This window comes from Armigeres subalbatus, chromosome 2, assembly GCF_024139115.2.
Source record: "Armigeres subalbatus isolate Guangzhou_Male chromosome 2, GZ_Asu_2, whole genome shotgun sequence".
Classification (NCBI taxonomy): domain Eukaryota; kingdom Metazoa; phylum Arthropoda; class Insecta; order Diptera; family Culicidae; genus Armigeres; species Armigeres subalbatus.
The window spans coordinates 386,008,818-386,065,772 of NC_085140.1; the positions used below are offsets into that span (position 1 = coordinate 386,008,818).

General features: G+C 41.8%; 3 protein-coding genes and 2 long non-coding RNA genes across 5 annotated transcripts; 2 read left to right on the forward strand and 3 right to left on the reverse strand.

The window, feature by feature from the left end:
* Window positions 1-2,686: 2,686 nt before the first annotated feature.
* Window positions 2,687-4,687, reverse strand: LOC134210179 (uncharacterized). The gene has a single exon (XM_062686206.1). The coding sequence runs from the start codon at window positions 4,685-4,687 to the stop codon at window positions 2,687-2,689; it is 2,001 nt and encodes a 666-aa protein (XP_062542190.1).
* An 8-nt stretch (window positions 4,688-4,695) lies between these two features.
* Window positions 4,696-6,842, reverse strand: LOC134210180 (uncharacterized). Its single transcript, XM_062686207.1, has 2 exons — window positions 5,353-6,842; window positions 4,696-5,215 (listed from the first exon to the last, which is right to left on the reverse strand). The coding sequence occupies exons 1-2, from the start codon at window positions 6,840-6,842 to the stop codon at window positions 4,696-4,698; spliced, it is 2,010 nt and encodes a 669-aa protein (XP_062542191.1).
* A 16,804-nt stretch (window positions 6,843-23,646) lies between these two features.
* On the reverse strand, window positions 23,647-41,647 carry LOC134213160 (zinc finger protein 502). The gene is made up of 9 exons (XM_062691825.1): window positions 41,372-41,647; window positions 26,947-27,383; window positions 26,298-26,886; window positions 25,894-26,230; window positions 25,637-25,822; window positions 25,484-25,574; window positions 24,987-25,121; window positions 24,817-24,916; window positions 23,647-24,749 (listed from the first exon to the last, which is right to left on the reverse strand). The coding sequence occupies exons 2-9, from the start codon at window positions 27,304-27,306 to the stop codon at window positions 24,652-24,654; spliced, it is 1,896 nt and encodes a 631-aa protein (XP_062547809.1). The 5' UTR covers window positions 27,307-27,383; window positions 41,372-41,647; the 3' UTR covers window positions 23,647-24,651.
* Window positions 41,648-43,285: 1,638 nt separating this feature from the next.
* LOC134217326 (uncharacterized) lies at window positions 43,286-44,937 on the forward strand. The gene is made up of 3 exons (XR_009980997.1): window positions 43,286-43,928; window positions 44,384-44,491; window positions 44,567-44,937. It is a non-coding gene; the product is annotated as an uncharacterized LOC134217326 (long non-coding RNA).
* A 9,506-nt stretch (window positions 44,938-54,443) lies between these two features.
* On the forward strand, window positions 54,444-55,541 carry LOC134217327 (uncharacterized). Its single transcript, XR_009980998.1, has 2 exons — window positions 54,444-55,051; window positions 55,123-55,541. It is a non-coding gene; the product is annotated as an uncharacterized LOC134217327 (long non-coding RNA).
* Window positions 55,542-56,955: the final 1,414 nt, after the last annotated feature.

A 56,955-nucleotide genomic window follows, 5' to 3' on the forward strand; every position in this document is an offset into this window, starting at 1 on the left:
GAAGTGCGAGTTTGTTTTTTTTCTTTCGTTGATTCTCCTAGCCGGATGTTTCTTCGAAACATCGGATTTAGGCAGTGGCGGGAATGTCTTACTGCAACTAAGATCAAAAGAAGCAGTAGGGACAGATTGCTTCGGGATTTTAAATAAACCCCCATTACCTTCAGATTTTGGCAAGCTTTTATGGATGACTTTTGTTCTCTTACGGCGCGATCCCGGGGAAGACGGTTGCTTCCTCTTTTCGGGCACGTGTACCTCCGCAGAATCATCCATGTCGGCTGCGTCAGAGTCCAATTCGTCAATTGATATGGAATCATAGTAATCACTTACACGAACGGTGGCTGAAATAGCAGTCGATGCAGTGGCTGTGGCGGATGTGTCTTGCGACCTAACCATTTCCGCATACGACTGCTTGGAGCGCTGTACCAACGAGCGCTTCACTTTTTGGGTGCGCTTTTTGTACACCGGGCATTCTTGCAAACCATGGGCAGGGTTCAAACCACAATAAGCACATTTTGTTGCTTGTTGCTGGCAGAACTCCTCCCGATGTCTTTCTGAGCATTTGCCACAACGTGGTTTGTTGTCACAAAACTCGGCAGTGTGACCAAGTTGTTTGCAGTTGGTACAATTAAATACCCTTGGCACAAAAAGACGCACCGGAAACAACATATTTTCTATATCGACATACTTAGGAAGCATCGAACCGGCGAATGTCACCCGAAGCGAGCCTGACTTGGAATAAACCTTTTTGCCATCTACCGTGGCTGCTGAATGCAATTCCTTGCAGTCCAGAATATCCACGGTAGATTGCAGGGCGTTCTTTAGGCGACCTTTCCCTGCAAGCACATCCTTGCAAGTCAAGCTCGCTGCGTTGATTACGCCTTCTATCTCGACCTCCCGCGAGGGCACATAAACTAAATATTCAACATTGTACGCCCTGTCGCCAGCAATTTCATTCGCCACCTGGTATGTAGGTGCGGTGATGCGTAGTTTGTTCCTGTTGATTTGGCTGAATTCAAGCTTCGTAAAACGACGCGTCAAATCTCGTTTTATGCCCAGAAAATCTAGGCTCTTCACTTTCTGCCGAAAGTAAACAACCCAAGGCCCAGGCGAAGCCGCATGGTACAATCGTGTGCGCCCTGCATCTTTTGGAGGCCCATTGCCTTCCACAGTCTCTGTCTCCATTCTCACCCCGCAAGGTGGAAGGATGATTTTGCTTATGTTAACTTAAGACTAATAGCTACAGAAAAAAAACTTAAAAAAAAACTAATTTTATTTATTCTATCAATCCCACTCCGAATCAAGCAGGGAGAACAATAAAAACGTTTCTACTTATCTGCCCCTGCTGCTGTAGGTAGCAGCAGTAACAATAGCCTGCTTCACTGGCGTCGCCAGAAGCAGCTACTTCACTCGCCGACAGCGATCGCCTTGGATCCGTAGGTAGGCACCACACAATAGACTCGCACTACCGAACACAATCCGCGATGAGACACAGCACACACGTCTGGCTCGTTCGAACTATCGGCACGGAATGAGATGATTCTTGGGTTGGTAAAAAACATAACTTCTCTACAGCACGCTTTAGGAATCCACTGCTCGTTCTTAATGTGACCACCCGGACAACGCTGTCTGATCCTGGGTGAAGTTTACATATTCTGCCCATCCTCCACTTCATCGGGGGCACATTTTCGTCGCGAATTATGACCAACATTCCCTCCTGAATATCGACTGGACGCTTCCAACGTTTAGTCCTTCCTTGAAGCTGACACAAATACTCCCTACGCCAACGCCGCCAGAAATCCTGTAGTTTTCTTTGCATTAGCTGATAACGATCCAGCCGGTTCAATGGAATTAACTCTAGAGTTTGTTCTGGCAACGTTTGAAGAGATGTTCCAATCAAAAAATGAGCGGGTGTCAACGGTTCCAGATCATTTGGATCGTCTGACATGGGGGTGAGCGGCCGTGAATTGAGACATCCTTCCACTTGTACCAGAAGTGTGTGCAAATCTTCCGCCGAAGGAGATGTTTCGCCCATGACTTTGAGCAAATGGGTTTTTGCTGAGCGAACAGCCGCTTCCCATAGCCCTCCGAAGTGGGGAGAATTGGGTGGGCTAAAATGCCAATCGATTCCTTCCTCACTACATGCCTTGCTAACCCTTTCACGGTGATCAGAGCTCATCAACAATTTAAGCAAATCCATCATTTTATTCCTCGCGCCGACGAAATTGGTTCCATTGTCGGAAAATATGTCCTGGCACTTTCCTCTCCTGGCAATAAAACGACGAAGAGCTTGTAGGAAGCGTTCGGTTGTAAGATCTGTCACCAACTCTAAGTGCACTGCCTTAGTGCAGAGACAAACAAAAATCGCTGCATACACCTTAACAGTCGGTTTACGAGGTGCTGATCTGATGTATCTTCTTCTTCTTCTTCTTCTTCTTATTGGCATTACATCCCCACACTGGGAAAGAGCCGCCTCGCAGCTTAGTGTTCATTAAGCACTTCCACAGTTATTAACTGCGAGGTTTCTAAGCCAGGTTACCATTTTTGCATTCGTATATCATGAGGCTAGCACGATGATACTTTTATGCCCAGGGAAGTCGAGACAATTTCCAATACGCAAATTGCCTAGACCGGCACCGGGAATTGAACCCAGCCACCCTCAGCATGGCTCGCTTTGTAGCCGCGCGTCTTACCGCACGGCTAAGGAGGCCCCTCTGATGTATAGTGGGCCAAAATAGTCCACCCCGGTTTGAGAGAATGGCCTAGATACTCTAACTCGAGAAGGTGGCAGCTCACCCATAAACTGCTGAATTGGTGGAGGTTTAGACCGGAAACATTTCATGCAACGATGTACAATATGACGAGCCAGATTCCGACCGCCTAATGGCCAGAATCGGAGCCTAACCACTCCGAGTAATAACTGTGGACCAGCATGCAGAAGTTTCAAATGATAATGCCGCAAAACCATCCGAGTGAATTGATGACGTGCTGGTAGAATCACCGGATGTTTTGCGTCATGAGTCTCCGTTGAATGCTCAAGCCGACCTCCAACACGAATCACGTTGTCTTCTGAGATGTACGGGTGGTACCAACGAAGGTGGGATCGCCTAGACACTTCTCCTCCACTTACAAGTGCTTTCCACTCTGCTGCAAAGGTTTCCTTCTGGACCAATCGAACTATTGTCAACTCTGCTGCCTCAAGCTCTCTGGTAGTCAAAGTACTTCTTGCTGTAACACGGTTCTGCACGTTTGTTCTAAGTAGCTCCATTAACCGCAACCAATACGCAGTTCGACGTATGAGGTCCGAATAGGACGAGAATTTCCCCAAATACCAATCGTTGAACTCAGCTTCTACCGATACCGGACAGGATACTATTTCTCGTCGTCGCTCTTGATCTACTTCTTCCGCAGTCAACTCCGCTGATGAACATGGCCAGCCCTCGCGCTCTCGTTTCAGCCATTCCGGTCCCTCCCACCAGAATGTATTTTCCACAATATCTTTTGGATTGATTCCCCTGGAAATCAAGTCTGCCGGATTATCTTTGCCAGAAACATGCTGCCACTGTGATGGATTTGTGCAAGCCTGGATTTTCGCAACACGGTTCGCCACGAACGTGTTCCACACATTCGGTGATGCTTGGATCCAACGCAATACACAGGTGGAATCGGACCAGAAAAACGCTCGAACAGGAATTTTGATTGATTCACGAACCTTCTCGTACAGTTGTGCTGTTAACAATGCTCCACAAAGTTCCAGTCTTGGGATGGATTGTGTCTTCAACGGTGCCACCTTTGATTTCGAAGACAACAACCGGACTTTCACTTTTCCTTCATGGTCTTCACTCCTGATGTACACGCAGCCGCCAAATGCTTTGGTCGAAGCATCGCAGAAGCAATGGATTTCGACCACTACCGCTCTGGGAACCACCACACAGCGATCGATACGGAGGTCGTTCAATATGGGAAGTTGGTCATAATAGGATCTCCACAACTCACCCACCGTCGAAGGCAACGGCTGATCCCAATCCAATGCCTGATTGTTGATATCCTTGATCTTCCACAATAGCTGCATTATTGCTTTAGCCGTGGTAATAACTGCACCTATGAGTCCCAGTGGGTCGAATAGCGACGCAATCACCGACAGCACTTGCCGTTTTGACAGTTGTGAGGTGATGGGACATGACGGCACGTCGAATTGGAATCGCAGTTGATCGGTATTCGGCATCCAAGTCAGTCCGAGTGTCTTGACAGTCGGATCAGGGTCCAGGTTAATTCCTTCTGACAGACGAATTGCCAAATTGTCCTCGGCAACTCCTTCCAGTACCTCCAGTTTGTTGGAAGCCCATTTCCTCAGCCGAAATCCTCCCTTAGAAGTCATATCCTCTAACTGCTTCCGAAGCTCGCTTGCTGCTTCAATTGTATCCGCTCCTGTGATAACGTCGTCCATGTACGTATCTTCAGTAACTGCTCTGGCAGCCAGCGGGTACTGCAGCTTTTCATCAGCTGCCAGCCGATTGAAAGTGCGTGTCGCTAGGAACGGAGCAGGTTTGGTCCCGTAGGTGACAGTATTAAGTTTATACTCGTCAACTACTGCACCGATGTCGAAACGCCAAAGTATACATTGAAGATGTCGATCCTCCGGATGAATAAAGATTTGCCGAAACATCTTCTCCACGTCGGCAACCAGCATTATTTGCTTCATGCGACTTCGAAGCATGATCGATCGAAGGTCTTCTTGGACGATTGGACCACCAGCAAAGCATCGTTCAGCGATACACCTGACGACGTTTTGCACGACGCATCAAAGACCACACGAACCTTCGTGGTGGTGCTAGCTTCTTTGATGACGGGATGGTGTGGTAGAAAACAACGTTTCTCGGACTCTGTTGTATCCTTCACCTTGGTCATGTGCTCCAGCTGTATGTAATCCGCCATGAATTGGTGATACTGTTGCCGTAAATTAGCATCCCTGGCTAATCTGCGTTCCGTGCCTAGAAAACGCCGGTAGGCGATGTCCCGTGACTCGCCAATCCTTGAAACGACGTCCTCATCCTTCGGCAACGAAACAGTATACCGACCGTCGGATTCCCTGTGAATCGACTGCTGGAACAATTCTTCACACCTTTGCTCCTCGGTAGAAAGAATCTTCGAAGTACCAACCTCTTCGCTAGCCCAAAACCGTGCAATCAACTTTTCCAAAGTTGCTGTAGTAGCCGTGCTACAGGTAACATGTAGACTCTCCGTGGGTTTTGTTTGACCTCCGCACACCACCCATCCGAAGACCGACTCATTGAATGTCGGCATTTGGTTTCCGATGGAAATTTTTCGACCAGATTCGAAGAAATAAAAAAAAACTCGATGCTCAACACCATGTCCACCGCACAGGGACTGAAAAAGGCCGGATCCGCTAAACTAATCCCTTCAGGCATCTTCCATCCGTTCATGTTGATCTTCGCCGTAGGTAGATCCGCAGTTACCTTCGGCAGAACCAGGAAATTCACATTCCGAGAGAAATCCGTGATTCTTGAGCACACCATTGCTTGAATCCTGTGCTTCACCTTTGAAGCTGCTTGACCTATACCAAGGACCGAGATGTCCACCTTTTCTCGATGCGTCCTTAGTCGTTGGCTCAACCGTTCGGCGATGAAATTACTTTCAGAGCCAGAGTCCAGCAACGCTCGAGCCGGAAATCGGCTACCCTCGTCATCTTCCACGATAACGACCGCCGTGGCTAGAAGTACATGGGAGGAGAACTGCTGAGATGCACCAGAAATTGTAGAATCGGTGGCGACCACGTTCACCACCTGGGCAGATGTCGAACCCGAATGCTCGCCAGCATCCGGAGGAGGAGAATTGTTGCGTTCCGTAGCAGCAGCGACCTTCGCTGATCCATCTTTCCCAGATTTGAAGCACACCAATGTGTTGTGACGACCTTTACAGCTGCGGCAGAAATATTTAGACGGGCAATTCTTCGCTATGTGACCCGGCCGGAAGCAATTTCTACATAGGGAGTTTGACCTCAACACCGCCTCCCTCTCTCGCACCGACAACCGTTGAAAAGAAGAACACTGATAAAGCGGATGGTTCTCCTTACAAACCGTACATCGTCCCCCAGACGATTGTACGGAGCCGTAGCTGGCCTTCACAGCTGACGACTTCTGCTTCATTGGCTGTTGCGATTGATGGGATCCCTTGCTATCCGAAGTCTTCGTTGGGAGTGATTCCAGGATTCGTATCCGACGACGCATGAAATCAGTTAGATCTGCCAACGTGTCCTGTTCCTTGATAGATGAATGTTCTTCCCATCCTCTTCGAGTTACAGGATCCAACCGAGTTGTCAGCAAGTTAACAAGTAGAAGATCCTTGTACTCCTCGGGTTTAACCACTTGATCCAAGTTCTGGACCACTCTCTCGAACCCGTCCATCAGGGTATGCAAGTCCACTACCGACTCCTTAGATAGTGTTGGCAAGTTGAACAAGGCTTGCACTTGACGCTTCTTCAACAGCTTGCTGTTATCGTACCTCTTAATCAGCAAATCCCAAGCCACCTGGTAGTTTGCTTTAGTTATCTTCAAGGGATCGATGAGATTCTTTGGTTCACCTTGAAGACAGCCCTTCAAATAGTGAAATTTCTCCACTTCCGGCAAGTCCGTCTTTCTATGGATGAGGGAGGTATACAAGTCTCGGAAGCTGATCCACTCGTCGATGTCACCGTTGAAAGATTGGAGCTTGATTTGAGGCAAACGAACATGATCAAGTGTACCATGCCCATGCGGCAATGTCTCGTTTCCTCGCATCGACGAATCTCCATCATCAGGTCCCGCCCGTTCCTTGACCTTATCCATAAGAAAAGCCTTACATTCATAATACTTATCGCTATGCCTTAACCTATCCTCAAAAAAACTCTCCTTCCTCATCCTCGAAGTCATCGTGAGCCTGGATGTCATTCAAGGTCTCCTCGTACCGCCCCCACAACTCATCGATTCGCTGACGACGAATGTTGATTGCGCTAACAGTACATGTCGGCTGGTAGTTCTGTACAAATCTAAAGATGTCGTCCAAAGCTGTCTGGACGTTCTTGAGCTGGACCATAAACAGCTTCAGCGCAGGCGGCTTCTTATCCTTGGGAGGCATGGTTGGTGTACGTCACCCGATCCGACAAAAAGAGAAATAGGGTGGTGTAGAGATCCAAAGTCCTAAGCTTCGGCAGACATATACTGTAGAAGCCTACCTGGAAGAACAATATGCTGCCCCACGATCAACTGGATCACGCCTCACGTCATGATTGGTTCAGCTCACATCCGTAACGGATACACAGCAACGGCATAAGGAGCACAACTCGTAATGATCGATTCAAATGGAGAAGAGGAAAAGAGCATGTAGTATTCCGCAAGTCCTAGGCTTCGGCAGGCATATACTGTAGAACTCACCTAGGAGAACTAACAGCTTTACAGTTCAATTTCAAATCCGATGCAAAACTACCAAACACCAAAGCTAGGACAGCTAGTCGGTAGCAGTATCTCAATGTTCATCAATTGTTGGGTGGGATTCAGAAGAGGAAACAGGTATGTAGTGTGCAGACATTTAGGCCTCGGCAAGGCATATACTGTTTAACTAACCCGGAAAACCATAAACAGCATCAATCCCAATTGAAAGCAAAAATCCAATGAAGTTCAGATAACAGTTCTTGTAACGAACAGTTCGTATTCAGAGACTCGTTGCCATTGAATCGAAGAGGATGAATTTAAATTACAATGTGTATATTTCTGCGTCCCGCTTCGGTGACATATACAATTCATATCACTCACCCACACAGAAGCTATACGTCGCCACCTCCTCAAGCACGGCTCCTCGACGGGTTGCTCCGGGGTGTAAACAGTGTCCGAAATCCAAAAGTGGACAAGACCGGTGCGTAGCAGTAGTGTTTAGAAGTCTTTCAAGCTCATAGGGATCGTATAATGTCGTTACGCTTGTTGCTCAGTCCAGTCAATCTCGTGCATTAAAAGAGCATCCGTGGAAACGACGAATAGTTGATGTTAGTACCAAATAATCCTAACGACGGCTGGACATATACTGAACATGCATATTTACCTGGATAACCAGTCCTGGTGCTGGTTCAGTACTGCAGAAACTCTCGAGATCGTAGACTTGAACGAGAACTTCATTCGACTATCCTAGCGTAGCGCAATAAATCAATTATCCTAGTCTCGATCCTTATCATTGTAGTCCTCCGTTGCAACAGTCGCGACATAAATGTGTAAAAGCAGGTGTTAGAATGTGCAAGTGTCCATGCTTCGGCTAGACATATAGTAATGGTTCCACTCACCTATGATAAGGTTCCAATCGATTGATGCCAGACCGAAGCAAAGTAATCCTTTGATGCCTTGTCGAATGCCGATCCACTCAATTGTTTCCTACATTGATGGCTACCGTTCCAATTATCCTCGATCGCGATGGCTAATTATCCACAGGAACGGCTATTGTTGATTGAATTGGCGGGTAAGTAATGGCGCCAAACCCTTCATCATAGATTGTCCTTTTCCTGCTTTAGCCGTCCTTCCTGGTCCAATTTTATCCGGTTCGCTGGACCAAAATGTTGGCGAACTGACCTTTCTTCAACCTTCGATAGATGAGCACCACAGCTCTCCAACACTCGATATTGGTCATGCACTTTGCCCACGTACGATGTATGCTATTATTTTCCCCAAGCACAATTAGGCAGGACATTCCAGATTTAACAATCCTTTTGTAGCCATCAAAACACTCCTGAAGTTAGCTTTAACACTACGCACATTTATTCCACATTTCTAACATTTAAACATTTATTTTACACACAGTTTTACATTTATTTTTAAGCTTATACTAACATTTGGTTCTTAATTCTAACAAAGACACAAAACGGGTTAAAACAGAACGCGCACGGTCTCCACATTCGTAAGTGGTTGGTGATCTTCTGAAGCACCTCTCGCCTGCAGGTCATCATCAGCCCAGGATCGCTTCATGCGATGAATTCGCTCGGGTCCAGATATTCCCCAACTGCTCCAATGTGTCTCCCGTTATCAGCATCTCATATCACCACCGCAGGTTCAAATGGGTGACGTCATCGTTTTCTCCTTGGACGAACTACCTATTTCTCCATTTCACAGCGATCGGTTAACGATCAGTCTATCTTCGTCCGCACTGCCACAGCTAGATCCATCGTCGTCGGCGCAATACCAGCGCCGTGTTTATATTTTGCTACGCTATCATCGTATCCATCGCCCTGGTCAACGATAGCAATATGCGATACAGTGAAATAGCTGGACGATGGATGGTGGTCGCCGTTTTGCTTTTACATTATGCATTTCGAATGTGGATACAGGGTTGAACTGGCTGGGGGTTTAATAGTACCATCCGACACCCTCTGACAATAATAGAACAAAACCTGCCAAAGCCGTCATTTCCCCCATAGCTTTATTTTATTATCATGGTGTACCTTTATTCTACACCTACCCCCTCGTGGTGCTGGTCGGGATACTAGCAACATTAGGGAAGATCGACCCGATCAATAATGCATAACAAAATTGTAACAAGAGGAGTTATTTATTTCAGAAAAATATTGTAACAAAATGTGTTATAAAATTGGCTGGTTAGTTGTTAAAATAACAAAAATTATATCAAAAATACCTCTAGCCGTAACACAATTAGAACAGAGGTTGATACCTGCATATCAACATTATAACAAACGTTGATATAATTTTTCTGTACAAAAATTTCCTTTCAGGTAATTGCCTACATCACGGATAGAAATCTGTTACGCTACCACGACAGATTTCCATCCATAATGTAGGTAATTGACTTTGTTCCAGCTATGTACTAATATCGAGCGGGTTCAAGTTATACTGAAGGTGATAACCTCCGATTTTTTTTCCAATGTCTACAAAAATGTAGGCAATTATTTTGTGAAAATATACATAACTAATGTTGTTAAATATCTTGGCTGTGCATATGCACAGCATATGTTTCGAAATGGACAAATTGATATGAAATTTGCGAAAAAGAATCCACGTGTCTTGGAGGGACCTCCAAGACACGTGGATTCTTTTTCGCAAATTTCATATCAATTTGTCCATTTCGAAACATATGCTGTGCATATGCACAGCCAAGATATTTAACAAAAAAATGGTTTTCGTACGGCCGAGTTGCCGAATAATATGCAATTAATTATAACTAATGTTGTTATAATTCTGATAGGAAATAAAACTGGCCGAAGACATATTTTTATCTAAGGTACACTGGGGGAAGTGGAAAAGGAAAAATCGATAGTGCATGTTTATTAAAAAATTAGGAGTTGTTTTTCCACTTACCCTAGTGGGATGGGGTAAGTGGAAAACCCATGTTGCCTTGACCTTCAATAGTGATGAGTAGTTACATATAACTAAAATCAATACGATAATTGCTCTGAGTCTATTTTGTGGAATAATTGCATTACCTTAACGGAATAGATCCTCAAGGAATTCTCGTAATAGCTAGGGGAGGGCTGGTATTGCCTTCTCGGACACTAAGTGTACGTAAAGTCTATACGTTCGCCCAAAAGATGAACATTTTAAAGGAAAACTGGGACTTACAGGGTTATAAACTAATCAACTTAGTTTAACGAATTGAGATGATGTCTGTATGTGCGTATTTGTATGTATGTGTGTGCGCAAAACACGTACAAAATTATCAGCTATTCTTAAGCACTTGTCCTTAACCGATTTGTTCGCAAAAAAATTGCATTCAACGGCGAAACTTGTTAGGAATAAAAATTAATGTGAATTATAGAATACATTTACCTATCAGTGCTATTTTTAACTTTCTTATATATAATGATTGCCATTTAACCTTAACCTTTCTTATATATTTTTTTTCATATGTGAAACATGTGAAAGGCATCAGTACCGATAGGTGGATTAATCAGGCATTTTCTCATTTATATGAGTCCAATCACCACTGGAATCACAATGAAAACAAAGAAGGATCATATTAAGATTCACAGCTATCGAAATAAACCCTGGAGGGGAGAAAATAATTGTGTAATTAGAACATTATCCACTTCCCCCGCAGTGTTTGATACCTGGGGTAAGTGTAAAATCTTTGCATTATTTGCTTTCTTGGTACAAACCACTACCAATTGAATGGGATTAGTTTAATTGTATTATAATGGTCACCTGTGATATAAATTCACTTGAAAAAAGAACAATTGGTGCAAAAAAGAATTGATTTTATGAATGCAAAAATCAACTTTTCGCGAAACCTCAAATTACAGTTCAAGCGTTAACCGTGTTAGTGTATGTATTATACAAATTTCAACATAGTATTAGTGTGAGCATCAAAGTATATTCTTGCATAATGTTATGATGTGGTAAAAATTGTGAAGTATGTACAATTCCAATTTTTGGAGTCGATTTTTACACTTACCCCCTTTTTCCACTTCCCCCAGTGTACCTTAATTATCTTATAACACGTTGTTTTAAATATTGATAGAATTAAATATTGATAGAATTGATAGAATTGAGTTATAATTTTGTTATGCATTCCTGATCGGGTCGGGTAACCAACCCCGGTGGGAACTATGGTCGTATGCTGACAGGGAAGGGGGGATTTGCTCATCTCCGGAGGTGCAAATCGAGTGTCTGATCGAGTGTCTGTTCCCCATGTTAGGGGCGGCTGATCATCGTCCGAGTGCCAGCGAGGGACTCGAAACTAAACTGTGCACACCATGTTGCATCGTGTCAGCATCGAGCAGGCAGCCCCTTCAACGTGATGTAGGTAGCGCAACCCTGGTAAGGTAGCATACCGAAGATTCTACAGTTACCAAGAAAGGCTAAAGTAGAGCAATGATTCAACGGCAACAGACCCAACGGCAACGAATAAAGGACAACGAGTGGAAAGTCGGATTTTGGAACGTGAGAACTTTGAATGAACCCGCACGCGTTGGGCTCCTGGCCCGTGAGCTGCAGATTGCCGGCGTGAGTATGGCAGCAATCAAGGAAATACGGTGGCCCAGAACTGAAGAACGTGAATTCCGAGCGGTGGATCCCATAGCGAACACTTCATTCAATTACCACATCTACTAGAGCGGCGGTGACAGAGCAGAACGAGGAGTTGGCTTCATGGTGATCGATAAGCAGATGATGCGTGATATTCGGTGGAAGCCGATAAGCGACCGCATTTGAGTGTTGAGAATGAAGGGCAAATTCTTCAACTATAGCCTGATCAGCATCTATACCCCAACGAACGATAAGCCTGATGACGTGAAGGATGAGTTCTATGAGAGCCTTGATAAGGCCTACGGAGAGTGCCCAACACATGATGTAAAGATTGTCATCGGGGATGCAAATGCGCAGATCGGAAGAGAAAGTTTCTTTCGCCCTGTTATTGGTACGGAAAGCCTTCATTCCGCTACCAACGATAATGGTCTGCGACTTATAACCTTGGCTGCTGCTAGAGGGATGGCAATAAGCAGTACCTACGTCGCACGTAAGAATATCCGCAAACACACCTGGCAACATACGAGTGGAGACACTTGCTCACAGACAGACCACGTGGTGGCCGAAGGACGACATTTCTCACAATATTCAACAGAGAACCAGATAGGGGCCAGCGACTTCGTGGAAGGCCATGAACACGCTGGCTGCACGCGGTGGACCTGGGGACCCTGAACGTTCGGAGAAACTGGAGGGACATCGCCCAAGACCGACGATTATAAAGCTCTAAAATACACCGACGTATCGACGCTGTAGCCAACTATGTACCAGGTAGGCATATCGAGAATATCGCGTAGATTATCGATAGCAAATCATCGGTTACTAAGTTGATTGTGGTATCCCTATATTGTGATGTAATACAGCTATCCGTCTAAACGTATTTTTTTTTTGTTTTTTTTTTCTTGAGCAAGGGTAAACGGAAATCTGCAACCAGACACCTGAGGAGGTACTCAGGTAGTGTGGGGATGGGTATGTCATGTAACTCTTACCCGACCCACTAAAACCAAAACCCTTTCGCCAGTCCGTATGCGGTGTCCCATGCTCTTTGCCATTTAAGCAACGAAGCTGCTCTCTTGACACGTCGCACTTGCACCGAGTCCCTTTCGTTGTAGCACTCCACATCCACCTCTAAGAGTATGTCGATCGGCATCATTCCAGCTATAACGCACACCGCCTCCTCATATGATATGGTGCGATATGCGCTCGCGACACGTAAACACATCAGCCGGTGTACTCTGATCAATTTCTTTACATTGTACTCGGCTTTTAGTGCTACGGCCCATGCCGGCACGCCATAACGAATGATAGACAATGCTACGCCAGCTATCAGCCTACGCACTTGACTATGCACCGCCGATCTGTTGGACATCATTCGTGATAAAGATTTTATCGCCAATGAAGCCCGCTGACATGCATAATCGACGTGGCTCGTAAAATTGAGCTTATCATCGATCATCACGCTCAGATGCTTGAGAGACCTCACGGAGTTAACTGTGCAGGTCCCTACTCTTATCCTCGCCTGTTGCAGCCCATGACGGTTATGCACTACCACGACTTCCGTCTTGTGATGTGCAAGGGACAACCGCCTCGAGTTGAGAAATTCCTCCACTCTGCCAATCGCGTATGATGCCTTCAGGTCGACTTCGTCGAGAGTGTCTCCTGTTACCTCTAGCATTACGTCATCCGCGAAGCCTTCTATTTTCACACCGGCCGGGAGACTTAGGCGTAATACTCCATCGTACATAATATTCCACAGAACCGGTCCGAGGATCGATCCCTGTGGAACACCCGCGGACACTACGATCGACTTTTGACCAGCATCAGTGTCGTATAACAGCACCCTATTCTGAAAATAGCTTTTCAGTATCCTGCACAGGTAATCCGGAACTCTCAATCGGTGCAGGGAGTCAGCAATTGCTGCCCAGCTAGCATTGTTAAACGCGTTTTGATGTAGTGTAATCAACGCGCAGTACCTAATATGTACCTCTTCTGTTTAAACCTCTCGCTATCTTGGCCGTATCCGTTACCGCTCGAATGGTAGAACGGCCCTTACGGAAGCCTTACTGGTTGCTAGATAAGCCACCAGCACACTCTGTATAAGCCGACAATCTATTCAGAATGACCCTCTCTAGCAGCTTTCCAGCTGTGTCGAGTAGGCAAATTGGTCTGTATGCCGAAGGATCCCCCGGCTGTTTGCCAGGCTTCGGTAATAGCACCAATTTCTGCCGTTTCTATCGATATGGGAAGTTTCCTTCGTCCATGCATCTCTGGAGGCAGCTCCTGAACATATCTGGATTGGCAAGAATGGCGTGTTTAAGGGCCAGGTTTGGAATACCATCCGGGCCTGGCGCCTTATTGAGCTTAAGTTTTCTTGCGGCTACGATAAGCTCTTCGTTAGTCACTAGCGGTACCACGTCAACTGACTCGTACGGAGTAGCGGGCCAGTTCGATGATTCATGCCTCGGAAACAACCCGTCGACTATTTTGGCCAACATCCCCGGAGATTTCTCAGGTGGCGTGGTATTGGTCCTAGCCATCACCATCCTGTATGCATCTCCCCATGGATTGTCGTTTGCCATCATGCACAGCCGTCTATGGTGATGGTTTCCGTGGGAGTGCCAACAGATCGGACTAATCGACGTTTGAATCTTTGTTTACAAAAACACATACGTCCTTTTGAATAAGTACCCGAGAAATGGTGCTGGAAGATGTTGAAGTGGAGGAGGAGAGCAAGCAGACCAAGATTTTTTTTATGTACAGGTTATCCGACTTCGTCAGTGGATGGGAATAACCAGCGCGGGGGGGAACCATACATTTTCAGTGCAAAACGTAAACAAACGAGCATAAATTCCATACAAAAATTCAAGATGGCTGAGTTGGGGATATTGACAAGTCGGATAACCTGTACATAAAAAAAATCTTGATTCAAACCACGCGCTTGTTATATCTATGGTACATAGTACATAAAAAAATCTTGAAGCAGACGACAGCTACAGATCTGTATTCCGAGTCATAATCAATGCAATGAAGCTACACTACGCTACGGCGACGCAACAGCTATCCTATGTGTAGCCGTTGTTCGAGGGAAACCGCGGGACTGGTTGACGTTTCGCGATTCCTTCAAGAACCCGATAGCAAACAATAATCAACTACGTGCCCGGCCCAACGCAGTCTTCCGATTTTTTCGGTGTAAACTATGGTTGGTTCTCCCAACAATTGTTGCTACTCGTGGTTCATTCGCCTCCTCCATGTACCTACCGTCTTCCATCTGCTCCCCGCCTCAGATAGTACGCAACACTTTCTCTCGAAAATTTCAACAACACGCAGGTCCTTCATGAGCATTGTCCAGATCTCGTGTCCGTAGAGGACTACCGGTCTAATTAGCGTTTTGTAGCAAGTCGTTTAGTACGGCGGCGAACTCTATTCAATTGGAGCGTTTTGTGGAGTCCATAATATGTACGATTTCCTACCATTATACGTCTCCGATAATCAACCCTATTCTCGTTCACGTACCCCTATTCTTCCCTAGCAGCACAAGCAAGACAAATCTAGGAACTTTTTTCAAATGGGCGTACATGATTCTGACCTTGATTTTTGGAACGGCGACTGTGCTCTTCAATAATACCATTTTGGTGAACTTATGTGCCTAACAGAAAGAATAGATTCCGAACTATCTGGTAGTAACGTTTGTTAAACGAAATGTGCTGAATTGAGAGAATACTAACCGTTTCAAAATTCAAGGTCAAATACAGTTACGCCTATTTGAAAAAAGTTCCTAGAAATTTGGTTGCAGCAACTCAAATGTGACTAAATTCAGTTACATAAGGGTCACAGAAACTTTTGTGCAACATGTGTGCAGCTTGGGTTGTGTACGGCGTAAACGAGAATGCGCATCAGCAAGAATAAAGGTATACACTGTTGTTTACGTACGAACGCGCTTTCGAACGAAAGCTGATGCGCATTCTCGCGCAGCAAAATCAAATGAGGAAACAATTCTAATGAACTGCATTCGATCGAAAGTTTCGTTCGTTCGTCCGTAAACAAGAATAGGGGTGTAGAGTAGAGTGGGGCAAGAGTGCGCGTGGGGTAAGAGTACGTTTTCGATTTTTTGAAGTAATAAAAAAAGATAAACTAGCAGCACTGCATCATTTTGACAGGTATTCTGGCCAACTATTATCATGTGTAATTGTAAACGATTTGAATAAACAACAAGGGAGATATGGAGTTAGATAACTTTTTGGTCATTTTGCTAAAAATAATTGGATTTCCGCAACTAGTATTTCATTACCATATATACGTTCAATCAGGTGAACATTATACCATTTCCATAACCTATTGTATAGAGTACTTTATGGTACAGAACACCAATCCGGTTGGTTTTCAAAGAAGTCAAAACCATTATTTGAATAATTTTTGGGACTGTGGGGTAAAAGTACGCAGGAACCGGTGGGGCAAGAGTACACATATGAATTTTTAAATTATGATGTCAAACCCGTATCTCCGGTCGAAATAAGACTTCTTCCAAAGCGTAAAGATCCACAACTAAGAAAAAGGGACCGAATTCGAAATTATCACAAGTTTTTAGGATAAGTTGAAGTAATTCGGTGTTAGAAAGGACTTAGCGAACAAAACACTGAAGCGAAGTAATGAAATTGTATTAGGACTTGTTGTACACCTAATCACAGTACGAAAACATAATTTCATCTAAATGATAATTTCATTTAATCAAAAGAAACATTCATAAATTACGCAACGTTTAGCTGGGAGGGGTTGTGAGATGTGTGACGATCCATATAATTTTTAGAGGATTCATACAAATAGTGTAAGATAGGGGGGGAGGGGTGATGAAATAGCCAAATTTTACGTTACGTGATTGGTGGACTTTCTTTAAGGAAAATGCCTTTGTATACGCCACGCGAAACCTGATATATATTTTTACCTCTGTAGTTTTTAGTATATATAAAAAACAATGGTTTTTCGTATGAAAGTGCACATTTTTAGGACCCCCTCCCCCTTTAAGAGTTACGTAATCTTTAAACATTCCCTAATATATGCTCATTAAACATCAATTAAATGTTATTAACTCTTATTTGTGTTAATATATACTTAAAGCACATGATTGGATAAATGCGTACTCTTACCCCACCAGATGCGCACGTTTACCCCACCGGTGGGGTAAGAGTGCGTTTTTCACTTGTCTTGCAATAAGGGTTCTACTAAAACGAATCTCAATAATTTCATTATTTTTTCCACTGGGTAACATAAAGGAAGAGTATATGAATCATCGACACTGATTTGATATGCAGAAGCTTGCTTCATAAGGGCCACATGATCGATTGAAAACTAAGTGCGTACTCTTGCCCCACTCTACTCTAATATCGTGCCTTGCCACAAAATGACAAGTTTCGTGATCATGTAACAAGGCTCTCATAGACGTGCAAAATTTATCCGCAGTACAAATAGCACGTGCTATCAAAGCATTCATTTACCACAATCCACCACGTGATGGCCAAATTTTCAAAAAGAACAAAGGAACTTTCTAAAGGTGCCTCCTTTCAAGAGGCCGGGAAGCCTTCTTTCAAGAGGCCGGGAGGGCTTCTTTCAAGAAGCCGGGAAGCCTCCTTTCAAGAGGCCTGGAAGCCTCCTTTCAAGAAGCCTGGAAGCCTCCTTTCAAGAGGCCTGGAAGCCTCCTTTCAAGAGGCCGGGAAGCCTCCTTTCAAGAGGCCCGGAAGCCTTATTTCAAGAGGCCGGGAAGCCCCCTTTCAAGAGGCCGGGAAGCCTCCTTTCAAGAGGCTCGGAAGCCTTATTTCAAGAGGCCGGGAAGCCCCCTTCAAGAGGCCGGGAAGCCTCCTTTCAAGAGGCCTGGAAGCCTCCTTTCAAGAAGCCTGGAAGCCTCCTTTCAAGAAGCCTGGAAGCCTCCTTTCAAGAGGCCTGGAAGCCTCCTTTCAAGAGGCCGGGAAGCCTCCTTTCAAGAGGCCCGGAAGCCTTATTTCAAGAGGCCGGGAAGCCCCCTTTCAAGAGGCCGGGAAGCCTCCTTTCAAGAGGCCCGGAAGCCTTATTTCAAGAGGCCAGGAAGCCCCCTTTCAAGAGGCCGGGAAGCCTCATTTCAAGAGGCCTGGAAGCCTCCTTTCAAGAGGCCTGGAAGCCTCCTTTCAAGAGGCCTGGAAGCCTCCTTTCAAGAGGCCTGGAAGCCTCCTTTCAAGAAACCTGGAAGCCTCCTTTCAAGAGGCCTGGAAGCCTCCTTTCAAGAGGCCGGGAAGCATTCTTTCAAGAGGCCGGGAAGCCTCCTTCAAGAGGCCGGGAAGCATTCTTTCAAGAGACCGGGAAGCCTCCTTCAAGAGGCCGGGAAGCCTCCTTTCAAGAGTCTGGGAAGCCTCCTTTCAAGAGTCCGGGAAGCCTCCTTTCAAGAGGCCGGGAAGCCTCCTTTCAAGAGGCCGGGTAGCCTTCTTTCAAGAGTCTGGGAAGCCTTCTTTCAAGAGACTGGGAAGCCTCCTTTCAAGAGGCCGGGAAGCCTCCTTTCAAGAGGCCGGGAAGCCTCCTTTCAAGAGGCCGGGAAGCCTCCTTTCAAGAGGCCGGGAAGCCTCCTTTCAAGAGGCCTGGAAGCCTCCTTTCAAGAGGCCTGGAAGCCTCCTTTCAAGAGGCCGGGAAGCCTCCTTTCAAGAGGCCTGGAAGCCTCCTTTCAAGAGGCCTGGAAGCCTCCTTTCAAGAGGCCGGGAAGCCTCCTTTCAAGAGGCCTGGAAGCCTCCTTTCAAGAGGCCGGGAAGCCCCCTTTCAAGAGGCCGGGAAGCCTCCTTTCAAGAGGCCTGGAAGCCTTCTTTCAAGAGGCCGGGAAGCCTCCTTTCAAGAGGCCCGGAAGCCTTATTTCAAGAGGCCGGGAAGCCCCCTTTCAAGAGGCCGGGAAGCCTCCTTTCAAGAGGCCTGGAAGCCTCCTTTCAAGAGGCCTGGAAGCCTCCTTTCAAGAAACCTGGAAGCCTCCTTTCAAGAGGCCTGGAAGCCTCCTTTCAAGAGGCCGGGAAGCCTCCTTTCAAGAGGCCTGGAAGCATTCTTTCGAGAGGCCGGGAAGCCTCCTTCAAGAGATCGGGAAGCATTCTTTCAAGAGGCCGGGAAGCCTCCTTCAAGAGGCCGGGAAGCCTTCTTTCAAGAAGCCGGGAAGCCTCCTTTAAAGAGGCCGGGAAGCCTTCTTTCAAGAGACCGGGAAGCCTCCTTTCAAGAGGCCGGGAAGCCTCCTTTCAAGAGGCCGGGAAGCCTCCTTTCAAGAGGCCGCTAAGCCTCCTTTCAAGAGGCCGGGAAGCCTCCTTTCAAGAGGCCGGGAAGCCTCCTTTCAAGAGGCCTGGAAGCCTCCTTTCAAGAGGCCTGGAAGCCTCCTTTCAAGAGGCCTGGAAGCCTCCTTTCAAGAGACCTGGAAGCCTTCTTTCAAGAGGCCCGGAAGCCTTATTTCAAGAGGCCGGGAAGCCCCCTTTCAAGAGGCCGGGAAGCCTCCTTTCAAGAGGCCTGGAAGCCTCCTTCCAAGAGGCCTGGAAGCCTCCTCTCAAGAAACCTGGAAGCCTCCTTTCAAGAGGCCTGGAAGCCTCCTTTCAAGAGGCCGGGAAGCCTCCTTTCAAGAGGCCGGGAAGCATTCTTTCGAGAGGCCGGGAAGCCTCCTTCAAGAGGCCGGGAAGCATTCTTTCAAGAGGCCGGGAAGCCTCCTTCAAGAGGCCGGGAAGCCTCCTTTCAAGAGGCCGGGAAGCCTCCTTTCAAGAGGCCGGGAAGCCTCCTTTCAAGAGGCCGGGAAGCCTCCTTTCAAGAGGCCGGGAAGCCTCCTTTCAAGAGGCCGGGAAGCCTTCTTTCAAGAGGCCGGGAAGCCTCCTTTCAAGAGACCGGGAAGCCTCCTTTCAAGAGGCCGGGAAGCCTCCTTTCAAGAGGCCGGGAAGCCTCCTTTCAAGAGGCCGGGAAGCCTCCTTTCAAGAGGCCTGGAAACCTCCTTTCAAGAGGCCTGGAAGCTTCCTTTCAAGAGGCCTGGAAGCCTCCTTTCAAGAGGCCTGGAAGCCTCTTTTCAAGAGGCCTCGAAACCTCCTTTCAAGAGGCCTGGAAGCCTCCTTTGAAGAGGCCTGGAAGCCTCCTTTCAAGAGGCCTGGAAGCTTCCTTTCAAGAGGCCTGGAAGCCTCCTTTCCAGAGGCCTGGAAGCCTCCTTTCAAGAGGCCTGAAAGCCTCCTTTCAAGAGGCCTGGAAGCCTCCTTTCCAAAGGCCTGGAAGCCTTCTTTCAAGAGGCCGGTAAGCCTCCTTTCAAGAGGCCTGGAAGCCTCCTTTCAAGAAGCCTGGAAGCCTCCTTTCAAGAGGCCTGGAAGCCTCCTTTCAAGAGGTCTGGAAGCCTCGATTCAAGAGGCCTGGAAGCTTCCTGTCAAGAGGCCTGGAAGCCTCCTTTCAAAAGGCCTGGAAGCCTCCTTTCAAGAGGCCTGGAAACCTCCTTTCAATAGGCCGGGAAGCGTCCTTTCAAGAGGCCGGGAAGCGTCCTTTCAAGAGGCCTGGAAGCCTCCTTTCAAGAGGCCTGGAAACCTCTTTTCCAGAGGCCTGGAAGCCTCCTTTCAAGAAGCTCGGAAGGTTCCTTACAAAAGGCTCGGAAGTCTCTTTTTCAAAAGGCTTGGAAAGCTCCTTTCAGAAGGCTCGGAAGCATACTTTCAAGAGGCTCGGAAGCCTCCCTTCAAAAAATTTGGAATTCTACTTTTAAGAGGCTCAGAAACGTTCTTTCAAGATGCAAAGGAAGCCTCCTTCTAAGTGGCTCAAAAGCGCCGTTGAAGAGGCTAGGAAGCCTCTCTTTGCCTCTTATCAAGAAGCTCAGAAGCCTGCTTTCAAGTGGCCCGGAAGCCTCCTTTCAAGAGACTCGGAAGCATACTTCCAAGAAGCCCAGCGGCCTCGTTTCAAGAGGCCGGGAAGCCTCCTTCCAAGAGGCTCGGAAGGCTCATTGTAAGAGTGTCGGAAGCCTTCTTTCAGAACCTCAGAAGGTTCCTTTCAAGAGATTTGGAAGGTTATTTTCAAAAGGCTCAGAAAGCTCTTTACAAAAGTGACGGAAGCTTTCTTTCAAGTGGCTCGTAAGCCTCCTTTTATCAAGAGGCACAGAAGCCTCTTATCAAGATGTGCGATGCCTTCTTTCAAGAGATTCAGAAGGTCCTTTCAAGAGGCATGGAAGTCTTCCTTCAAAATACTCGGAATTATTCTTTCAAGAGGCTTGGAAGGCTACTTTCAAGAGAGGGTACCTCAATTAATGCAAAAGTTCGAAGGGGTACCTCTTAAGAAAAAGGTTGAGAATCGCTGGCTTAGACGACTATCATGCGCTTATTTTTTATTGGGATTAAAAATAAGCGTAGGAGTAGATTTTTTAATGAGCGGTGAAATATAATTTTGAAAAAAAAATCTGAAGGGTTATGTACAAGACACGACCGCTCAACGTAAACTACGTAGAACAGTTTGATGCATTGAGGAATGTAGTCATATTTTAAGATAATTCATTCGATTACTTATGTCACTGGTTTAGAACAAAATTACCATAACTTAAAATATAAAAAATTGTTGGATACCGTAGTCAGGGGTGACGTCCGAGCCCTCACCGACAGTATGGAGGTCGGATAACAAAATCGTTCAAAAAGGTCACTTATAATTCAGTTTTATTGTTCTCAGATACATTAAATCTATTCTTCAAGCATTCTATGTAGTTGAAACAATGGCCCATTCTCACCCCCATTTGACCCGTTGTCTCATCGACAACGGTACGATAACTTAAAATTTTAACTTTGAAACCCCAAGTGGTAATAATGCTTTTCGCAATTCCAACTGTTGCATTCGACTTAGAGTAAAATTAGTAGGGATTCAGTTTCATTCCAAATTTTCGACCACTATTCTAGTTTATTTGTAGTTATATATAGGTGGAAATAGTGGAGTATGACTATTAAATAATACTATTCTGAAATAAAAATAACTCACTAGCGTTACACGGTTATGATATCACAAGCAGCATACGTTGAGCCAATCTTGTTGCAATAACCATATTGTGAGAGAATTCGGGCATATATAAGTTACTGTGATCGATGTGCAATATGTTTGTAGCTGGGGGTGTATACTGGTGAGTGCGTGTACCACGATTTAGCGATTTTACGACAGATGCGAGACGACACGCATCGGCCCTGAACCTTGCAAAGAATCTCTGCTCTGGCTACGGACAAACAGATGCCTCTGTCTAATGGTAGTCAGAGCATCGAGTCATCACTGGAGGAAGAATACGAGCCTTGGACCTTTGGCAGAATTTTCGCCTTCTGTTATTTGGAGTGACGAGGAATAGTTGGCAGAGAAGGGATACTTAGGGCCGATTTCTTCACCTCCGCTTAGTGCTTAAACCCGGTTTAACCGTATGGGTAAGCACCGCTTAAGAGTTAAGCGGAGGTGAAGAATACGGCCCTTAGTCGTATTGTTGAGTCCGACAAAGAAGCGTGAGTCGATAAAACCCGGTTGCGCCAACTAGAAATCAACAAATACTAGCTATGTACCGTTTTGACTCAAATTCCGAACATGACTCATATTCCGAACTTTAGCTTTTAAATGCCCATTTTAACTTTATTCGTGTAATTTTCTCCACAGGAGTTTGAATTCGTTTATTATCTTGATCTTCAGTGCGGAAAACCAATGACAGTTTTAGTTTTAGGGCGCTAAAACGCCAGTGTTCGGAATATGAGTCATATTCGGGATTTGAGTCAGAACGGTACCAAAAACCTAGCCATTCGGTTGAGATGCGCCAGAGTAGTAAACGCTGCGGACGGGAATAGGGTATTTGTGCTATTTTATTACAATCTAACTCCCACTATCTGGCTGTGGCATTATGGATAACATATTCGTGCAACCATATTATTAATATAATTGCAAGAATCTTAGATCCGGGAGCTAGAAAGTAATAGTTCTGTTGTAACCTATAGCCCGTTTCAATAAAGTATGCGTTCCGAAGCTATAGCCGTATATAATAAGCCCCGCATGATTGTACCCTCAGAGTATCTGAAGTGCATTCAAACTTCCTGAATTAATATTGAATTCTTTTGATTTTGGAGCACATTTAATAATAAAAATATAATTAACAATTTGCAGTTTATCATAAAATGGCTTACCATGCTCCTAAGTTATCTTTGAATCGAACATGTTTGTTCATTTGCATTGCGATTATCGCATTATGACATTGCATTGCCGTTGCTAACAATCGATCATCCTATCCTTGCACAAACATGCGCTTTATGTATATCGCCGACTAGTCACTGCTCTGGCCCTACTTTTTGTGGCAAACTGGTGCGAAGCACCGCACAAAAAGAAGAGCCCAAAAGCCAACTACACTGAACGACGGCCGAATGAGACTCACGTTGCGAACGGGAAAAAGAGGTGCTGCCAAAATGGTCCAATACCCTACTTTAACGTTGATAATCAAATGTTTCAATATAACTGGAAAATTGGTGGAGAGTTTCCGAGTCGATTGATATATAAATCTCAAAAATCCATCGAAAGATGAATGCGCTATTAACGTTCAAAATCTTACATGATTTCGTGACGGTCTCGGATTTGGAAATTTTCATTTGTCACCCTGTATCCGAGTCTTCCCCTTAGACGTAGTTTACGTCAAAAACAAACACAAATATTCATCTTTGAAATACATCGTAAACTTTATTACGAAAACTTATTGCCATTTATACACTTTTTATTCGAAAACAACGGAACAAACGAAAGTGATTTTTTTTTTGTATGTACAGTATTACACTTTAAAACTATTTTAAGAATTAAATTATACTTCCCCTTTTCTAATTTGTACGGTTGTAGAAAACCTCACTACTAAAACGCCAATACGCCCCTTGTAGCGAAACTTGATTAATGCTTTTGTAATCAAAACGACCTCTTTTGGTTTTTGAACATTTTTCAATTGTTTTATTTGCTACAAGGTGCGTGCGACAACTTCGATAGACAAAACAAAAATAGGACTAAAGCTAATTGACATCAACAAAGGATGCAATGATTCAATTCAATACAGTAGAAAACGATTGCATTTTTTTCTGTGCTGGAAAATGATACTATCGATCTGATGTGTTGAATCATTTTCATTATTTCCACAGATTCGCAGACACTTATAAGAACATCTATTTACACCATTTGCTTACTGTAGCAAAATAATTGCAACATTTTCATTTTTAAATCAGTAACCTAGGTAGTTTGAATTTATTTTCCTTTCTTTTTTACACAATTTTATAGCATTATAAAACGCTAAAATTGATAAATACTACTTCTTCAGAATAAGTTGTTAAAATTACATTGATATAGTTTTTGACTTTAATTTACTTCCATTTATCTTCTTTTGCTAAAATGAAACTAACTCTATGGCATTGACAAAAAATATTTAGTTGGTGATCCTGTATAGAAAATTGTTTCAATATGGCTTTTTAAAATTGTTTTTCTATTTCAAGTGTAAGTGTTGAAAACTGACACTCCAGATTCGCCAAAAAAGCGAACAGTAAATTGATTCCTCGTGATTTTGACAAGAACAAAAAGAAAAGCCTGATTTGAAAAAAAACATATCGCCTCTAGTAAACTGCCTCTGTTTTGGATCACAATCATCCATCAAAAAAGGTTCTATAGGATAATTTTGAACAACTTATATCGATCCGATGATTACTTCACCCGACTTTTCGTCCATTTCGATGATTTCCTCTTTTTGCACGATCTGAGACTGATGAAGTGGAGCGGTTTGACCTACGAAACATTTCATGGTTAGTGCGTTGAATTTAACAAGCTATTGTTTTCAATTAAAGAAAATTACCATATTTTTCGTGTATTCCCCGATGTCGCTTCAGGGCGAATCGATCGGCAAACGCAGCCGAACAGATGTCGCACTTGAAGGGTTTCAATCCAGAGTGCACCTGGAAGTGGAAGAAGTGGTATTATATGTTCTATTGCTCCTTCTAAATAGCTTAAGGGCGTCTCGCTTACCTTTTCGTGATTTTTAAGGTGAGCTGCTTGACTGAATGCAGACTGACATCGATTACACTTGTAGGGTTTCTCGCCGGTGTGGATACGCCGATGGTTCCAGAGAGTTGCGTGACGGGCAAATCCTTTATCGCAAACCTGAGATCAAGAGAAAATAAAAAAAATCGAATTCAATGAAAAATAAAGGATCAATTAGAATATGCAAAAAATTGAGCATTTCAATGGAAAAATAAAAGATTTTAAGAGAAGGGGTTGAACCCAGTCGTTAGCACGAACGTGACATAAACTGTAACAGTTTTACTATTTAACTTGTCCATGAGATAAATTTGCTAATTATTGAGCAGGAACTCTAAATAAAAATTGTCTGTACCTTATCGTCAGTTAGATAAATGAGAGAATCTATAATCAATAATAATGATATATTTTCAGTGAAGTATTCATATGTCTTCATATGCTGCAATTAAATTGCTATTAAAGCTACTAATCAAAAGAAAACTTACTTCGCAAACGTACGGCTTTTCGCCGCTGTGGGTTCTTTCGTGGTTTTTCAAATGGGGAGACTGAGAAAACTGCATGCCACAAGTTCCGCATCTGTATTAAAAGTTAAAAAAAATCATTTACTCGTATTTTATTCTCATAGCTAGCATCCTTACTTATACGGCTTCTCGCCTGTGTGGATTCGAGTATGGTTTTTCAAATAGACTGCCTTGGCAAACGCTATCCCGCACACGTTGCACTTGTAGTTCTTCTCGCCGGAATGGAGCTTCTTGTGCGACCATAAGCTGGAGTACCGCGAAAAACGTCCTCCGCATGTGTTGCACGTGAATGGTTTTTCTTGACTGAAATAACATTTAAAAGATTTTAGATTTTAAATTTCCCTTAAAGTCACAATTCATTAACCGACACTCACGTTTGCGGTTGCTGCACCTGGACGTTCGTTGTGGCCGCATGCATGTGTTTCTGTTTCGGATTACCACCGACGATGATCACTCCGGAACCGTTACATTTGGTACACTTGGTCACCGTGGCTAGGTTGCGCTTCTTGACCGGATGTACTGTCGGTGCCGGTGGCGGGGCCACCACCGTCGTTGTCATTTGCCCCACCGGCGAAACCTGGTGCTCCGTCTTGATGGTGGTAATCTGCGTCGGCATCAGAGTTTCTATGGGCGAGTTACTGTTGCTGGCGACTGGGATTTCTCCGATTTCGAACTTTATGTCACCGTCCGGTGCTACGAAGATTTGCGTCGCTGTAATTAGAAAATCAAAAATTGACGATTCAAATTTAATCTAGCCAATAAACTTCAATGAACTTACGCCTCCCGACATTGCCAGCATTGTCGTTGCTGATGCATGTTTCGCACCGTATCAGCTTTGGACCTTTGCGCTTGGGATTGTTCTGGATGGGCCCTCCACAGGTGATGCACTTTTGAATCTTCTCTGGTTTCACGTGGGTGACGTGAACTATTTGCTGCTGTTGGTGCTGTTGCTGCTGCTGCTGCTGTTGTTGTTGTTGTTGTTGCTGCTGCTGCTGTTGCTGTTGCTGTTGTTGTTGCTGCTGCTGTTGAGCTTGCTGTTGAGCTTGCTGTTGAGCCTGCTGTTGGGCTTGTTGTTGTGCATGTTGTTCCAACTGCTGTTGAGTTACCTGCGTCACTTGGTGTGTCGCTGGTTCCAACGCTTCGGTGGCAACAATCTGTATTTGGCCCAAGTTTTGACCGGTTTCCGAAATGATATTCTGTGCTTGTACGAGTCCTTGCGGTTGCGTCACAACGGTGATGGCATCCGACGTGGGGTCTCCGTCTTGGTTGTGGGTACGCTTGTGGTGATTCAAAAGTGTCAAGTGGTTGAACATCAAACCGCAAACGTCGCATTTGAAGCTTATGTTCGAAATAGTGTTCTGAAAAGACTGTAAATTGAAGAATGATAAATTTGCGCTCATTGGAAATCATTTTGCGTTGCAACTTACGGTTATTGGTTTGTTGACAACCAGCTGTCGACCATCTACTGTTATTCCGGTGACCCCGTTGGGAATCTGCATTTGGTTACCCAGGGCACAGTTAACGTAGCTGAATGGTTGCAGGTATTGCACAGTTTTCGTATCGTCCGCCAACTGGGCCAAGTTGACTGTGCTGAGAGCCTGCGATGTGGGCGTCAGTTTTTGGATCATGTTTACGTTCGCGTAGAACGTGCTGAACTCTGGCGTATGCTGAGTCGCTTTCTGGGCGTCGATTTTGATCTGTTTGTTCACATCGGCCGCCGACGCCGTCGTCGTTTGGTACTGGATACCGACGGGCGTGGCGGCCTGTAGGTTGTTCGTGGTGAACATGATCGGCCCGGTGAAGGCCCCCGAAGTGTCAATTTTTGCAGCTTTTTTAGCACCTGGTCAACCGACGAAAAAAAAAGCTGCAAGAGATAGATGAGATATGGTTTTCAAAATGTATTGACTGGACATTCAAACTTAATTAGCACGTTGCAGTTGCGACATCCGAAATCTCTTAAGTACTCAATTCGGTTTTTAAATGGAACTAAAATATAGTTGCCAATATAATAAATTCTCTTCTTGAAGCAAACATATTGTTGTAAACTGACAAAAAAATGAAGTTGCCTAACTTCTCTGATTGTCCTCATTACCCTTCCCTTTTGATAAAATTTGTAACTCAGGGAACGTCCACAAATTACGTAACGCTTAGAGGGGGGAGGGGGGGTAGTGCAAAGATGTTTCATACAAAAAGTGTGACATAGGGGGGAGGGGGGGTCGAAAATGCCCAATTTTTGCGTTACGTAATTAATGGATCTTCCCTCAGCTCCCATAGTTGCTGTCGAGCAGATGGTTGAACCGTTGAACTTGATTTTTCCAGCGATGACTTACGATTCCCAAAGGGCTATTCTGCGTGAAAAGGTTAAGGCTGATGGAAGATTTGGTTTTTACAAACATGCCTTCTGTCCGGAGTATGGGGCTAGTTCGTACTTCGCCGTACGTACTAGTTTTTCTGGCGTTTAACCACACTTGGACACCACTAGTGCTTAAGTAGCTGATGGACTAGGACTTCACTGTTAATATCCTAGTTTTTGTTACAACAGCCTATCTTGCCGGTCCTTCCGAGTCTGTATCAGCAAAACTGTCTCCACGATCTACCCATAGGTGACTGCAGTCCGGCGGAGGTCTGTTCTATTGGGGACTCTGTTTCTACAATTTTTGTCTACGCGGGCGACATCCTGCTTTTGGTCGTCGGAGGAGATACTCCGAAGCAAACGCGGATCCAAATCGGCTCTACCATATCGCCCAGAAAAAGCGTTTTCGGGCATGTGTGTAACGGGCGGCCTTTGTTTGGCCCTTGTTTTAAGATTAATAGATAGCCTATCCAAAACCGGCAACTCGTCAAGATGCTCGCTGTCTCCTTCGCTCGAGGACTGTCATTTATCCGTTATTTTAAAACTGTTCTAGCCGGCTGCATCAAGATTTTTGACGTAGGACTTACGTCTCTCTTTGCTATACCGGGTGTCATTTCAAAATATTCAAATCGACCGCGTTACGCTGTGTTGAAAGATTTTAAACGTTAATAGCGTTCGTCTTAGTGGACGAATTTCTGCGGTAGGCCCCTCAATCGGCAGATTTCAAGTATGCCTTCCATGTCCATGCTTGATAAGACCCGAAAAACTTGTTTCAATAGGCATGGAACTGTCAATGAAAAACATTGAGATCAAGGGAACCTAAAAATATGGGTACCGCATAATTCTTGCATCATTCCATTACCACGTTCTGGTTGGTGCAGACACCAGCGAATGAGCAGCCGCTGGGTCTGCCGAGAAGCCATAAAATAGCGCAACGCGATTTTTTCCTTTCATTCTGACCGGGACAAGCGAGGCAACCGCATCATCGATTGAACAGCACTCAAACCTTTTAGCAGGGAATGAAGTCTGCACCGACCGCTTTTTCGGCTCGACACCATCGAAGCGACCATCATCAGCCGAAACCTAGCCAGTACATCAGCAGTCCACCCAACAGACCCGACAAAGCACCAATGCTGAGCAGATACCGTCAGCAGCAGCAGAGTCGAGCCGAGACCGGCCGGCATCGGTGCTGAGCCGAGACAGGTTGAAGAAAAGCCACATGTATGTCCAAAAAACAAACGGTTCTTCAGAGAGCCAATAATAGAGATCAATATCAATGCTTTCAATACCCTTCGGGATAGAAATTGTACTTGGGTGTCAAATCCAATATTCTAGAGATAAAATTTTATGCGTGATTTTCATAAATAACTAACAGTGGATAATTTTTCTGATTTAACCGCGAAGTGGACGAAGGACTTCGCTTGACCATGCCTTTAAAGATTCATAAGATAAGATTTTTTATACCATCACTAGAAGATTTTTTATACCATCACTAGAAATTCGCGGTTATTTGAAAAGATCGTTTTCTTACTTTTTGCACTTAGCCGAAGCAAACAGCCTTTTTCAAGGCTCTAAGAGTTAAAAATAATGTTCTCCTTCAGTCGCTATCGCACGGATTAGAAGGCCCTTCAGTGGAAGGGCTGAGATACAGTCTACATCCCCCGCTGAGCCAACTTGTGGTTTATTTCAGGCAGTCCTTCAGTGGGCTAATATTCCGTGACCGGACAGATACTTCCTGAATTTTTTTTTTTATGATTCTTGTTCGAGGTAGACTTGATTTCTGTGTCGGTTTGATGAGAAGATTTTGCCAAGGAATGGTATGCAACGCCGATTATTTATCCAAAATAGTTGATGTGATAAATTTGGACATATTATGTATCTTAAAGGCATGGTCAAGTCAAGTCCTACGTCCACTTAGCGGTTATGTCACAGACATTACCAGGGCTGGTAGCGACCGATGCCGCTCAAAATAGTGATTTTAGTGACCAAAGATGACGAAAAAAGGGACCAAATAGTGACTTTCAGTTACAGAAAGAGTGACCAAATAGTGACTTTCAGTTTCAGTTGCAAGTTCGATGAGACGAAGTCAAGCGTTTTTGGATCGAAGAAGATTTTTTTTTTTTCAAATTATTTGTGACGGAAAACATCTTTCACTTGCCACTCTTTTCTCTTAGAACGAACTTAGAAGAGAATCAAAAATCGTACACGCTAACTTTTATCTACTCAGTGACTAAGTAAAATTGTATTGCCCTCTATTGCAAATCAAATTTTTAAAGTAACTGGAAGTGAGCGAAACATGGTTATTACTTATAAGACCTGTTTTTCTTCCCCGAAAAATGATTTCATGGCAAAAATATGCGTGAAAGAGAATGAGTTAAAATAACGATCACTGGATTAGCTGAACACCTACTTAAGAAAGATGCAGAGAACTCTACGATTTGTCATAGGTGCCACGGAAGAAAACATATTTTAGTTACTAGATAAAGATTGTCGCTGTCGTCGTTGTCCGGAACATCTTTTGCTGGCGAGGATAGGGGATCTAAATGTCAATGGAGGAAAAATACATACGATTTGACAGTTAAGTACCACACATGTTTCGGACAGCAGAACAAAGGGAACCGAAGCGACAATCTTTATCTGGTAACTAAAATATCTTTCCACGGAAGTATTTGGAATCTTTAATGCGAAAGGAACAACAGTACGGATCGTTTTGGTAGAAAACAAATAAAATATCTGTCGCTGTCTCTATAATAAACAAAAAAAAAAAAAAACTTTATGAAGATTGTACAACAAGCCTGGGATTGAATTGCTTATAATGCCGGACTTGCTGTGCGCATTCATGAACGATTGGAATTCAACAGCGCATGCAATCTTCAAAATTGGGGATACTTGATCTTCTTTCTATACTCACTAAATAATTTTTTTTTTCAGAGCAAATTCTTCATTACATCTGTCAAATCTACAAAAAAATAGCCGCTTGAGATTTTTTTTATATGGATGACGGGATCAAGTCTCCTCATATTGAGGCAACAACTCAACATCCGAATTTCCTGAAATTGGAAATGTGGGCATTTCTATCAGTGAAGATCATTTAGCATATTTTTGGCATTGTGCTGTGAAAAAAATGGTAGCATTTGGTCATTATTGGAAGAAGTTGTTCAAATTTTGCGTGGCCACTAAAAAACATCTTTAGGAGGGACAAAACACAGTAAATAATAGAGTAAATAAGGTTGTCAATAAAAAAAATAGCTCGCCACATAATGATCATTTGTCTAGACTCTATACTCTAGAGGATCTTAATACGCTATAACAATACTTATTTAGTTTTCGGTAAAACTGGGGAGTATCAACTCTCCCAGGGGTCAAGTCTCTCCACCTTCCCTTACTATAAAGTTTGAATTTTTATCGGCAAGTCTCCTGCTTGCATGACTGTATACCAATTATAAAATTTGTGACGTAGAATACCTTTAATTAGCTACTGACGAAATGCCAATAAGAGCAGCTAGTGATTGGGTGGCTTCCCCCCGTAAAGGTAGCCTCACACCTCGGGAATTTGGTTCGCGGATTTTTTCCCCATGCATTTTTGCATATGCGATGTTTTCGGAATTTGGACACGGAAAATCAAAATCCCGGCCCCATTTAAAATACACGGGGCTCAAAATCCGCTGGAAAATTTTCCCGAGGTGTGAGGCAGCCTTAAAGGTAGCCTCACACCTCGGGAATTTGGTCCACGGATTTTTTCCCATACATTTTTACATATGCGATGTTTTCGGGATTTAGGCACAGAAAATCAAAACCCCGGCCCCATTTAAAATGCACGGGGACCAAAGTCCAGCGGAAAATTTTCCTAAGGTATAAGGTAGCCTTAAAGCTGGTTGATCACTTTTACGTATTGTTTTATTTACGGTGTAAGATCTACCAAACCGAACCCTAGCTTAAACCATTTTTCAAACTAGAGCAATAAGTTGTGGTATTTCAAGGATTTATCGTATTTAGTCCTCTCTACCAATTGCAGTTTTTGAATTAAAAAAAATAACTTTACCCTCAGACTCAAATTCCTCTCGTTTGAGGCTAAATTGTATGCAGCGGAAACAGATTTTCTAGCAATTAGTTATAAAACCAGGGCCCATCGACCTAGGCTGAACTAACTGCTGGAAAAAGTTCGAGTTAAGGTTCTATGGATGTACTAACTCTTCATGAACTGGTAAACAATGGTAGTTCGAGGAACACACGGAACTTCTTGTTACTGAACAACTTCTCTAGATTGAAATGGTCCTGTAGATAGAGCCAAATCTCGGGGTTGTAGCTTTATCGGTGATATTCTAGAAGCAAGACAAGGATGTGGCTAGGGCTCCGATGCATGGCCAATTAACAGTATTACTATTCTGTTTTCTCAAGGAAAGATTTGATAAGGGGCGCGCCTTTAATAAGATTGCTCTCTGTGAAGGGTCTAAATAGCGGGACCGTAATTTCATTTCCGCCATGAACAAAGCATCATCTGACGGATACATAAAGCTAAGTTAAAAAAATCTTAGTTAATAGTTTCAATATAGTTGAAAATAGTGACTTTTGGCGAAAAAAAAGGGACTTTAGTGACTTGAGGTCGAAAAAAGAGACTTTTTAGTGACTTGGCCGAAAAAAGTGACCCGCTACCAGGCCTGCATTACCCATTGTTCGTTTTTTATGTACATAAAAAAATCTTGGGCTGCATATCGAGGATTAACCTTGTTACAAGACCGCTCGGTATCGTATTGGTCAAGCGTTAATTGACAGCAGACTGCTGTACGGACTGGAGCTGACTCATCCAACACGTCGGGAGCTTGTCAGCATAGTATTTCCAGTCTTCTACCAGTACACATCCACCGAGGCTGCCTGCGCCGAAGCAGGTGTCCTCCCATTTCGTCATCGTATGCCATATGCCGAAAAGCCGCAGAATTCGCTTCTGTCATATCCGGTCCAAATTCGCGAAGTCGAAGCAATTTTTGCTCTTCCCTCCTATGGGAAACCCCATTGCTATCTGCACACTTACCTCATTTCACCGTGTTCGGTAAATTTTACCGAAATCTCAACAGCGGAACTGTTCGGTAATTTATTTTACAGATTTTTTGTAATTTTTTCCATTGCTCAACTGTCAAAATCACCGAAAATCAGTTAAATTATTTACCGAACAGTTCTGCTGTTGAGATTTCGGTAAAATTTTACCGAATTCGGCGATTTATTCTAAGTGTGTGTCAGAGTTTGAGTGAAACATGGCCGCCATCTCCTCCTCTCTGTTGCTCTACTGTAAAAACTCATAAATAACTGTCATTGGTTGTGTGAAGAATTTTCCTTCGACTTCGCGAATTAGGGTCTCGCCGACATTTTTCACCAACACGAACGCGCGGTTCGTGGTTGCAAACAATCCCATTTGATTTTGCCGTGACAGCTGCTCGTGATTGCAAACAAACTGAGTAAAAATATGAGTGAAATGTGCGTGTGCGTACACGCTCGCAGAAAGCCTAATAAGGCAAAGACAAAGGTGCTGTTTGAACGAGATGGCGCCACAACATTTAAAGTAAAATGAATTTCCTTGTATGGACAAATCATCCGTTCTCATCAACTACGCATCGCATCAATATGAAAGTTAGGTCAAAAAGCAACAAATAATTTTTAGATTTTTCGTACCCACGACTTGTTTTACAGTTCTAAACAATAAAAGAGATTTCATTGTACTTCCATACTAAATTTTAGCTGTATACTTTCAATTTCTTCAAGACTGTTCTCCACCTCGTGTGTGTGGAAGGAACATTAAAGGCTAACGATATCTAACAGCAGATGTCACTAGTGTATATGCAATATCACATTGATGCAAACACGCAGCAACACCACCTGTCGCCTGATAATGGAAATATTGCAATTATACCATCAGGTGTAGTGGCTGTTGTTAAAATGTTTTGAAAGGGCCTCAAGCGGAATTTTTGCTAGAATGCAACTGACGATCTCCTATTGACGAAATTTTTGTGGATGCTTCTAGACCATCAACAAAAATTGCGTTCTCATTGGTAGAAGGTTGCAAACGTATCATAGCGAATCAACCAACCAACCTTATATAGGGGAACGGTTCGGCACTTCATCTCATAGCTCCCATTTCCATCCCATCAGAAACAAAGCAATGAAAAAGAATTTGATTTGTTTTTTATTTTTGTGATTTTTTTCAGCAACATGCATGTTAGCAAAAAGAAGCGACAAGTTTGGTGCTGTATTTCTCTGTTTTGCGATGAGATGAATATTCATTAATTCATTTCATTTATTTACCATTTGATAATTTATAATAAAACTCTTATCTCTACATAAACAATATTCTTGACTATCTATACATATGTTCAGTGAGATGGAAAATGGAACAGTTCCCCTAGTACGATACATCATTTTCTTCGTAACTTTTGCAGGCAATGCAATACTCCATTGCACAGTGACGTCACGCACGACTTTTGACAGGTACTGGTCCTGTTGTTTACAGACGACTTTATTTTAACTTTGAGATATTTCTATCATTATTTGAATTTTCTGATCGATAATTACCTAAACTTATCGATAATTACCAAAATTTGAATGCGGAATATACGGAATGTCTTCAACATCGTGAAATATGCAGATTTAATTTGAATCAAAAAAATTCTAAGTCCGAAACGTAAACAACAGGACCAGTACCTGTCAAAATAGTGAGGTTAGGTTTGCTGCGCGCAATGACCTATAGTAATCATTTTCAACTAGAGTTTGACCCCTGTCGAATGCAACTTGTTGCGAGAAAAACGGTTAAGAATTTATTACTATACGAAAAGTTGGTCTTTCTCGCATTTAGCCAAGACACCAACCTTGTATGGTTCGACATACTATGTTCTTTATAACTTTTGAACGAAATGATAGAACGTTATCAAATTCAATAGTGATCAACTAGGCTTTGTTCCTTGTCGAGTGCAACTTATTGCGAGAAAATCTGTTAAGCTATACTATATGAAAAGTTAACTGATATTTTTCTAAGCTTTTGTGCACACACAAAAATGGAGTGAAATGATAGCCTTTCGGTACAACTTTGTCGTACGAGAAAGGCAAAAAGCAAAAATTAACCCCCACTACTTCATTATCCTTCCTTTTCCACAAAAGTTGTGATAATACGGGATAGATAGAGGGCAACCACTATAGAAAGGAACGATCGTATGGCACATGATGCGACAGTAGAATATAGACAGAGAGAATACTTTTGCAAAAGCAACCTCTCGGATTTCGACTGAACGAGAAGATATTAACTGTAAACAGCGTGAAGACAAAAGACACCTTGACATCCTTCTCACTCTCTCACTCACACACAGCATCATCACAAAGGTAACTGATGGTAAAATCATACAAAAAGTAGTACACTAAAGAAATTGATGACAAGGAGCGAAGTTCAATGGAAAATCGGTCCTACTTGGCAGTGTTCGCTTTCCTCTTTTTATCGCCGAAAAATTCTCATTCATAACATAACAAACCCACAAACACGTTTATCTCCATAGCGTGTTGAGCGGTTTATTCTCAATTATGAATGAATGCACCAACACATCAACGCAGAAGGGCTGTTTACGAGTTGATGAAGTGACTCAAAATTTTATTCAATCCAAAGTCCAGGAGCAAGCAAAAACAAACCGCACAAAAAGCAACCCCAGTGTTCTCCCAATTGAATAACATGGACAATTCACGGGAGAATAGCCAAAATCGACTCACCTTACATCACCCCACTTGCAGAATAGGCTCATTTTTTTGCTTTCTAGTATACTTAGTATTAAAAAGCTGTATGTTCGCTCCAAAAACAAACTTTTATAGGAGGCCCGGAGACCCATAATGTTATACCGATCACCTCAGCTCAACGAATTGAGGTGATGTCTGTGTGCGCTCAAAAATGTCACTCATTTTCCAGGCACTTATCCTCAACCGATTTGCTCGCAACAAATTGGATTCGGCCAAGGGACTGAAGAGAAGGCTTATACGCCTACCCACCATTCATTCAATATGGCGTACAATGTTCTTGTTTTAGGTTTGTTTAATGCATGATTATAAAGCTTCAGAAGTATCGACGGGCTACTTTTCGACATAAAAAAGCCGTTCAAACACAATAGGCTCGATATACCTCAACTAATTGCCATTTTTCGCCAAGAAAAGTTATTGCCGATAATTAGCACTAACTGTGTACGAACCACTCACCCAAAATGAGCAGCTGAATTCGGGTATACCACCCAGAAACTGGGTACCAAAAGCAGAAGTACCAAAAACGATGTTGGGTAGAGTGCCATTGTACCGCGGATAACAGGCGTTTCACCCTCCTGAATTCGACACATGATCCTGTCCCATTATTTGTATGAAAATTGGCCGGATCGGACTATGGGCTCGAAATTTATGGCCAAAAAACTATTTATCACTCCAGATTTTCGAGTTTATCCTTAACTGATTTGCTTGCAACAAGTTGGAGAAAGTGAAAATTGGTTTCTTGTGTAGTCGTGTTTCTCCAGTAAGCAGAGCGATCAGCCGGTAATCGAAATTTAGTTCTGCTTTGTGCGGAAAGCAAAACAATCGGCCGGTCACCGAAATTTTGTTCTGCATTGTGCGGTTGAGTAAATTGATCAGAAAGAAAAAAAAAAGTTCGCAACCAGTTGTGTAGTGCGGTCGAAAATTAAAATAATTAGTTGTTGTTGTTTTAAATCAAACTACACGCTACACGGCAGACCGTTTACCAAAACGAACCCTGCCACACTACCTTTCCCATTTATCCAACATCCCAGTGATTTCTCGTGGAAGTGCAGATGACTCGTCGGCTTCTATCAAAGCGAGTATCACGTCAACAGTTTCCTACCTATTCCTTAATTGACCTGCATTGTCACGGCCGGCGCTAATATTGCTTATTTTTGGGTCACTAGTTCTTACACATTGAAGATGATGTTAGTCCCAAACTTCATCGGTTGGTTCTCTGTGTAATTACAGCTGACCTGGCAATAGAGTAGAGTGGGGCAAGAGTGCGCGTGGGGTAAGAGTACGTTTTTTGAAGTAATAAAAAAAGATAAACTAGCAGTACTGCATCAGTTTGACAGGTATTCTGGCCAACTATTATCATGTGTAATTGTAAACGATTTGAATAAACAACAAGGGAGATATGGAGTTAGATAACTTTTTGGTCATTTTGCTAAAAATAATTGGATTTCCGCAACTAGTATTTCATTACCATATATACGTTCAATCAGGTGAACATTGTACCATTTCGATAACCTATTGTATAGAGTACTTTATGGTACAGAACACCAATCCGGTTGGTTTTCCAAGAAGTCAAAACCATTACTTGAATAATTTTTGGGACTGTGGGGTAAAAGTACGCAGGAACCGGTGGGGCAAGAGTACGCATATGAATCTTCAAGTTATGATGTCAAACCCGTAACTTCGGCCAAAATAAGACTTCTTCCAAAGCGTAAAGATCCACAGCTAAGAAAAAAGGGACAGAATTTGAAATTATCACAAGTTTTAAGATAAGTTGAAGTAATTCGGTGTTAGAAAGGACTTAGCGAACAAAGCACTGAAGCGAAATAATGAAATTGTATTAGGACTTGTTGTACACCTAAACATAGTACGAAAACACAATTTCATCTAAATGATAATTTCATTTAATCAAAAGAAACATTCATAAATTACGCAACGTTAAGCTGGGAGGGGTTGTGAGATGTGTGACGATCCATATAATTTTAAGAGGATTCATACAAATAGTGTAAGATAGGGGGGAAGGGGTGATGAAATAGCCAAATTTTACGTTACGTGATTGGTGGACTTTCTTTAAGGAAAATGCCTTTGTATTCGCCACGCGAACCTGATATATATTTTTACCACTGTATTTTTTGTATATATGAAAAAACAATGGTTTTTCGTATGAAAGTGCACATTTTTAGGACCCCCTCCCCCTTTAAAAGTTACGTAATCTTTAAACATTCCCTAATATATGCTCATTAAACATCAATTAAGTGTTATTAACTCTTATTTGTGTTAATATATACTTAAAGCACATGCTTGGATAAATGCGTACTCTTACCCCACCCGATGCGCACTTTTACCCCACCGGTGGGGTAAGAGTGCGTTTTTCACTTGTCTTGCAATAAGGGTTCTACTAAAACTAATCTCAATAATTTCAATATTTTTTCCACTGGGTAACATAAAGGAAGAGTATATGAATCATCGACACTGATTTGATATGCAGAAGCTTGCTTCATAAGGGCCACATGATCGATTGAAAACTAAGTGCGTACTCTTGCCCCACTCTACTCTAACGGAGTAGCAACCGTGGGCGGTCAATCATGCTCATGTTCATGCTCAACTGGTTTGCTTGCAACAAGTTGCATTCGACGCTAAATTCTGTCCCATTATTTCCTATTGAAAATTGGCCACATCGAATGAAATCGGAAGTTATGGTCAAAATACTATTTCTTACAGAAAAATCGCGTAAACAAGTTTTACTTTTTTTGGAATTTATCCTTAATCAATTCGCTCACAACAAGTTGCATTCGACGCAAAATCCTGTTTCATTGTTTCCTATTAAAAATCAGACTATGGGCTCAAAAGTTATGGCCAAAAAATATTACGCAAGAATAAATTAGAATCCAGTTAAATTGAAAGCGCCTCCAATGGCCTCAATTTTTTCGATGAGCCGTCCTTGTTTTGTTATATTTGATGCCCTAATTTCAGCCAAATCGGTCAACGTTTGGGCGGTCTAAACTCATTTGAAATTTCAAGCTCTATCTGGTAAAAGGGTGAATGTCGCAAGAGAGAATTCTCTTCGTCGACTTCCCCTCATTTGAATAAAAGTGACAAGCAGAGGATTTCTTTGCAGTTTATCACCTCAGAATGCAAGTTCGCATTGTTTTCTAACGTTCTGAGGTGATAAACCATAAAGAAATCAGCTGCTTATCACTATTATTTAAAAGAGGGGAAGTCGACGAAGAGAATCCTCTCTTGCGACATTCGCCCTTATTCCAGATAGAGCTTGATTTATTGTCACGCTCATCTTTTTTTAGAATGCTGCGGCGGTCTTTACACTCGCAAATAAATGTGAATTGATTTCTATCAATTCACATTTATTTGCGTTTATTTGAATGCATTGCAGCAGTTACCGTAAAAAAATGAAAAAAATATGTTTTTTCAAATAACTCCGGAACGCAATGACAAATTGGGCCAATTTTTGATAGAAAAAAATAAGGAAAGGTTCTGCATCGAATGCAACCCGTTGCAAGCAAATCGGATAAAACTAAGTACAAAAAAGTGTGTCTCACATTTTTTTGTACACACAATTATACATACATACACACATACAGACAACTCCTCAATTCGTCGAGCTTAGTCGATTGGTATATAACTTTATGGGTCCCCGAGCCTTACATCAAAAGTTCGGTTTTGAATACGCGAAAGGCAAAAATGTTACGGAATGTAATGACATTGATCGGTTCTCACGTCGCCAATTTGAGATTTAGGCTCTGTCTCATTTGGAGAATTAAACTTAAAAGTGACCGTTCGAAAATTTAAAAATGACCCAATCATAAAAATGGCTGGTTCTACCCAGCAGTTCCAATAAGACAACGATCAAAAATGATTCGATATCTGTCAAAAAAAAATCTTGCTTTGCGAATATTCGATAATTATTCAAGAGTCACTTTAAAGTTTAATTTGAGTTTAATTCTCCAAATGAGACAGACCCTTAGAGTAATGAACTATTAGGAAAAGTTTTAAAATTATTCAAAGGCTGCATGTTTATATAAAGTACATAATTAAAAATAACTTTTGAAAAAAGATATTAACGATTTAGTCTTTGATTTAGTCCCACACTCAAAATAATTTTCACTTAGAAGCTACTTGAAAGCATATGCAGATATTTTCCATGTAGTTTCGGGTGTAAAAGTTAAATGATTTATTAGTGATGGCACTCATTATTCTTAATTCACTAGAAAATAAAATAAAATTTAAGTGAATTTTCGTTTGGCCATGTATTTAAATTTTAAGTGAAACTTCGATAATTTGTTTCTATAGTATCCCTGTAATTGATATCCCGTCCACTAGAAGCGGACGAGTTCAAAAAAAGGAGTAAAAAATTAATTCAAACTCAAACATATTTTTTCAAATCGTTCTCATAATGCTTCTGCAACATGTTTCATAAGCGATTGTTAATAAACGTACATTTCGCTCTGAGAACCCCACTCATATATTTTTCATACATTCATTTTGAGTAGAATTCACTAGAAGAGTATATAGATATTATTTTCTATATTTTCTAATGAATTCCACTACATTTCTTATTAAGATGCACTAGTGATTTGAGTAAGTTTTATTTGATTCCAGTAAGGCCGATGAAAGTTTCGATTTTTAAAGTCTACATGACTTTTTATAGTAGAATTAAAGTGACAATTATTTTGAGTGCATAACATCGAAATGACATTGGTACAATAATCTTGAATTGAGTGCCATACCAATTATTGCCTTCAAGAAAGATATAACATTGAAATAATTTTCTTGCCGTCTTTGTACCTACTATATGGTACGAATACCACGAGTGTGCCCTTAGTATCGCTAGTCAAGTTGAAAACCGAAATGGGGGACTATCGAAGATAGATTTTTCTCGCAATCCGTGCGTTAAACCTAATTTCGCTAGTAGTGCGCTAGTCTAATTAGGCCCTAATTAGACTAGCGCGCCACTAGCGAAGTTAGGTTTAACGTATGGATTGCGAGAAAAATCAAACTTCGCTAGTCCCGTATTCCGGTTTTCAACTTAATCGAGTATAATATTACTTTTGACAATACAAATCTATGGATTTCTATAATTCTGAACATCCAAAAACTCTCTGCCAGCCCTGTTACCGTTCATTTAACGGACAGAGAGCACAACCAGAAAGGGATGACACCAATCCATATGCAAGCTACTTTCGTGATTGCTAAACTGAGAGAGAATCAAAATATTTTCGCTCTCATTTCAATGGACGGAAAAAAAAGGAAAGCCGAATTCGCTTTCCGAAAATGGCCTATGCTGTTATAATAATTTACTTTAGTTTTATACTTTCATACATCAAAACAGCTGAATCAAATAATAATATCATTTACACTTTTAGCCTCAATAGCTTCAATTTAAAATTAAGAATTATTTCTACTAAAATACTAAAATAATAACGAAACAAAATCGTGTAAACATCAGCATAGGCCCTCAACAAATTAGAAATTAGCACACGCACACATTATTACTCCATGAAATCCCATCTCGAAATCCAAAATTTTCAAGTTAGCGATTTCCGAAATCGCTATCCTGCTTTCAATTTCAAAGGTTTCTTAATTTATACACAAGCAACAATCACTTGCCTCGAAAGTGCGAAAACAAAAATCCTCAACTAGGATCACCAAAGGCCCAAAATTTCGAAGCAAGTCAGGCGCGTCAACCAACACCAATTTCCCCCCAATTGGGAACGCATTTTCACCTGGAAAACCAGCCGGAGGGGCAGTGGATACTGCCGTCTAAAATTCGCGTCGCACGATCCGGGAAATCGGATCCACTTTGGCCCGTGCGTAATCCCGTTAAATTCCACTTATTCGCAATTCACTTTGGTCAATCACGCACGAAAAACTAGCACTTTTATCAATCTTTTGTCTCGCTTTAATGGCGGTCACTCACTAGATGAGATGGAAGAAATAATTTTCTGATCGCGTTCGTCGTCGGCTGTTGCCCGCTGAGATGGACGACCCGCCTGGCCATATCAGCAGCAGTAGCAGAGAGAGAGATTAGTGCGGTGCGAGAGCAGGCTGGCCAGAAAATATTATTTCACGCACACCACTATGGCACGTGACCGATTTGAAACCAAGTTGCACACACCGATAAAAGCAGCTTGCACCAAGAGAGAGGTGTGATTTCTGTTGTGTATGTTTCTCACTCGTTCAAGCAGGAAAGAAACACATTTTTACCGTTGCTTGCCATCGCGATGTCGGTTGGGTTTTGCTCTTCTAAGACGCACACAAACGTGCTTTCGTTGGTAACTTAGTGCACAGTAACAATTATCAGAACAAAATGCACAAGACACGACCGCAAGGAAGACGTTGGACAACGTGATAAATAATTGCGGCTTTGGTCAAAAGATATTTTAGTTACCAGATAAAGATTGTCGCTGTCGTTGCTGTCCGGAACATCTTTTGCTGGCGATGATAGGGGAGTTAAATGTCAAAGAAGGAAAATCCATACGATTTGACAGCTTGGTACCCAACATGTTTCGGACAGCAGAACAAGGGGAACCGAAGCGACAATCTTTATCTAGTAACTAAAATATCTTTTCTTTGGTGCGATTCGCGAATTGGGTCCTAAAGTCCTAGTATGTACCTAATATTAGGTACTTTTCACTCAAATTGAGGTTTTAGTGTGGGAACCTCTTGTCATAAAAGGAGTCGAGTCAAGTACGAGACACTGAAAACGACCTTACTATTGAGGTCGAAATATGTATCTGTCAAGGTACAATTAAGAGGAATTAAATGGGATTGTACAAACTCGTCTTATGACAATTGTAACACTTAAGTGAAGACATTCCACTAAAAAGCTCAAAATAATTTTCTTATCAAATGCTTCCTGAAATTAAGTAAAACACAGATAACAGATATTGAGGCTGGCATCCGAAACGTGTGTAAACATCGGCAACCGTTAGTTCAAATGTATTTTAAATTAGGACCGCGTTTAGCAATCGATTGGAGATGGCGCAAGGATCATTGTTATTGAAAACGCAGCCCGAATGCGGCTGTCAAATCCATTGACTGCGTTCGACGGTTGTTAATCAGCTGCGTCCGTATGTACTGCCGCAATCAGTTGAGTAGATGGCAGTAGTGGGCCAACGTATATCAATTTAAAAGTTTACACAGGATTTTCAATAAAATTTGTTCTAGCTCAAATATCTGTTATCTGTGAGTAAAATTTACTTAATATTAAGTCAAATATACTTAATTTTGAATAGAAATTAACCAAAATATAGGTAAATTTTACTTAATTTTTGTAAACATTAGATTACTTAACGTTGGGTTCCCACACTTTACTACCCTTGTTCAGAGTGTATGTAATTTAGAGTGGCGACACTGTCAGAATTGGAACAAAATTCATCTGTCATTCCCATACAAAATCGTGTTCCAAACGAGCAGGAGACCTGTCAAATGCGGCACCTGTCGCCACTCTTAATTACATACACTCTGCCCTTGTTGAGTGATTTTGCTCTTCATTGTATGACAACAAAGGGAAGGGAAGAGGGAGAGAAATGCTAGCGGTGGTTTTCATACCACTAACCAAGCCGTCCACAACCAGGATGTTAGGCAAGAAGATTCACGCTTCGATTGTGTGCAGTTGAATAGATGGTCTCCCGGATAAAAATTTACAGTAACTTGTATGACATAACCCATTGAAATACAATAGATTGTGTGGCAAACAATACAAACTATTGTATGCTTATTGTAAAATGTTCACGGTTGTAAAAGATCTTTATTGTACGTACATTAAAATAACAATATATTTAAATGTTTCCGATATATTCTATTATATTTTTATTGTTCGCTTATGTTTAGTATTGCTCATCCGAAAACTAAACAAATTTTAAAATTATTCGGTTTGGATGATCTGGAAATCCGTCTAATGTTATTGAATTAATACAATTTTGGAATATTTCATGGATTTATTATATTGATGAAATAACAATTGAAAACAATAAAATTACAATAGCTTTGTTTGTTCAATAAATAAAAATGTTATACCGATTCTCAAGTATATATTTTCATATTGCAGGTCTAGAAATGTTATGCAATACAAATTTGATTTCAAAAAAATGAAAGGGAACAAAAACTTTTGCTTATCATTTTACTCGGAGAATGGCTGGATTCATTTGAGCGTGTACAGTTTTGTTTATAATTAGTGAAGAGATGAAAATAATGAAACTGTATGGTGCAGAAAGTGTCTTTTTCATTACAGTTTCTGCTGCTGGGCAAGCGGTAGATCACTATGGCTTCTGTACCGTGGTAAGTATCTGAAGTGTTGAAGCGCGTTAGAGCATTATTACTGGGCGCGAGTATTTTGATCACCCTCACTGTACTGTCATTTTAGATTAGTCACTCTTTTTCGCATCGGTCACTATTTTCGGTTATCATTTTGGTGGCTGCATTCCGTATCGGTGACGTTCGACGTTTGATAGTTCATCAAATAGTAGCGCTGTTATTTGGTCAATTTGGTCACCTGTCAGCTGCGCTACTGTTTTAGCAGCGCGTTTAGTAGCGACCGGTAAAGTGTCAAGTAATGATACTGCGCTGACAAACGGTTTATACTCACCACCGGTAATCGTAATCTTATATGTACTACAAAAGTTCAATGTACATAATGAACGCAGTGGTTCATCCCGAACAAAAAATAAATGAAAATTTTATCATCATAATACCTGATGACATGCCTGGTAACATGTATCCTTGTTCCTTTACAGAAATGAAGCTTATGATAAATAAAATACTGCTGCTTGCTGGTCACTGATTCAAGATCGTTCAGTGGCTACCATTGGCCAATCTCACCAACGGGATAATAACTGATGCAGGTATTTTTTTGTTTTCTTCTCGACGTATTTTTTCTAATAAAACTGACATTCTTTTATAATTTACATTTTTCACAGGTTTATATCTATATGTACTGTCTATTCGGAACAAAGTTAGTACGCTTTTTAAACCGATGTTGGATTTTTCTCCAGATACAGGCAACCCACTTAACTTTGGAAGTAGTGCGCTGGATTCGTCTAAAGATATGCTAAACAACCGAAGGAAAATAAAATAATTTGTAAAACAATTAATTGTATTGTATTTTTATTGTAATATTGGAGTATAATGTATTCTAAATCCTGTTGTATTTCTATTGTAAAACAATAGAAACAGTAATTGAAAACATTTAAAACACAATGTTTTCTATTGTTTTGTCGCTCGAAATCATCCCATTGAAGTACCGTAAAATCAATTGTTTTGCTCCGAATTTTGTATGGAAATTTTTCGATTTTTTTATTGTAAAGATACATAACAACCCCCTTTTTAATTGTAAAGTCCCATTTACCATTCATTTTATCGTGGAAAACCATTATTTCTCATGTGATTTTATTGTCAAAATTCCATTATATTCAATGGTAAAAATTATGTTTTAAATGGTGTTGTAACAATAAAATTTATGATATTTTAATGATATTTTTTATCCGGGCTTCCTTCATCCCTTTCACATTCTATCGTTTCATACTTATTAGCGCCCTAGCAAACGGCTTTCAATCTGTTGAATTTCAATTGTCTACTCCCTCATACTTTAAGCAGAACTGACCGATAGAGCCGATAAACAAATCATTCATTACCAAGGAATGTAATTGTCGCTGAAAAATGCAAAAAAAAACAAGCAACAAAAGAGAATAGCAATAACTCTTTGCCCTCACCTGCAGAGGATAAAGATAATGTTGCGTTCCATTTTAATTGCAACAAACGTGGAGAGGTAATTGTTGTGAACTTTTTTAACTGCGATAACTTGTATATTTCTGAAGTAAAACACAAATCATGTCAATAGATGTTTAAGTTTATATCTAAACATTGATAACTGATACTTGTTTAACCAAAAATATCATCGAAAACCGACTACATCGCTAAATGCGCAGCAGGCAATCATTGTCCTATTCTGTGCAGTTTGGGACAAACGCTTATTGCGAGTTGAGTTTGTCCCAACATTTACGAGAGAGGACAATGGTGTTGTCATTGGCAATGTTGTTATTTTACATTCCTTGTTCATTGCAATCACGGTCGTAAAATCTGTTTCAATTATGTATTATTGTCGCGCTTATCTTTTTCTAGAATGCTGCGGCGGTCTTACACTCGCAGGCTCGACTGCGAAGGTAAACGTCAAGATAGCCGCCGTGTTAGAAGATAGCCACAATTTTCCCGCTCAAAACAAAACCACGTGCTTTTCACGATATGACAGCAGTGTTCGATTGTATTAGTGAGAGGCAACCGGAGTCACTGAGTACGTGGAGAGTGTTTATCATGGCAAGTGCATATGGTGGGTGAGATTTTCATTGACTCTGTTGTGTTTAGTGACCGCTGCGATTACCTGAGAAGTAACCAGCAGGAAGCCGCAGTATTCTATTTTATCTCGAGATGCATAATATCAATCTATTCAAAACCTACTTTTTACACCAGAGTGTTATCAAATGAGAATTCCAATAGTTATCTCATGAGAATGATTCAGCACAATCCTAGCTGATAGTGTACCGCTGCAACCATCACAGAGGAGGAAGTCAGAGTAGACGCGATGCAACATGACGCGCCAAAGAAATTTAACGGTTTATTGATAATAATTATTATTCCTTCACGTGAGTTGCGTCGGACTTTGCACAGAAAAAAAATCCGTGGTAAAAACTACTATTTTGTAGACTACGCTCTGTTTGCTTTAAAAACTTTTTTTGCTTTGAAATTTCAGTAAATTTTACCATGGTTTCAGAGAAATTCACCGCTGTTTCAGTTCATGTGACAACATTCCGCATGAGCCACATTTGATTTTTACTGCGCGCATGGTAAATTCAAACGAGTTTGTTATCTACTGAAAATCGTGGGCAGGGATTGAATCCTAAAGAGAATGATCAAGTCTCTCACTTATCATCTCTGTATACATATACGATATGTAGCATACCGCGAGAGACTTTTTTCACAAGCTGTCATGATAGAGAACTGATTCGGGAGGCTATACCCCATGATAAATTTCTTTTAGAAAGCTCCAAATGCGGGGAGCACTGGCTCTGATGATGCATTTCAACTTGTTCTACCCAAGTAACCATTAAGCCGTTAAAATCGTCTTTATTTCGGCTCTATAGTCGCATTAAAACCCTGTCAACAGTGCTTATAAGACTTAAAAGATTCTTTAGTGCTGTTCAAAAGCCGCTTTTGACGAATTATTTGGCTGATATAGTGCTTGACCCTACCTATTTTTCCACGCCTATGCCAAAATGTCAAAATTTTAAGACGAGTTGGAAGGGAATGAAAAAAAATGAAATGGAAAATATTTGTTTATATTTTAATGCGTTCTTTCTTTTTTCTTCCCGTTGGGGAATCGATAATTTTTTTGATAATTATATTTAACTCCGGGCTCGAACTGTGTTTGATGGTTTTGGTTTAGATTGGCCACTCAGTTTACCATATGATCCATCACGGATTTGAATAGATGTATTGCTGGTAAGCGATAAAAAGCAGAAGGATTCCATCTGCCTCTATAACAGGCGAGAAAGCATTGAAAATGAAACAATAACAATCTAAGGAACAATCTGTAAATAAGTAGACGGAACTTTTTTGTATTCAAGAAGAATCTTCCAGGTGAAGATTCATAAATATTGCCGTAGAATAAATTAACAGCCCATTAAACATTTATCCGGCATTATCCATGTTATATAGATACCACTGAAAAGCAGACACGACAGATTCAAACAAGATTTCTAGATTTCTAGTGCGAGTAAAAGAGACAGGTTGTTCTTATTATTGAAACTCTAGGTGTTGTTGTTATTGATTCTACTAAAACGTCATAGAAAGTAGCTCTAAATTGGTAATAATAATTTCCTTATTCGGCTTGTATCCACGGGCTGGTGAGCATTATATCGAAGCGTTATATACCGTTATACGGCTTCTTTTACTGCTTGAAGTTTATACTGCCAATTAGCACTTGAAAATCATATATACAGCTTATAGGCACTGAAATGTTGTTATATGGGTATATAAGGCTTATTAAAGTGCTTAATGCCCAAGTAACCGTACGCATTAAAATGTTGCTTTAATATAGCTTTAAAGCTGCACGTAATGCTATCCATAAAATGCTTACCAGCTTTTGGTGCAGATATAATGCCGGCAATATAATGCCGGAAAAGGCGAATTATCGTGCTATTAAAATGCATAGATAATAGCTCCATTACCGCATTAGTGATGCCAATGTAGGGCTAATAGGAAAACGTCAAAGCGTTTTCGCCCGTTGTTTCGGGCGAAATTTTTCGTGCTTTCGATGAGTATTTGCGGTCAGCTGATCAGCTGTCGATAATGAAGATCTATCGAATGATATGAATAGAGAAATTCGAGTAAAACAAAATATTGTTTTTATCAAAATTTTGGTGATTTCTTAGTCATTAATTTTTTTATTATGTTTATTCAGCAGATGATAATGTTTAGAAAATTTCCCTGGAAGTTGATGGTAGGAATGTCCTCATATGGGTCTCGAACCTGGAAGCACAGCACAGCGATCGCAAAGTTATCCTCCTTTGCTGTTTCGGCCACGAATTACATGCTATAGTTTGCTGCCGAAATGCATATTTAAACTATTGTCTTTATATTTCATGATAGTCTTAGCTGTGGTGGTGATGCTCCCATCCGCGAGAATCTTTAAACCACTACATACAAACGCTGACCACGTGATCAATCTATCATAATATTTGATAGCAGCCACCACTGCTGTTAATATGCATATAATGCTAATGTAATGCCTATTCAATGCTTATAAACATTTGACCATGTAGCATTATCGATGCTGATATTATGCTATGTAAAAGCTTCGAAGCATTTGCAGTGCTGCTGCAATGCTTTGAAGCACCAGTAATGCTAATTTAAAGCTTGAAATTAATGCTTACTGTTACTTGGGTGGTTACCTGGGTACACAGATGTGCATGCATGCAGTATCCAACACGAAATGAGCGAAAACAAAGAGAGAATCACCATTTTTCTGTGGTGGCTGTCTATCCGATTCTGTTTTTTCGCAAGTGTATTTTATTTATTTATCATCAGACTAAGGCCGGAGTGGCCTGTGCTGCACATAAAAGACTTCTCCATTCAGCTCGGTTCATGGCTGCACTTCGCCAACCACGCAGTCTGCGGAGGGTCCGCAAGTCGTCCTCCACCTGATCGATCCACCTTGCCCGCTGTGCACCTCGCCTTCTTGTTCCCGTCGGATCGTTGTCGAGAACCATTTTCACCGGATTACTGTCCGACATTCTGGCTACGTGCCCGGCCCACCGCAGTCTTCCGATTTTCGCGGTGTGAACGATGGATGGTTCTCCCAACAGCTGATGCAACTCGTGGTTCATTCGCCTTCTCCACGTACCGTCCGCCATCTGCAACCTGTAGTATATATATGAACCCAGGTAAATAAAAATTCTTTATGTTTAAAAAATAATATCAAAGAACTAAAAAAAAGAGTCAATAAAACATGATTATAAAAAATAGTAATAATAATAATTTTATTTTCGAATTCATTGTTCACAATAACTGCTCATGTGCATACAAACCTAAACCCAAATTTGACGAACCGCATACAATGCTCAAACAGAAAATGAAATAAACGAAGAATGACGTACGACTACCGCATCGCTAACATTACATGCTCTTGGAGTATAAAAGCGCAGGCATGACAGTGAATTCGTCACTTTTTCGACGGACGCGGAACGAGCAGCAACCGCTCCGCTCTATTTTGATAGAGCGTGGGAGCCGACAGGAGGACCAGCTCCGCTTCGATCCGGGTAAGCGGGTGGCACCGCCCCTGGCAATCGAAGCGTGGGAGCCGTTTGGTGTACCAGCTCCGCTTCAACTCGGGTTAGCGGGTGGGTGGCACCGCTCCCTGTAATCGAAGCGTGGGAGCCATCTGCAGCATAAGCTCCGCTTCGAGCAAAATGAGCGGGATCGCCCTGTTCATCGAAGCGTGGGAGCAGCGACGACGGAACAACTCCGTTTCGACGCGAGGCGAGAATGCGGTTGGCCCTGCTTCTTGCTAGTCGAAACGTGGGAGAATGGACAGCAGGACTACAGGTGGACTGGCCAGATTACGACAATGGCGTAGACGGTAGAAGCAGAATCTACTCGGTAAGTAAAAATTATTCCGGAGGTGGAATATGAGATTCTATGTAGACTCCGATGGAAAAGGCGGAGGTCGATAATTTATGACACCGATGAAAAAGGCGGTGGTCAGATAAATATAAGGCCCCGATGAAAAAGGCGAAGGCTGCATGAATAAGGGACTCCGATAGAAAAGGCGGTGGTCAACAAATTGAGGGACCCCGATGGAAAAGGCGGTGGTCAATAGATTTTGGAACCCCGATGGAAAAGGCGGAGGTTCATAGTGGATGGTGGAAGACTAATGAAGTGGGACCCCGATGGCAGAGGCGGTGGTCAAACTCGTACTCCGATGGAGATTCGATATTTGAATCTCTGGTGGCAGAGACAGAGGTCAATATGGAATCCCATTGGAAAACGGGCAAGGTCTAATGAATAGGAGAAGTTAAGGAGGACAGTTTGCGACCACTTTGGAGAAAGGAAATAGTCCAATGAATAAGGGACTGCAATGCTCGATAATTTACGGAGCTCCTATGATATAAATCAACTGTAGGCGGGTTTTTGGAGTAAGAAAATATAAGAATTGATATGGAGAAGATTATTGATACTTTTCTGATACGTATGCAAGATAGATAATGTAGAACCTGATAAGTTCTATTTCTGATTGCATGACTGAAATCAAATAAAGGCTGGTTTTTGGAGTAATCAAACATGAAATTTGATATGTGGAGAAGGTTGATGATGCTTTTCTCATACAGATACAAGATTGATGATGCAGAGCCTGATAAGTTCTATTTATGATTGCATGGCCAAAATCAAATCTATACTGTTTTTTTTTTTGTAATGGTTAACAATGGTTACAAGATGTAAGATTGACGTTGTAGAGCCTGACGTCCCAGCAAACATGGGAGATGGGTAAAGCTTTTAAATGACCAAAAATAGCAAAGCTAACTTATTCATCTAAAATTGTTTATTGGGGTTGTAGAGCCTAACAATTTCTTTCCATAATTGCTGGACCGAAATCAAGTGAAGGCTATTTTTTTAGTTCGAAAAATAAGATATAGTATGCGCAGAAAATTCTTTATGATTATCTGATCCCATGCAAGATTAATGTTTTTACAGCTGACTGACTATTGAGAATAGACTGCATGACAAAAACCAATTGAAGGTTGTTTATTTTTGGAGTTCGAAAATGTTAGATTTGATGATTTTTTTTGATCCGGAAGAAAGATAAACGTTGTGGAGCCTAAAAAAAAATCTTTCTATAATTGCACGACCGATTTTTTTTTTAATTTGAAAATATAAGATTTGATATGCGGAAAAATGTTGATGCTTGTCTGATCGGATGAATGATTGACGTTGTAGAGCCTGATAAATTCGTTCCATGACTGCATCACCGAATCAATTGTAGGCTGTTTTTTGGAGTTCGAAAATGTGAGATTTGATGTTTTTTGTCTGATTCGGAAGCAAGGTTGATGTTGTAGAGCCTGACATGTTCTTTTCATGTTTGCATGACCGAAATCAATTGTAGGCCGTTTTTTAGTTCGAAAGTGTAAGGAAAAGGCGGAGGTTCATAGTGGATGGTGGAAGACTTATGAAGTGGAACTCTAAGCCCCGAGGCGGTCGTCAAACTCGTACTCCGATGGAGAAACGGGAGTTCGATATTTGAAACTCTGATGGCAGAGACAGAGGTCAATATGGAATCCCATTAGAAAACGGGCAAGGTCTAATGAATAGGATAAGTTAAGGAGGACAGTATGCGACCACTTTGGAGAAAGAAAATAGTCCAATGAATAAGGGACTGCAATGATCGATAGTTTACGGAACTCCATTGATAGAAATCAACTGTAGGCGGATTTTTGGAGTAAGAAAATATATGAGTTGAAATAGAGAAGATTATTGATGCTTTTCTGATACGAATGCAAGATAGATAATGTAGAACCTGATAAGTTCCATTCATGATTGCATGACTGAAATCAACTGAAGGCTGGTTTTTGGAGTAAGATTTTATATATGGTAATAATTATTGGTGCTTTTCTGAGTCGGATGCAAGATTGATAATGTAGAGCCTAACAAGCTCTACCCATGATTGCATATACAGAATGAAGTAGAGGCGGGGTTTTGGAGTTAAAAAATGTGAATAGGATATGCGAAGAAGGTTGATGATGCTTTTCTTATTCAGATACAAGATTGATGATAAGTTTTATTTATGATTGCATGACCAGAACCAAATCTAGGGTTTTGAAGAAATGGTTGACAATGGTTACAATATGCAAGATTAACGTTGTAGTGCCTGAAAAGCCTGACTTAAATCATTTATAGGCTGGATTTTTCTTTAATTGTAGGTCGTTTATTGGTGTTCGAAAATTTAGGACTTGATGATTTTTCTGATTTGGAGGCATGATTGACGTTGTAGAGCCTGACAGGTTCGTTCCATGGCTGCATGACTGAAATCAATTGTAAGCTGGTTTTTTGAGTTCGAAATCTATAGTAGGTTGTTTTTTTTTTGGAGTTTAAAAATGTAAGATTTGATGGTTTTTCTGATTCGGAACAAGATTGAAGTTGTAGAACCTGACAAATTCTTTCCATAATTACATGACCGAAATCAACTGTAGGCTGTTTTTTTTGAGTTTGAAAATATAAGATTCGATATGCAGAGAAGATTTTTGATGCTTATCTGGTTGGATGCTAGATTGACGTTGTAGAGTCCGACATGTTCGTTCCATGACTGCATGGACGAAATCAATAGTAGGCTGTTTTTTGGAGATCGAAAATGTAAGATTTGATGTTTTGTTTTATTTGTGAGCAAGATTGACGTTGTACAGCCTGACAAGTTCTTTTCATGGTTGCATGAAATAAATCATTTATAGGCTGTTGAGTTCGTAAATGTAAGATGTGAAGCTTTTCTGATTCTGGAGCAAGATTGACGTCCCAACAAACATTGGAGATGTGTAAAACGTTTAAATGACCAAAAATAGTGTTTTTGACTACAAAAAAAGCAAATTTGTTTTTTGGAGTTGTACAGCCTGACAAATTCTTTCTATAATTGCCTGACCGAAATCAAGTGAAGGCTATTTTTTTAGTTTGAAAAATAAGATCTGGCATGTGGAGAAGAATGACTGCACGACCGAAATAAATTGAAGACTGTTTTATGGAGTTCGTAAATGTTAGATTTGATGGTGTTTCTGATTCGGAAGCAAGATAAACGTTGTAGAGCCTAACATAATCTTTCCAAATTGCATGACCGAAATCAACTGTAGTCTGTTTTTTTTTGGGATTTGATTTGCGGAAAAACTTTTGATGCTTGCAAGATTGACGTTGTAAAGCCTGATAAGTTCTATTCATGACTGCATGACCGAAATCAATTGTAGACTGTTTCTTCGGAGCCCGAAAATGTTAGATTTGATATGCGGAGAAAATTATTAATCTGATTTCATATATGATAAATGAAGACTAGTGTTATTTAAAATTATAGTGTTATGATTTTTTTTAAATTGAGTATTAATGTTTATCATAACCTTATAACAGATTTAAAATCTTCGACAAGAGTACAGGAGAGGAGTATTGTAGTATATATATGAACCCAGGTAAATAAAAATTCTTTATGTTTAAAAATAATATCAAAGAACTTAAAAAAAAGAGTCAATAAAACATGATTATAAAAAATAGTAATAATAATAATTTTATTTTCGAATTCATTGTTCACAATAACTGCTCATGTGCATACAAACCTAAACCCAAATTTGACGAACCGCATACAATGCTCAAACAGAAAATGAAATAAACGAAGAATGACGTATGACTACCGCATCGCTAACATTACATGCTCTTGGAGTATAAAAGCGCAGGCATGACAGTGAATTCGTCACTTTTTCGACGGACGCAGAATGAGCAGCAACCGCTCCGCTCTATTTTGATACAGCGTGGGAGCCGACAGGAGGACCAGCTCCGCTTCGATCCGGGTAAGCGGGTGGCACCGCCCCTGGCAATCGAAGCGTGGGAGCCGTTTGGTGTACCAGCTCCGCTTCAACTCGGGTTAGCGGGTGGGTGGCACCGCTCCCTGTAATCGAAGCGTGGGAGCCATCTGCAGCATAAGCTCCGCTTCGAGCAAAATGAGCGGGATCGCCCTGTTCATCGAAGCGTGGGAGCAGCGACGACGGAACAACTCCGTTTCGACGCGAGGCGAGAATGCGGTTGGCCCTGCTTCTTGCTAGTCGAAACGTGGGAGAATGGACAGCAGGACTACAGGTGGACTGGCCAGATTACGACACAACCCACCATAGATGGTACGCAACACTTTCCTTTCGAAAACTCCCAGTGCGCGTTGGTCCTCCACGAGCATCGTCCAGGTCTCGTGTCCGTAGAGAACTACCGGTCTTATAAGCGTTTTGTAGATAGTCAGTTTAGGGGCCCTCCTTAGCCGTGCGGTAAGACGCGCGGCTACAAAGCAAGACCATGCTGAGGGTGGCTGGGTTCGATTCCCGGTGCCGGTCTAGGCAATTTTCGGATTGGAAATTGTCTCGACTTCCTTGGGCATAAAAGTATTATCGTGTTAGCCTCATGATATACGAATGCAAAAATGGTAACCTGGCTTAGAAACCTAGCAGTTAATAACTGTGGAAGTCAAGGGGTAAACCACTCGGCACAATGTGCCGGCGGCACATTTCGGCACACTTTTGGCACGTCTGGGCACCCTTCTTTACGTTTTTATATGTTGACAGCTGAGTGTCGTGAAAGCAAAACAACAATAATCCACCAGATTCAGATTCAATCATACCGAATAATATTTATAAAAATACCGGAACTGCAGTGCTTCCATCGTGTTGGTCAACCACCTTCTCGGATACTCGAGAACCTTTGAAACACATCCCAGCAATTACGTGCGGCGGATGATCTAACTAGCATCAGTTTGAAGGCCATAATCAATCTTGCGCTCATTGCGCTTCCAGCAGCTTTAGCAGGCAGAATACCAGCGGATCGACGGAAAAGGAGCTGAACATTGACGAGGATCAGCTGTCGGATTCGAAGTGCAGCGCTCCTACTAAGCCAAGAGGTAATTAAACCTCAGATCAGACACCGCCCGCCAGTGCTGAAGTTCAAAAAGAAAGTGTCTATACCAATAGGAATAACATCGAGGAAATTGAGCAAATAATCACTATGAAGGCATCTTCCTTTATTCGACTCCATTCCTTCGAATTACAAAATATTCGGCCAAGTGGAGGACAGCAGATGGTACCAGAGAATCCAAGCGTGACTTCCAGGAGAACTACGACTCGGCGGAAGTAAGTCGAACGGGTTTCGGACTGATCCTGTCTTAAGAAATTTCAATCAAAACCTTGTGCTTTCTTTGTAGGAATTTGGTTTTGAACGAGATGCTGTTCTGCGTTTGCTGCTGCCAATCATACCATCCGTATTGAACACTCGACAGGTGTCGTTAGTCTACTGAAATGGACCTGCATCGCGATGATCCGCACCGCGTTCTCGAAAACAAAACGTTGGATCGGTCCGATTGGATGTGCCCAAGGTGTACCATGTGATATACATAATAATAGCGCTATCAACGGAAGCGGTTTACTCAGACCAAGGACGAAAAGCAGGGATTACCGACAGCAGTTACAGCCATACCACGCTCAGTTTCGGAATGTTCGAAAACCACAATTCCTTTTGTCAGAAAACCGAACCTGTATTTGGACGTTCACGCACCAGGTTAACATCAGCCCGCTGAATATAATTCCACAAATTATGTATATCTAGAAAAAGCACAGATCCAGACATCCTGTATAAAGTCCATATTGCTGTTATGCTTGCCAACTTACTAGACGAGTACAGCGCTATTCCAGATTACTGTCCACATGATTGCCCTCAGGAAAGACAATTGTAACTCAATTGTAAACGAAGCTCCCCTTGAGCTGCTTTACTGGTACATTGAGACTGCGTGGGCATTGCTAACTCTCCTTAGGTTAATCCTTATAAAACCGTCTAAGACGAATTAAGTACTGTCCATTTAATTCCACTAGTTAATTTTCGTAATCTTTGCAGATACGTATTTCGACCACAACTGTGTGGTCGTCTTCAGTGTCTTGTACTTGACTCGACTTGACTGGACAGTACTTAATTCGTCTTAGACGGTTTAATACATTCCACTAAAAGAGCTTAATATATTTTTCTAATCCTTATACTTATCATATAATACTTTGGCTAATACTAAGATCACCATCCTCTGCTGGTTCAAATTCAGCGACCTCAATTCATATGCACACTGCACAGTTCTCATCCCTTTGTTGGTCATATTGGTGACGTTTTCTCTGAACTTTTATCGATCATTCATGACGCTTATGACACACCCGTACAAAGTATCCGTTCCAAGAATTAGAAAACTGTAGATTATAAAGGAAAGAAAATAACACAACACAAATCACCATAAAGCCCCGAACACGATAAAACGGAACGGCGAGATTTGACAGCAGATATATGGGATGTCATGATCTGCCGTTCCAGTCGTTGATCCGTTTTATTGCGTTCGGGGCTTTATGGTGGTGATGTTCGATTTGTTCCTTTGGAATCTGCAATTCCCGATCGTCAGATAATGTTATTTCACGTGGGTGTTTCGACAATTTCGGAAGTGATCGATAGGTGACTTAACGAGACTCCGTACGGATCACATCAGTACGTATCAGTCCATGCATATTGCTTGATTAATCCTTCCATCATGACCACCACGGGTCACCGTATCAGTTCATGTTTATTCTAATGTTCTAATTTAACTGTTAGCTAGTCGAGTACAGTACACGAGTACATATGTTCACTACAGAAACGAATTCTTGATTGGGGGCACGTATGACCGACTTCTAAAGACTATTAATTACTACTTTCTCCCGATGTACATCTGAGTCTTTGTTAAAACCACATGCAATAGACGCTACGTGAGCATCGACCCCTGCGTATGTATTCGTTTTGTTGGGTTCCAAGGCGAATTCTTAATGTAAATTTAGTAACTAATCATGAAATGTTGTTAAAGGGTATTTAATGCTAACGATGTCTGCAGTAGGATAATGGTTCATAAATAGTCAATTGCCCCTGAAGCCCTATAAAGTGGAGGAGTTTAAGGTTGGAACACTATTATTATAGTGGAGAGTGGGAAGAGGTTTTATTAAGGGTCATATCAGATCGTACCACACTATCCAAA

Excerpts from the sequence above, each read along its gene's own strand:
- LOC134210180 (XM_062686207.1), bottom strand. The coding sequence starts at position 6,842 with ATGGATAAGGTCAAGGAACGGGCGGGACCTGATGATGGAGATTCGTCG. Across the intron at positions 5,216-5,352 it reads GACATGGTGTTGAGCATCGA|CACGGCTACTACAGCAACTT; the intron begins GTTTTTTTTTAT and ends TGTTACCTGTAG.
- LOC134210179 (XM_062686206.1), bottom strand. The coding sequence starts at position 4,687 with ATGCTGGTTGCCGACGTGGAGAAGATGTTTCGGCAAATCTTTATTCAT.
- LOC134213160 (XM_062691825.1), bottom strand. The coding sequence starts at position 27,306 with ATGTTCACCACGAACAACCTACAGGCCGCCACGCCCGTCGGTATCCAG. Across the intron at positions 25,122-25,483 it reads AAAAGCCGTACGTTTGCGAA|GTTTGCGATAAAGGATTTGC; the intron begins GTAAGTTTTCTT and ends TCTTGATCTCAG. Across the intron at positions 24,917-24,986 it reads ACCTTAAAAATCACGAAAAG|GTGCACTCTGGATTGAAACC; the intron begins GTAAGCGAGACG and ends TTCCACTTCCAG.